A 72,089-nucleotide genomic window follows, 5' to 3' on the forward strand; every position below is an offset into this window, starting at 1 on the left:
TGGAAGAGGAAGAGCAGCAAAAAATAATTCGGGAAATTTGATTGGTGAATGCAAATATTGACAAAAATCAATTAACCATACAATTAATTTAATCATTCATTAATTTAATTAATTTGGATATAAAATTTTCTTCATTTGGAACTTCTCAGTATAAATATTGAATTGTTTTTCATCTTCTTTGTTCAGAATTATGATATCTTCAATAATCAATAAAATTTTAAAGTGTTTGCTATTAGTCACTTTTGTATTCGGTAGAATTTTTAAAGTTTGTACAGGGAAAAATAAAGTTACGCCGCCGGAACAAACCATTAAAACTATTCCCATCGGAATTATATTCTCGTCAAGATCATTAAATCGCAGGTAATTTCCTCTTATAAAACGCGTGTAACTCATCATCTGACGAAGATGAAATTGTTCCAAGTTTGAACACTCTAAAGTCTAATCCATCATATCCCATAGGCATAAACATAATATGTTATTATTTTAATAAATGAATCATCCTTAGTTCCTTACTAACATGTCCCACCTTTACAAACTTAAATACCGAAAATATCGACATGCACTCTCGTGGTCTATCCTAAAAAGATTAGCCAAAATCATTTTAATTCGCGTCACATCCTTTATATCTTTTATATCTTAAATAAAGCTAACAAGAATTTAGCGATATGAATGAAATTCAAAATCACAATCAACATTCAAAATCCCCTAAATATCGGCATCCTCTCTTGATTATTTGAAAACAATTTTGAAAATCATTTTTTTAAAACCTTTTTCATTTCCTTAGTTTCAGACTGGATTCACACGGATGTTCCACCAATTTGTTCAAACCAAGGCTCTGATATGAACTTGTAACGACTCAAAAATCACAATAAATTTAAACTTTAAAAAATCCATAGTCATAAAATGTTTATAAAATCATTGTTTTCAAATTGTTTATCCATATCAGAGCATCCCAAAATCATAAAACCATAAACAAAGGATGTGTACGGTCACGCCTTCGCCTTCTCACGATCATCAGAAGTATCTAAAACAACAACTAAAAATCTTAAGCCAAAGCTTAGTGAGTCCCTCAAACTACCATCACACAAAAATATAGCATATACAACAGCATGTTGGATCCAATCAATCATTGGGTTGGAATACACCAAGCCCAATCAACCTCCGGGTCCAATCATTCTCGGGATGGAATACCCCATGTTAGAATGTCAATATACAGCGGGTTCAGTCATCCTCGAGATGGAATACCCTCGGGCCCAATCAACCATTGGGTTGGAATACCCCCGGTATGTTGGTTCATGTACAAAGCAGTAAAGCCTCAACCACAACTCAATATATGTCGACATATACAAAACAGATAAACATATAATCAGCCAACAGACAAACAGGCAGATCTACAGATCACTATCGCATAGCAACACCCTATAAACTAGGATACAAATCTAACAGATCACTATAGCATAGCAACATACGGTAAAACTAGGATGTCAATCCAATGGGTTGGCCTTGGTGCCTTTGAGCCGTAAGTACAGTAAGGAAAAGTCACCTCAGAGTCTGAATAATAGTTGATGGCGTTCCGACTCCAAATCTTATTTCTAACTGTCACCTATTCATCCAAATGTCTAATTCTCAACACCATTCAAATTACACAAAATATCCCTTGGTCAAAGTCAAAGTCAAACCGGTCAAAATCAATAAGTCAACTAAGTCAACCCAACCGATTCAACACAAAACGCGTACACAGGACATACTCCAAAGGTACACATGGCGTACTCAAATCTTGACCCCAGACAGGAGAGTTTGCCATGTACGCGTTGTGTACTCAGGTTACGCATACACTAAGTTACACGTGTGATTTAAGTTACACGTGTGATTAAAGGTGTGATTGTATGTTGTATGGAAGCTCATGAAATGGAAAAGATGTCATCAAAGCTTTAGTGATGGCAAGAGAAAGAGGACTACATTGTGTTGGTGACACCTTATGGGTTTTTTTATGTATAAGTAAATATGTATATTAAGTTTTAATGTTGATATGTATTTGAAATTTATGGTTTTAATGTTTGTCAAATATTGAAACTTTTTATTTTTTATATTTATTGGTTTTAAAAAATGGATTTTATGTATGTTTTATTATTTTTCTGGTTTTAATATATAAAAAATTTGGATTTTTCATGAAATTTAAAAATTATATTTATATTGCCAGAATCTGTTACAAGAAAATCCATTAGTAATTTGTTGCAAGATATTCTATCGGTAATCGGTTACTAAGCTATTTCATTGGTACTTCGTTACTGATCATTCCGTCAGTATTCCGTTCCAAATACAAATCCGTTATTGATTACCGACGGTAAAATCCGTCACTAAAATTTGTCGTGTCTGTCGGAAATCTGTTACAAACAATTACCGACGAGAATATACCGACACATTTGGATATGTTGCAATTCCGTCGCTAAAACCGATTGGCGACGGATTATCGACGGTTTTGGCCATCGATAATGCCCTTTTTTGTAGTAGTGCGTCACCATAACTTATCATCGGTTACCGTCATTTCGTCACGCTTTGAATGAAAAAACAAAACTTAACACGAATGTCTATAGTCACGGTTTTTTTGCGTCACCATAGACCATTTTTTATACTAGTGTCAATAGCTAGACGAAAGGAGTTCCCCAGTCAACTGGGAATATCTATACTCGATACTTTCACAAATGGGCTTCGAGGAAAATGGAGAAATTGGATCTATGGATGCCTATCATCTTCACGGGCTTCTGTCATTGTAAATGGTTCCCCAACTAAGGAATTCAACCTATCAAAAGAGGTGTGTCAAGGGGATCTGCTCTCGCATTTCCTCTTCATAATTTCCATGGAAGGACTCAATACGGCATTAAAATCGGCACGCAATCAAGGTATTTTTAGTGGGATCAAAATTCCAAACGGAGGCCCAAGGGTTTCATCTATTTTATGTCGACGACGCACTTTTTATTGGCGAAAGGTCCCTATCCAACATCACTAACTTGGCTAGAATTCTAAAGTGTTTCCATGCTTCCTCCGACCTAAGAGTGAATTTCAGTAAATCATGGGTATTTGGATTCGGTGCGACCATGAATGAAATAAGTAGATGGGCAAGTATTCTCGGATGTGATGTGGGAAAGCTTCCATTCAAATACTTGGGTGTGCCTGTGGGAGCCAACATGAACTTGCTAAAAAACTGGAAACCTATAATTGATCGGTTCAACTTCAAACTATCAATTTGGAAAGCTAGGACTCTCTCACTTGGAGGACGGCTCACATTACTAAAAGCGGTTCTTGGGAACCTCCCGACATACTACCTCTCTCTATTCAAAGCTCCAATGGGGGTGTTGAACGCTTTCGAAAAGACCAAATGTCGATTTCTTAGGGGTGGAAGTGATAGCAAATCCAAAATTCATTGGGTTTTGTGGGAAAAAGTCACAACTTCAATTGACAAAGGTGGATTAGGTGTAGGTTCTTTGCGCACGCTTAATGTCGGACTCATTATCAAATGGTGGTGGAGATTGAAGACGGATCGGTCGGCATTATGGTGTCAAATTGTCACAAGGATACATAATCTTACAGGAAGGGCATCAGATCAAATCTCCAAGAAATCATTTAGTGGTGTGTGGAACAACATCGCCAAAGTCACATCAGAATTAGAGAAGGCAAGTTTGGATTATAACTGCATAATGAAAAAAATCAGTTGGATGAGGTACCAACACCCTCTTCTGGCTCGATGTATGGTGGGGAGATGCCATGCTGAAATCCTAATTTCCAGAACTTTTCTTGCTGGAAAACAACAAGCGATGCTTTGTTTTTGATCAAGTATCCAGTAGTGGCTTCACTTGGGACTGGAAAGCTGATCCTTGTGCCTCACATCTAAATCGGAATCTATGGCATTTAGAATCCGAAATCAACTCTTTTACACCAAACTCTGTACCAGATACATGGTTATGCAAAGTCAGTTCGGATGGTCTATATTCTATAGCAACTCTTCGCCAGAAATTGGAAGAATCTTCCCCTGCATTATTAGGTGTAAAAACCGAATGGATGAAGGAGGTTCCTTTAAAGGTTGAATGTTTCATATGGAGGGAAAAATGGGGAAAAATTCCTTCGGCTGATGCACTTACATCCAGGGGAGTTAATATTGCTTCTACAAATTGTGGGTATTGTCAACATAATGAATGTGTTGATCACATTTTCATTCAATCACATAGGTAACTCCTTTCCAACAGCTGCTAACGCAACAAAGTTAGATTACATTGTTGAGTTTGTAATGCAAGATTGCTTCATGGAAGCCCAAGAAATGGCACCTCCCCCAAGCAAGAATACCCAACCAAAAGCAGAGGAATGGTCCTCCATGTTGGTTATCCAACTTACATCCGAATGACCTTCTAAAACCGAATGACTCCCTAAGTAACACAAACCATAATCAATAGTTCCCTTGACATAGTTAAACACTCTATTTACTGCTTGTCAATGTTGAGCAATTAGATTACTAGTGTACCTGTGTAGCACCTGGTTCCTAGTATGTATGATTTATCTGAGTATCTTACTTTTTATCCTTGGACTCGGCAAGTCGTAGGCTAGACTCGCCGAGTAGGGACGGGATTTTAAGCACGTTTAAGTTGGAGACTCGGCGAGTCCATATTCTGGACTCGGCGAGACCATCAGTCTGGAAGAAACCCTAATTTTAGGGATTTGCACCCTATTTAAACCCCCTTTATGCGCCCCAAGTTAGCCTCCATCACCCTCAGAGCATCATATACCGAACCCTAACCCTCTCCTTGTGATTTGAAGTGATCTTGTGCTTGTTCCTTGGAGTTTGAAGAATAGAAGGAAGGAAAGACCAAAAGAGAAGGTGAAGAGCAAGAATCTAGGACTTAATCTAGAGTTCATTGAGGTACAATTCAGATCTATTCTGTTTATATGCTCAAATCCCCATTAGAACACCATTAAGCTATCTTTGTCCCATTTCCAAGCTTGTCAGTGGTATAGGGATCATAATAGGCTGAATAGCTGCTAGATCTGGCTATGTTCAAGTTACAGAAGCCTAGATCTAATACCTTTATAGGGCCATATTGCATGAAAGCCCTAGATCTACCTCTTTTTGTGTGTTTTGAGCCTTAGAATCCTCATGGATGATTATATACACGTAAAGTTGGAAACTTTACGTGTTAACCGAGTCCTAGGAACCCAGATCTATGAATGGAATGCACTTGATTCAAGCAGAATCGAGTGTAGAGAGATTGCATGGATGCGACTCGGCGAGTCGAGTCGCTAGTCCCCGATTTTTCCCTTTTCGAGTAGGCGAGTAGAGCAGTGAGCCATAGGTGGACTCAGTGAGTCGGAAGCATGACTCATCAATGGAGGGACTCGGCGAGTCAATGCCCTGATTCGGCGGGTCCAAGGCAATCTTCATAAAACCCGGCAACTTGTTCATCAACTCGGCGAGTCGAGAACAGAACGTGTTCATCGGATGAAGATTAACTCAACGAGTTGTTCATACAACTCGGCGAGTTGGATGAAGGACCATTGTGTATTCATTTAGGAAGAGAACTCGACGAGTAGAGACGGGAGTAAGGTCAATCGGCCGGATATAAACTCGACGAGTTGGCAAGCCAACTCGGCGAGTCGGGTTAACTGGAAGTTGACTTTGACTTGACTTTGGTTTGGAATCGGTCAGGGGTAAAATCATCATTTTACCCTGGGATTAGTATCAATGTCCGATTAAGTGTTTTATGGGAATATAGACGGGGTGTAACGACCCAATTTTCACGTCCAAAAATTTCGTTTTTAAAACATTACTTTAGAAAACATTACAGTTAAAACATTGCTTAATTAAACCATTCACAACGAAAACCAAACTTGAAATCCATAATAGTTAAACAATCAAAATATCAGAGTATCAATCCCAGGATAAACTCATAAATGCGGAAACAAGGAGTGGGTGTGATGAGCCGCTACCGCGCCTGCTCCTTCCCCTTAGCTGAAGAGGTACCTGAAACAACAACTGAAAAACGTAAGCACAAAGCTTAGTGAGTTCCCCCATAGTACCACATACCATACAAGCATATAACATACCACATTCAGCTAGGAGTTACGGGCCCCGCACACACTCATGAAGATACGGGCCCTGCCCACACTTCGCTAGCCGGGAGATACGGGCCTCGCCCACACTCTACTACCTGGGAGATACGGGCCTAGCCCACACTCCACCCTCGGAGAGATACGGTCCTTGCCCACACTCAACCGCGAACCCATAACATACAAGTATCACACAGACAACAAGTACGGACAACTCTATCATACTGGCACGTATATCATAATCGACTAAACCAAGAGATACGGGCTCGGCCCACACTCTAGTGCTAACATCTCGTCTACACGGGTCGGCCTTGGTGCCTTAGACCCGTTCCTACTAGGAGGAGAACTCACCTCGAAGTAGCTGCTGGGCTATGTGGGAATTGACTGTCTGCTGCTGCCGTTGCTCCGGAAATCCCCCGGCTATTATTCCCACAAAACACTCAATCAGTCACTGTTAACTGACCCTCGGGAAAATTGACCATTTTACCCTTGGTCAAGTTAATAGTCAAGGCCAGAGTCAACCTTCGGTTGACCCGACTCGCCGAGTTGGCTCTCCAACTCGCCGAGTCCTTGTCCAAACAATTGTTCTATAACCCGTCTCTACTCGTCGAGTTGGGCGTTGACTCGACGAGTTCTCCTTCTAAGCTGATGTCCAAGTCCTTCATCCTACTCGCCGAGTTGTATGAACAACTCGCTGAGTTCATCTTCATCCGAAGAACAATTTATGCTGTGACTCGTCGAGTTGTATGAACAACTCGCCGAGTCTGTTCTTGATCTAAGGAGATTGCCTTGAACTCGCCGAGTCAAGGCAATGAGTCACCGAGTTTTTCATGGATGAGTTCGGCTTCCAACTCACTGAGTTGCACCCCGACTCACTGCTCACACTCGATACTACAAAAAGGGGACAAACTTGGAGACTCGCGAGCAGACTCGCCAAGTCAGATGAACGACTCGCCGAGTCGTTGCCATGCAGTCACTAAATACGCGGTTTTGCTCGATCCCAGTCCATGCTATTCACAGATCTGGGTTCCTAGAGCATGAATAACACGTAAAGTTTCCAACTTTACGTGTAGATATTCACCAATGAGAGTTTTAGGGTTCAAAATGCACCAAAAGAGTAGATCTAGGGTGAACAAGCAACACGGGTCCATAAAGGCAACGGATCTGAGCTCCTGGAGCTCAATCATGCCTAGATCTAAAGGCCAATCAACTTATTACGAATTATATTGCACATACAAGCTTGGGGAAGGGCTCAAGAAAGACTTAATGGAGTAATAAGCATAGAATCAGAGGGAAAACGGGTTATACCTCAAAGGAATCACTGAGAGAACACTAAGATGCTTGGCTTCCTTCCCTTCCTCTTGATCTACTCCACTTCCTTCTCAAATCCTTCAAGAACACACAAAAAATGCTTCAAACTCTCAAGAAAATAAGCTTTGAACGAGGGTTGGGAGCTCTGAGGGTGAATGGGGGCTGGCTTGGGGCGGACATGAGGCTTAAATAGGGTGCAAACCCCTGAAACTTAGGGTTTCATCCAACAGCGGTGACTCGCCGAGTCCGGAATATGGACTCGCCGAGTCTCCAACTTAAACATGTCCCGGGTCCCGACTCTACTCGGCGAGTTGGACCTATGACTCGCCGAGTCCAAGGCTAAAAAAAGAGAATACTCAAATAAGATTTACGTACCAGGAACCAGGTGCTACAAATCTCCCCCACTTATTTTAGACTTCGTCCTCGAATTCTGCTGCTCGATCCTGAAACAGCTCGAGGTAATGCTCCATCATCTCGTCCACCGGCTCCCAAGTCCATTCTGAACCCTTGCGGTGCTGCCATTGCACCTTCACTAGCTCTACCCTCTTGTTCCTCAAATCCTTCGACTTCCTGTCGAGGATTCGACTGGGCGCTCAATGTAATTCAGGTTGTCATCAACCTATATATCCTCTAACGGCACTATTGCTGAATCGTCCACTAGGCACTTCCGCAACTGAGAAACATCGAAAGTGTTGTGGATCTGGCTGAGCTCGACTGGCAGATCCAGCCTATACGTCACCTTGCCCACCCGGGCTACAACCCTGAACGGCCCAATAAACCTTGGGCCCAACTTGCCCCGCTTCCTGAATCGAATGACGCCCTTCCACGGCGACACCTTCAGGAGAACCATATCCCCGACCTGGAACTCCAGGTCGGATCGGCACTTGTCGGCATAGCTTTTCTGCCGATTCTGAGCAGTCTGAAGCCTGCTCCGAACCTGCTGGATCCTCTCGGTCGTCTTGAGCACCACTTTGGTGCTCCCCATGACTCTCTGGCCAACTTCACCCCAGCATATTAGGGTCCTGCACCTCCGTCCGTACAACATCTCAAATGGAGGACGGTCAATACTCGCGTGGTAGCTGTTGTTGTAGCAGAACTCGGCCAAGGGAAGGTAGGTATCCCAGCTACCACCGAAATCCAACATGCATGCCCGCAACATGTCCTCCAAAGTCTGGATGGTCCACTCGCTCTGGCCATCCATCTGCGGGTGAAAGGCGGTGCTAAAATGCAAGCGAGTTCCCAACTCGTCATGAAACCTCTTCCAAAACCTAGAAGTAAAACGTACATCCCTGTCCGAGATAACCGATACTGGCACCCCGTGCTGCGCCATGATCTCCCTAATATAGATGTCGGCCAATTTCTCGGCCGATACGCTCTCCTGAATCGGGATAAAGTGAGCACTCTTGGTCAATCGATCCACAATGACCCAAATCGAATCCATCCCACGCGCGGTCCTGGGAAGCTTTGTGATAAAATCCATCGTGATATCTTCCCATTTCCACAGTGGAATATCCAATGGCTGCATCTTGCCATGCGGTCTCTGATGTTCGGCATTGACCTTCCTGCAAGTCAAGCACCGCTCGACGTACCATGCCACATCCCGCTTCATGCAGGGCCACCAATAATCTGGACGAAGGTCCCTATACATCTTCGTCGCCCCGGGATGAATAGAGAATCGGGACTTGTGCGCCTCCTCCATCAAGATCTGGCGCACACCTCCGTGATATGGCACCCACACCCTACGGTGTAGTGTCAATAGTCCTCGGCTATCATAATCGAAGGAGGAAACCTGACCCACCACACGCTCGCTCTTCCGATGTTCCTCCTTGATAGCCTCCTGTTAAGCCTCCCGAATCTGCTCCAACAGGGGAGTCACTACGGTCATCCTCATGCAAATATCCCTGATCGGTGCCGCCTTGCGGCTAAGCGCATCGGCCACCACGTTGGCCTTCCCCGGGTGGTAAAGGATATCGCAATCATAATCCTTCACCATGTCCAACCACCGACGTTGCCTCATGTTCAGATTCGGTTGATCCATGAGGTACCTCAAACTCTTGTGGTCCGTGTAAATGGTACATCGAACCCCGTAGAGGTAATGTCGCCAAATCTTGAGGGCAAAAACCACCGCCCCCAACTCCAAATCATGTGTCGGGTAGTTCGCCTCGTGAGGCTTGAGCTGCCTCGAAGCGTAGGCAATGACATGCCCCCTCTGCATCAGTACCGCGCCCAACCCTGAAATGGACGCGTCATAATAAACCACAAAATCCTCTACGCCCTCTGGCAGGGCTAAGATCGGCGCCTCGCACAATCTCTGTCTCAGCGTCTCAAACGCAGCCTGCTGCTCGGGTCCCCACCGAAAGACTACGACTTTCTTCGTCAACCGTGTCAGGGGTACGGCTATCTTGGAGAAGTCATGAATGAATCTCCGATAATAGCCGGCCAATCCTAGGAAACTCCGAATCTCAGATGGAGACTTCGGAACCTCCTATCTCATCACGGCCTCGACCTTGGCCGGATCGACCAGAATCCCGTTCTGGTTGACAAGGTGTCCGAGAAATTGCACCTCGCGCAACCAAAACTCACACTTGGAGAACTTGGCATACAAGCTCTCCCTCCTCAGGGTCTCCAATACCTCTCGCAGATGCTCCTCATGCTCTTCCTGTGTCTTGGAATAAACCAAGATGTCATCGATAAAGACTATCACAGACCGATCCAGCATCGGTCTGCATACGCGGTTCATGAGGTCCATGAACGCGGTAGGAGTATTGGTGAGCCCAAACGGCATCACCACGAACTCATAATGGCCATAGCGAGTCCGAAACGCGGTCTTTTGCGCATCCTCCTCCCTGACCCTCATCTGATGATAACCCGAACGCAAGTCGATCTTGGAGAACCAAGATGCTCCCTGAAGCTGGTCAAAGAGATCATCAATCCTCGGGAGTGGGTAACGGTTCTTCACCGTTACCTTGTTCAGCTCCCGGTAATCTATACACATCCGATGCGACCCGTCCTTCTTTTTCACGAACAGAATCGGGGCTCCCCAGGGTGAACTGCTCGGACGAATAAATACTTGTCTAGCAGCTCCTGCAGCTGCGTAGACAACTCTTGCATCTCGGGAGGAGCCAACCGATACGGTGCCTTGGTTATCGGAGCCGCACCAGGAACGAGGTCGATCCTGAACTCCACTTGTCGCTCCGGAGGTATCCCAGGAAGCTCCTCTGGGAAAACATCTGCAAAATCTCGAACCACCAGAACCTCGCTCACTGTCGCCTTACCCGCCTCCCGGGTATCCATCACATACGCGACATATCCTGCGCATCCCTGCTGAAGATAGCGCCTAGCCCTCGCTGCTGAACATACAGTGGGTCCGCCATGTGGCCTCTCGCCATGAATCACTAACTCTCCCCCTCCTGGGGTCCTGAATCGCACTAGCTGTTGTGCACAATCTATCACCGCCCCATTAGGGCTCAACCAATCCATTCCTTTAATCACCTTGTTCCCACGCAACGGAATGGGAACCAAGTCTACCAAGTAGTGCTCCTCAAACAAACGCAATACGCAATCTCGAAATACCATCGATGCTCGCACCGATCGATCATCAGCAATCTCCACCTCTAAAGGGCAATCTAACTCGCCCGACGACTCAGGAAACGTCTTGCTAAGCGCAAGTGAAACAAATGATCGGGATGCACCCGAGTCGAACAACACCTGAACTGGGATGCCATTCACATGGAACGATCCTAATGCATACATATACACACGGAGCACATATCAATATCATAACATCATAAAAATAAAATATAGGGAAAGAATCATACCCGTCACCACATCGGGTGCGGCGCGTGCCTCCTCGGTAGTCAGCTGAAATGCCCGGCTCCTCACCATTGGAGCCTCTGCCTTGCCCTGCCGGCCATCCGTGATTCACAGGGTCGCTGGAGCTGGCGCCTTCACTAACGCTGAAACTGTCAACTGGGGGCAATTGGCCTTCTTGTGGCCCCTATGGTTGCAGTGGAAACACAGCAACTCAGATGTCTGTATAGCCGCAATAAGAGTAGTACAATCCCTGCTAAAGTGCCCTGCCTTTCCGCACTTGTAGCAGCCTGCTGATCCCATCCGACATGCTCCCTCATGTGTTCTGCCGCATTTCCCGCAGCGGCCCGGTCCCCCTTGGCCTTTCGGCCTCCGATCTGATCCCTTAGGCTTCTTCCCCGAAGCCCCAACCGCCTGCCCCGCCTCTGTTTTCTTTTTTCGGATGTGCTCTAAATCGATCTCCCTTTCCCTTGCCCTAGCAATCATGGAGTCTAAGGTAGGGCAAGCTGAAAAGCTAACATGCTCCCGGATGTCAGCCCGTGGCATGTCATGATAACGGGTCCTCCTCCTATCCTCATCACCCGCATACTGGGGCACCAACAAAGCCCTCTCTCGGAACTTGGCGGTGATCTCCGCCACAGTCTCCATCGTCTGCCTCATATCCAAGAACTCCCTGGCCAGCTGTTGAAGCTCGACAGCTGGCGCGAACTCCGCCCTGAACCTGGTCGAAAAGTTCGACCAGGTCATAGCCTCGACAGCCGAGGCTCCCAATGTGTCCCCCACGGACTCCCACCAATCCCTAGCTCGGTCTCGTAAACACCCCGCTGTGAACCTCACCTTCGACCCCTCAGGGCAGAAGCTAATCATCTGTGCAGACTCAATGTCGGCAATCCATCGCCTGGCAGCAATGGGGTCTTTTGCCCCGTGAAAATCCGGCGCACCACTGTCCCTGAAGTCCTTGAAGGACAGTGTGCGAGATCCCGACTGGCTAGATGCCATATCACTCCTGAATGCCCGAAGGCGATCCTCCATCAGCTCGATGATCCCTTCCTTGATCGACCCAAAGATGATGGGGGTCGACTCAAGGATGCCTCTAGTAATCTCTGACGCGATGAACTCGCGTAATCCCTCATCCACCGGCTCAGAACCTGATCCCGAACCTGACCCCTCTCCTGAACCGCCATCTATCGGCCTCGATCGAAGTACCACCATTCTGCAATACATAATAACAATCATTAGTGATACTGATACTTCCTGAGGGATCACAACTACTTACAAGTTCCCTGGTCTTATCTTGGCCTTCCTTGGTTCGGGTATGGATCCTCTGCTTTCAGTAGTACGGGCCCATACTACCTTCCACATCTATCCGTACCTTCTTCAAGGACTGCCTCGACTCCACCAGATCCCTTCCACTACGGCTGATCACTACTATACTTATCCTAGGCTTGCCCTAGGGAAATCTCAGGCTCCACCCTACCATGTCCTCAACTGCTGAAGGCCTCTTAGTAGTTCCAATTAACCATTACCTGAATACCATCTCATGTGGTGAGGCTCGGATAATCCTTCGAGTAACAGGCTCATCCCTACAACGGTTAGACTCAAACGAGAGCTGCGCAATAGGGCCAGATCCAGCACTCTAATATTATTCAACCCTGATCACATGTGACGTGACGTATTCACCTAATGGCTAACTCCCACCATTCAGAGTCCCACAAAGCACAAAGCAAGCAGCATTCGAACTAAGGGAACCATCTCAATCAACTCTATCTGCTTACAGGAACTGTACTAGCATACAATGCTAAGCTCATACCATCAGGCATAACCTAATCAAGCTATCCTACTTGCTGTCTACTCAATACTAGCATGCAATTCTCATACAGCTGAAACACATAAAGCAGGCACATAAGGCATCACTCCTAGATCCTTAGTCCTATTCTAGCATGTTGTTCCATAAAAGCTGATAAACATAACATAAACTTATATGGGTACTTTGGGGAATACTTACTTGAGCTCGGCCGGTCGCGCACATCACACACTTCGTTCTTTCTCAAAATTCTTTTCTCAATTTTTAGAAAACATTTTCTTTTAGAAAATCTTTTAATCCCTCGATTTGAGTCCAGAAACCCCCGAAGGTGTGTCCGAATCCCTCAAACCAGGGCTCTGATACCAACTTGTAACGACCCAATTTTCACGTCCAAAAATTCCGTTTTTAAAACATTACTTTAGAAAACATTACAGTTAAAACATTGCTTAATTAAACCATTCACAACGAAAACCAAACTTGAAATCCATAATAGTTAAACAATCAAAATATCAGAGTATCAATCCCAGGATAAACTCATAAATGCGGAAACAAGGAGTGTGTGTGATGAGCCGCTACCGCGCCTGCTCCTTCCCCTTGGCTGAAGAGGTACCTGAAACAACAACTGAAAAATGTAAGCACAAAGCTTAGTGAGTTCCCCCATAGTACCACATACCATACAAGCATCTAACATACCACATTCAGCTAGGAGTTACGGGCCCCGCCCACACTCATGAAGATACGGGCCCTGCCCACACTTCGCTAGCCGGGAGATACGGGCCTCGCCCACACTCTACTACCTGGGAGATACGGGCCTAGCCCACACTTCACCCTCGGAGAGATACGGGCCTTGCCCACACTCAACCGCGAACCCATAACATACAAGTATCACACAGACAACAAGTACGGACAACTCTATCATACTGGCACGTATATCATAATCGACTAAACCAAGAGATACGGGCTCGGCCCACACTCTAGTGCTAACATCTCGTCTACACGGGTCGGCCTTGGTGCCTTAGACCCGTTCCTACTGGGAGGAGAACTCACCTCGAAGTAGCTGCTGGGCTATGTGGGAATTGACTGTCTGCTGCTGCCGTTGCTCCGGAAATCCCCCGGCTATTATTCCCACAAAACACTCAATCAGTCACTGTTAACTGACCCTCGGGAAAATTGACCATTTTACCCTTGGTCAAGTTAATAGTCAAGGCCAGAGTCAACCTTTGGTTGACCCGACTCGCCGAGTTGGCTCTCCAACTTGCCGAGTCCTTGTCCAAACAATTGTTCTGTAACCCGTCTCTACTCGTCGAGTTGGGCGTTGACTCGACGAGTTCTCCTTCTAAGCTGATGTCCAAGTCCTTCATCCTACTCGCCGAGTTGTATGAACAACTCGCTAAGTTCATCTTCATCCGAAGAACAATTTATGTTGTGACTCGCCGAGTTGTATGAACAACTCGCCGAGTCTGTTCTTGATCTAAGGAGATTGCCTTGAACTCGCCGAGTCAAGGCAATGACTCGCCGAGTTTTTCATGGATGAGTTCGGCTTCCAACTCACTGAGTCGCACCCCGACGCACTGCTCACACTCGATACTACAAAAAGGGGACAAACTCGGAGACTCGTGAGCAGACTCGCCGAGTCATATGAACGACTCGCCGAGTCGTTGCCATGCAGTCACTAAATACGCGGTTTTGCTCGATCCCAGTCCATGCTATTCACAGATCTGGGTTCCTAGAGCATGAATAACACGTAAAGTTTCCAACTTTACGTGTAGATATTTCACCAATGAGAGTTTTAGGGTTCAAAATGCACCAAAAGAGTAGATCTAGGGTGAACAAGCAACACGGATCCATAAAGGCAACGGATCTGAGCTCCTGGAGCTCAATCATGCCTAGATCTAAAGGCCAATCAACTTATTACGAATTATATTGCACATACAAGCTTGGGGAAGGGCTCAAGAAAGACTTAATGGAGTAATAAGCATAGAATCAGAGGGAAAACGGGTTATACCTCAAAGGAATCACTGAGAGAACACTAAGATGCTTGGCTTCCTTCCCTTCCTCTTGATCTACTCCACTTCCTTCTCAAATCCTTCAAGAACACACAAAAAATGCTTCAAACTCTCAAGAAAATAAGCTTTGAACGAGGGTTGGGAGCTCTGAGGGTGAATGGGGGCTGGCTTGGGGCGGACATGAGGCTTAAATAGGGTGCAAACCCCTGAAACTTAGGGTTTCATCCAACAGCGGTGACTCGCCGAGTCCGGAATATGGACTCGCCGAGTCTCCAACTTAAACATATTTTGGGTCCCTACTCTACTCGGCGAGTCGGACCTATGACTCGCCGATTCCAAGGCTAAAAAAAAGAGAATACTCAAATAAGATTTACGTACCAGGAACCAGGTGCTACACGGGGGATCACCGGAGCAGCTGTCAGACATTTGCGGATCAGCTTTTCAGCAGTCAGCCTTTTGAGGTGAGTTACCTTCCAATAAGGGTAGGTCTAAGGCCACAATGCCGGCCCACCAAGTAGGAGTATTTTAGAAGATGATTGTCTTCGTGATAATTATCTTGGTATGGATACGTGTTTGGTTACGAGATATTTCTGTATGATATGTTATGTGTATGATAGGGATAGTTTTTCCCTAACAATGGTCTTTAGGACCAAAGAGTACGTCAATACTCGGATATGCCTGATTGTATGCTTATACCTTTTGTTGTATGCTAGTAGTAGTAGGGGGTGGAATAGACCCCAGTTACCGGTTGAAAGATACCGATGATGATTACCGGTTGTAAGATACCGATGATGATTACCGGTTGAAAGATACCGAAGATAATTACCAGTTGAAAGATACCGATGGCATTCAATAGTATGTGGTATGATGGGGGAACTCACTAAGCTTCGTGCTTACAGTTTTAATTGTGGTTTCAGGTACCTCTTCGTCAAAGGGGAAAGAGCCAGCAGCGTAGCGGCGCATCACACACATGATTTCCGCACTGGATTTTCTGGGATCGTACTCTGATGTTTCTTGTTTCCGATGATATCGTTTTGAGACATGACCTTATGTTTTATAATTAATGTAATTTTGACAATGTTTTAGTAACACGCCTTATTACCTGCTAAATTCTAAAAATGAAATTTTTGGCCTTGAAATTTGTCACACCCCCAAACCAGAATGGCGGAAACATTCGGGGGTGGATGACTTCACGTAGTATCATAACAATTGAATATTGTAAAGAAAGTAACACAACCATCATATATATAATAAAATCGTATATTGTTGCGTTATACATATTTCCAAAAGAATATTACAATATGATGATGTAAATGTTTAATAATAAACGTCCTTAGCGTTCCTTCTTCAAAAGCTGGGGGTTACCTGTATTACTGATTCCCTGAGAAATACAAGTGGTTTCGAAAAAGTGTCAACAATTAAGTTGGTGAGTTCATAAGTGTTTTGTATTGAAAAGTATGTCCTTTTGGTAGCAAATCGATGAAAGAGGTTTTCAGAAAATCCAATATTTTCTATAAATAGTTTGAAAAGTTCCCAGAGTTGGAGTGCGTTAGTGTTTTTCGTACTTGAATAATAATGATAAATTTTGTGCTCAAAAATAATGTAGAAAACTAAATGCATATATGAATCTCGTAAATCAAACTTGTTTTTATACTTTCATGTGAGTTTTATAACCATACTATTGACACTGACTGCCTGTAACAACATTCTTCAGGTGTTGTAGTGTTATGACATTTGTCACCCAAGACCTGCCGGTCTAACTGTAGCTAATAGCTTAGGTGCAGGGTTGTCAATCCCGTATAGATCTATACACAAGTATCACACTCTCCCTCCAAGAGATTATGGTATATAATACAGGACTTGAAATGCATACATAAGAGTACGTTGAAGTTTGAATATCTCACATTGCTTAGTATAAATAGATTTACGATAAGAAAGACTTTACTTCATTTGAAAGTATTTCGTTTTTCAAGATGTATATGTAAAAATGTATGAATAACTTGCTAACTATACCCATTATAGTTTTTCAGAAAGTATGTTCCATTTAGTGAAAATAACTTGATGATACTAGCCCTTTATATGTAAAAATGTTGGTATCGATAATTCAATAAGATAGATGTTACATTTATGTTTATAAAACGATACTTTTACTTGTATTTCCCCCCCTAAAACATGAAAAGATTTGAAAGGTAGGGGTATGAACTCACTTGTTTGGTTTGAAGAGAGTGGGGCTAGAGTCGAGCAGAACTTCGACCGCGGAAAGCTGCGTCTTCGAGCTCTTCGGGGATCTCGGTAGCGTAGAATCTTCGTCGGGGGCTCGGGTGCGGAAACCGAGGGCGTCGGGACAGCTTCTGGAGCTTGAAAGTATGAGAGAGTGATTGAGAGTTTAGAAAAGGTGTGCTAAAACCCGTAGCTCATGCCTTCTATTTATAGTGCTAGAAAGTCGAGTACGTTGGGCGTACCACCGGAGTACGCTGGGCGTACGCGTTACGTTGGGCGTACTTCGGTTACGCTGGGCGTAACTTTGCGTCATGGCTTACGACTCGAGTCTAGCTAGGCGTAGAGCTGCAGCCGATGGGACTCGACCTTGTTCCTAAGTACGCTGGGCATACTCCTATATTACGCTGGGCGTAATCCCGGCTTCCGTCTTCTAAATTCCGTAACTTTCGCGTACGGGCTCCGTTTTTCGCGTTCTTTATATCCACGCGTAGGTGAGATTATGCTCTACAACTTTCATTTAGACTCCGTCGGCTAGTTTTGACTTTATTTTTAATGATATGTTTTTAATAGGCCGGGACTGCTAAAGTTCGTTAAAAATTCATAGCTTCTTTATTCGACGTCGGTTTTCGTTTGTCTTTTTATCATTTTACTCCTATTGCAGAGGTCTTCAACTTTCGTTTAGGTTGCGATAGCTAAATAACGCTCGATCTTCAATTCGAGTTTTTAGCCCTCTACTACTGTTACGAAACTTAGAAAATTCGTAACTTCTTCATACGAGGTCCAATTTGGGCGATCTTTTTATGTACGTTTACAATTTAACGAACTCTACAACTTTTGTTTAGATACTTAAGGCTAAAATGCACTTTATTGTAATTTCACTTTTTACGTTAAATAATGTTTTAACGGTGTGCCGTAAATATTCGAGTGGTTATAATTTCTTCAATATAACTCGGTTTCGAATGTTCTTTATGTTTTTGGAAACCTTGGCACGATATCTAATATTTGATGCATCCCAATTTAGATATTTGAACACTTTATTTTTTTGAGGTTAATTTCGTTGATTCCAAATAGTTTTTGTTGTATTTGTCTTTTGAGTGTTACATCGCTTTTGGAAAATATGGAGTTTGTCACAAAATTTGGGATGTTACAAGTTGGTATCAGAGCCCTGGATTGAGGGATTCGGACACACCCTTGGGGGTGTCTGGACTCAAACCGAGGGACTAAAAGATTTTTTTAAGGAAAATGGTTTTCTAAAATCTAAAGTGGGAAGTTTTAAGAAAGACGAAGTGTGTGATGCGTGCGACCGGCCAGGCTCAAGTACGTTTTCCCCAAGATACCCATACATGTTATGTTATGTTGTATGGTTTTGATTCAGAAAATTGCATGCTAGAATAGCACTAAGGATCTAGGAGGATGCCTTGTGTGCCTGATGTATGATTCTGAGAATTGCATGCTAGCTAGGGCTAAGGATCTAGGAATGATGCCTTACATGCCTGTTGTATGAGCTGTATGCTAGGACTGTTTAGTCAGTAGGATGGCCAGTGTGGGTTATGCCTGGTTTGGTTACTCAACGCACGAATGCTGCTTGCTTTGCGCTATAGGGGTTCTGGCCAACTTCGACTAACTGGTGAACGGATATGTAACAGTATCCACAAGCTAGTTAGGGGGGCGGTGTAAGGACTCCTAATGTAGCTGATGGCAGGGAGTAGGTCTGAGAGTGCCCTAGGGAAGCCTAGGATGTGATTAATGGAAAGAGCATCGATGAAAGGGACCTGGTGAAATCGAGGCAATCCTTGGGGAAAGTACGGATAGATGTGGAAGGTAGTATGGGCCCGTACTACTGAAAGCAGAGGATCCGTACTCAATTCAAGGAGGGCTGGGATGGAACCTGGAAACTTGGAGAGTGTGTGAGACCCTTCGGGGGTATATATGATCCTGACAATTGCATTATTATTTTTCAGAATGGTGGTCACACGTCATGGAGCAGGGGGGGTCAGGACCTGGTTCAGGATCGGGTTCGGGACAGGGACCCGAGCATGTTGATTATGGGTTGCGCAAGTTCATCGCGTCTAAGAGTACGAGAGGTATCCTTGAGGCGACCCCGGTCATTTTCAGGTCGATCAAGGAAGGGATTATCGAGCTGATGGAGGATCGCCTCCAGGCATTCAGGATTGATCTGGCGTCTAGCCAGGTGGGTACCCGTGCGCTGTCCTTTAAGGACTTCTGTGGGAGTGGTGCATAGGATTTCCATGGGGTGAAGGACCCCATTGCTGCTAGGAGATGGATCGCAGACATCGAGTCTGCGCAGCTGACGAGCTACTGCCCGGAAGGGTCGAAGGTCCGTTTCGCTGCAGGTTGTTTGAGGGAGAGAGCCAGGGATTGGTGGGAGTTGATTGGCGATACGTTGGGAGCCCCAGCCATTGAGGCTATGACATGGTCAGATTTCATGACCCGATTCAAGGCTGAGTTTGCACCAGCTGTGGAGCTTCAGCAGCTGGCCAGAGAGTTTTTGAATATGAGACAGACTACGGAGACTGTAGCGGAGATCACTGCCAAGTTCCGGGAGAGGACCTTGTTGGTACCCCAGTATGCGGGGGATGATGATATAAGGAGGACCCGATACCATGACATGCTACGGGCTTATATTCAGGAGCATGTTAGTTTCTCTGCTTGCCCTACCCTGGAGTCCATGATTACCAGGGCTAAGGAGAGAGAGATTGATTTGGAGAACATATGGAAGAGGAAGGTCGCTGAGGGGCAGACGATGGGGGTTTCAGGGAAGAAGCTCAAGGGACCCGATGGTAGGCCGAAAGGCCAAACGGGGCGGGACCGCTGTGGGAAATGCGGTCAGGCACATGAGGGAGTTTGTCGCACAGGGTCGGGTTCAGACTGCTATAAGTGCGGCAAGGTTTGGGCATTTTGGTAGAGATTGTACTGCCCCTGCTTCTGCGATTCAGACATCAGACCTGATTTTCTTCCATTGCAATCAGAAGGGCCATAAAAAGGCCAATTGTCCTAGGTTGACAGCACCAGCAGCAGCAGCGCCGGCAGTGGTGCCAGCGTTAGCGACAGTACGGGTTATGGATGGCCGGAAGGTCAATTCGGAGGCTCTAGTGGTTCGGAGCCAAGCTTTTCAGCTGACAGCCGAGGAGGCACGCGCTACACCCGATGTAGTGACGGGTATGATTCTTTCCCTCTGATTTATTTGTATAATGTTATGATATTGATATGTGCCCTGTGTATATGTGTTTAGGATCATTCCATGTGAACGGTATCCCAGTTCAGGTATTATTTGATTCGGGTGCTACCCGATCATTTGTCTCTCTTGCGCTTAGCAAGAAATTTCCCGAGTCTTCGGGCATGTTGGACTGCCCCCTAGAGGTCGAGATCGCAGACGACCGATCAGTGCGAGCATCGGAGGTCTACCGAGATTGTGTCTTGAGGCTGTTCGAGGAACGTTACCTGGTAGACCTGGTTCCCATACCGTTTCAGGGGAAAAAGGTTATTATAGGCATGGATTGGTGAGCCCTAATGGGGCAGTGATAGATTGTGCACATCAGCTAGTACGGATCAGGACCCCAAGTGGGGGAGAGTTGGTAGTTCAGGGCGAGAGGCCACATCGAGGACCAACTATATGTTCAGCAGCGAGAGCCAGGCGCTACCTTCAGCAGGGTTGCGCAGGGTATATCGCGTATGTTATGGACACCCGGGAGGCGGGTAAGGCGATAGTGGGCGATGTACCCGTGGTGCGGGAGTTTATGGATGTATTCCCCGAGGAGTTGCCTGGGATACCTCCGGAGAGGCAGGTGGAATTTAGGATCGACCTAGTCCCTGTCACGGCTCTGATAGCCAAGGCGCCGTATCGGTTGGCTCCTCCTGAGATGCAGGAGTTGTCTACACAGCTGCAGGAGCTGTTAGACAATGGATTCATTAGACCGAGCAGTTCACCCTGGGGAGCCCCGGTTATGTTTGTAAACAAGAAGGACGGGTCGCATCGGATGTGTATAGACTACCAGGAGCTGAACAAGATAACGATGAAGAACTGTTACCCATTCCCGAGGATTGATGACCTTTTCGACCAGCTTCAAGGAGCATCTTGGTTCTCCAAGATTGATTTGTTGTCAGGGTATCATCAGATGAGGGTCGGAAAGGAGGATGTGCAAAAGATTGCTTTTTGTACACGTTATGGTCATTATGAGTTTGTGGTGATGCCTTTCGGGCTCACCAATGCTCTTTCCGCGTTCATGGATCTCATGAATCGTGTGTGTTGGCCGATGTTAGATCGGTTCGTGATTCTTTTCATTGACGATATCTTGGTTTATTCCAAGACGCAAGAGCAGCATGAGGAGCACTTGCGTGAGGTTCTGAGTACTTTGAGGAAGGAGAGCTTATATGCTAAGTTCTTAAAGTGTGAGTTCTGGTTGCGCGAGGTGCAGTTTCTGGGGCACCTTGTCAAACAGGACGGGATATCAGTGGATCCGGCCAAGGTAGAGGCCGTGATGAGATAGGAGGTCCCGAGGTCTCCATCCGAGATTCGGAGCTTCCTAGGATTGGCGGGCTACTATCGAAGATTTATTCAGGACTTCTCCAAGATAGTCGTACCTTTGACCAGGTTGACGAGGAAAGTCGTGGTTTTTCGTTGGGGGCCCGAGCAGCAGGCCGCATTCGAGACGTTGAGACAGAGATTGTGAGAGGCACCAATCTTAGCCCTACCAAAGGGAATGGAGGATTTTTTTGTGTATTGTGATGCATCCATCTTGGGTTTGGGCGCAGTGTTGATGCAGAGAGGGCACGTTATTACTTACGCTTTGAGACAGCTGAAGCCTCACGAGGCGAACTACCCGACACATGATTTGGAGTTGGGGGCTGTTGTGTTCGCCCTCAAGATTTGGCGTCATTACCTCTATGGGGTTCGTTGTACCATTTACACGGACCACAAGAGCCTGAGGTATCTCATGGACCAGCCGAATCTGAACATGAGGCAGCGTCGGTGGCTTGACGTGGTAAAGGATTATGATTGTGAGATCCTCTACCATCCGGGGAAAGCCAATGTGGTGGCTGATGCGCTTAGCCGCAAGGCAGTGCCGATCCGAGATATCTGCCTGAGGATGACAATGGTGACTCCGCTTTTGGAGCGGATTCGGGAGGCCTAGCAGGAGGCTATGAAGGAGGAACATAGGAAGAGTGAGCGAATTGTGGGGCAGGTTTCCTCCTTCGACTATGATAGCCGAGGGTTGTTGACTCTTCACTGTAGGGTGTGGGTCCCTTATCATGGAGGCGTGCGCCAGGTTCTGATGGAGGAGGCGCACAAATCCCGGTTCTCCATTCATCCCGGGGCGACGAAGATGTATAGGGATCTTCGTCTGGACTATTGGTGGCCCTGCATGAAGCGGGATATCGCTTGGTACGTGGAGCGGTGCTTGACCTGCAGGAAGGTCAAGGCCGAGCACCAGAGGCCCCACAGCAAGATGCAGTTGTTGGAGATTCCGTTGTGGAAATAGGAAGACATCACGATGGATTTTATCACCAAGCTTCCCAGGACCGCGCGGGGAGTGGATTCGATCTGGGTCATCGTCGATCGATTGACCAAGAGCGCCCACTTTATCCCGATTCAGGAGAGCATATCGGCCGAGAAATTGGCCGATATCTACATCAGGGAGATGGTAGCGTGGCACGGAGTGCTAGTTTCGGTGATTTCGGACAGAGATGTATGGTTTACTTCCAGGTTCTGGAAGAAGTTCCATGACGAACTGGGTACTCGTCTGCATTGTAGCACTGCTTTTCACCCGCAGACAGATGGTCAGAGTGAGAGGACCATCCAGACTCTGGAGGATATGCTGCGGGCATGTGTGCTAGACTTAAGTGGTAGCTGGGATACCTATCTTCCTTTGGCTGAGTTCTCATACAACAACAACTACCACGCGAGTATTGACCGTCCTCCTTTTGAGATGTTATTCGGAAGGAGGTGCAGGACCCCGATATGTTTGGGTGAGGTAGGCCAGAGGGTCATGGGGAGCACCGAAGTGGTGCTCAAGACGACCGAGAGGATTCAACAGGTTCGGAGTAGGCTTCAGACTGCTCAGAGTTGGCAGAAGAGTTACGCCGACAAGCACCGATCAGACATGGAATTCCAGGTCGGGGATATGGTTCTCCTGAAGGTGTCGCCATGGAAGGGCATCATCCGATTCAGGAAGCGGGGCAAGTTGGGCCCCAGATACATTGGAACTTTCAGGGTTCTGGCCCAGGTGGGCAAGGTGGCGTATAGGCTCGATCTACCAGCCGAAATCAGTCAGATACACAGCACTTTCCATGTTTCTCAGTTATGAAAGTGTCTGGTGGACGACTCAGCGGTAGTACCCCTGGAGGATATTCAGGTCGATGGTAGCCTGAATTACATTGAGCGACCAGTGGCAATCCTCAACCGGAAGTCGAGGGATCTGAGGAACAAGAGGGTGGAACTTGTGAAGGTGCAATGGCAGCACCGGAAGGGTTCGGAGTGGACTTGGGAGCCGGTGAAGGAAATGATGGAGCATTACCCCGAGCTATTTCAGGATCGAGCAACAGACTTCAAGGACGAAGTCTAAAATAAGTGGGGGAGATTTGTAGCACTTGGTTCCTGGTATGAATGATTTATCTGAGTATTTTACTTTTTAGCCTTGGACTCGGCGAGTCGTAGGCTACACTCTCCAAGTAGGGACGGGATTTTGAGCACGTTTAAGTTGGAGACTCGAAGAGTCCATATTCTGGACTCGGCGAGTCCATCAGTTTGGAAGAAACCCTAATTTCAGGGGTTTGCACCCTATTTAAACCCCCTTTATATGCCCCAAGTTAGCCTCCATCACCCTCAAAGCATCATATACCGAACCCTAACCCTCTCCTTGTGATTTGAAGTGTTCTTGTGCTTGTTCCTTAGAGTTTGAAGAAGAGAAGGAAGGAAAGACCAAAAGAGAAGGTGAAGAGCAAGAATCTAGGACTTAATCCAGAGTTCATTGAGGTATAATTCGGATCTATTCTGTTTCTATGCTCAAATCCCCATTAGAACACCATTAAGCTATCTTTGACCCATTTCCAAGCTTGTCAGTGGTATAGGGATCATAATGGGCTGAATAGCTGCTAGATCTGGCTATGTTCGAGTTCTAGAAGCCTAGATCTAATACCTTTATAGGGCCATATTGCATGAAAGCCCTAGATCTACCCCTTTTTGTGTGTTTTGAGCCTTAGAATCCCCATGGATGATTATATACACGTAAAGTTGGAAACTTTACGTGTTAACCGAGTCCTAGGAACCCAGATCTATGAATGGAATTCAAGCAGAATCGAGTGTAGAGAGATTTCATAGATGCGACTCGGCGAGTTGTTCTTCGAACTCGGCGAGTCGAGTCGCGAGTCCCCGATTTTTCCCCTTTTCGAGTAGGCGAGTAGAGCAGTGAGCTATATGTGGAATCAGTAAGTCGGAAGCCAGACTCATCAATGGAGGGACTCGATGAGTCAATGCCCTGACTCGGCGGGTCCAAGGCAATCTTCATAAAACTCGGCGAGTCGAGGACAGAACGTGTTCATCGGATGAAGATTAACTCGACGAGTTGTTCATACAACTCGGCGAGTTGGATGAAGGACCATTGTGTATTCAATTAGGAAGAGAACTCGTCGAGTCAATTCCTAACTCGACGAGTAGAGACGGGAGTAAGGTCAATCGGCTGGATATGAACTCGACGAATGGGCAAGCCAACTCGGCGAGTCGGGTCAACTGGAAGTTGACTTTGACTTGACTTTGGTTTGGAATCGGTCAGGGGTAAAATCGTCATTTTACCATGGGATTAGTATCAATGTCTGATTAAGTGTTTTATGGGAATATAGCCAAGGGATCACCGGAGTAGCTGTCAAACATTTGCAGATCAGCTTTTCAGCAGTCAGCCTTTTGAGGTGAGTTACCTTCCAATAAGGGTGGGTCTAAGGCCACAATGCCGGCCCACCAAGTAGGAGTATTTTAGAAGATGATTGTCTTCGTGATAATTATCCTTGTATGGATACGTGTTTGGTTACGAGATATTTCTGTATGATATGTTATGTGTATGATAGGGATAGTTTTTCCCTGACAATGGTCTTTAGGACCGAAGAGTACGTCAGTACTCGGATATGCCTGATTGTATGCTTATACCTTGTTGTTGTATGCTAGGAGTAGTAGGGGGTGGAATAGACCCCAGTTACCAGTTGAAAGATACCGATGATGATTACCGGTTGTAAGATACCGATGATGATTACCGGTTGAAAGATACCGAAGATAATTACCGGTTGAAAGATACCGATGGCATTCAATGGTATGTGGTATGATGGGGGAACTCACTAAGCTTCGTGCTTACAGTTTTAATTGTGGTTTCAGGTACCTCTTCGTCAAAGGGGAAAGAGTCGGCGGCGTAGCGGCGCATCACACACATGATTTCCGCACTGGATTTTCTGGGATCGTACTCTGATTTTTCTTGTTTCCAATGATATCGTTTTGATACATGACCTTATGTTTTATAATTAATGTAACTTTGACAATGTTTTAGTAACACGCCTTATTACATGCTAAATTCTAAAAATGAAATTTTTGGCCTCAAAATTTGGGATGTTACAACCTGCTCAACTTACCCACATCAAAATCAATATTAGGTGGTGGTGGTGGTGATGATGATGATGATGATGGCGGTGGTGGTGATGATGGTGTTGATGGTGATGATGGTGGTGATGGTGATGATGATGATGATGATGATGATGATGATGGTGATGATGATGATGATGGTGATGGTGGTGATGGTGGTGATGGTGATGGTGGTGATGATGGTGGTGATGGTGATGATGATGATGATGATGGTGATGATGATGATGATGATGACGATGATGGTAATGGTCATGATGATGGTGATGATGGTGATGACGGTGATGGTGGTGATGATGATGGTGGTGTGATGGTGATGATGATGATGATGATGATGGTTGTGGTGATGATGATGATGGTGGTGGTGATGGTGATGATGATGGAATTAGCTACGGAATTCTAACGGAAAGAATATTTTGTAGTTAATCCGTAGTTAATTACCTATGGATTAGCTATGGAATACGCTTTTCGTTAGAATTCCGTAGCTAATCCGTAGTTAATTAGCTATGGATTTTTCTTATTTTCGATTTTTCGGGCACCAAACGTCGTTTATTTCGCTCGGTTTTTTTCATACCTCTAATATAGATGATTATCTATATTTTCACCAATTTATAGCTATTAATATCATTTATAAAGTTGTGTGCATATACGAGATCCATTGCTCGTTTATTGGTTTAACATTATAATGCTTATGAATGCGTACACATACATCTCACAAACACGTATACATACACATATACCACAACTCATTCATGTATATAATATACATATACAAACATAATCCATCACAAGTTGGTCAAAAGTATAGATATTACAATGTTAAAATGTAAAACGAGTACTTGAAAAGTTTCACATCAAAATACTGTCACAAGAGTTTGACATGGATAATGGATTGGTTCGTATCAATGTTAAAACGAATATACTTTTGAATTTCCTATCCAACACCCGACAATAAAATTTCACTATACATCTATACGCCCTTCGTTGTGTTTCCTCTGCTTCCACTGTTCGGTGCTTCCAGACCTTATGATAGCAGGTATGTTTTCTTTTCTGCTTTTATATTCTTCACTGATTATCTTCTTTAGCTATCAAAAACAAAAGTAAGCTTGCCTCCACGAAGATAAGGAGACGCGAGGGTTCAAATTCCGTGAAGTTTTTTGTAGGAGGTCAGATGACACATAGAAACTGTATACAACGAGGGTGTAAACTTAAAAAAGGCAAATTACAAACATCGTTCCAGTGCTTATATAAACATTCTGGATTAGGTCCCTCAAAGATTTTTATTGCTGATTTCATCCTTATGCTTACTGTTTGTTTTGACCCAAGTCCCTGTAATTAACATTGTTTACTTTTTCCATTAAATAGATGTAAAAATGCTATTTTACCTTTAGTAAATTATTATTCATTAATGGTGGAAGTTTCTTAAAAATAAAACAATAGACCTAACCTTGTATCAATACTATTGGAAAAAAGCAACAAAACTAGAGTTAAACTTCATTCTACAACCACCACAGTTTATCAATTGGATTTCTCTTTGCGCACACTTAATGTCAGACTCATTATCAAATGGTGGTGGAGATTGAAGACGGATCGATCGGCATTATGGTGTCAAATTGTCACAGGCATACATAATCTTACAGGAAGGACAGCAGATCAAATCTCCAAGAAATCATTTAGTGGTGTGTGGAACAACATCGCCAAAGTCACATCTGAATTAGAGAAGACAAGTTTGGATTATAACTGCATAATGAAAAAATCAGTTGGATCAGGTACCAACACCCTCTTCTGGCTCAATGTATGGTGGGGAGATGTCATGCTGAAATCCCAATTTCCAGAACTTTTCTTGCTGGAAAACAACAGGCGATGCTTTGTTTCTGATCAAGTATCCAGTAGTGGCTTCACTTGGGACTGGAAAGCTGATCCTTGTGCCTCACATCTAAATCGGAATCTATGGCATTTAGAATCTGAAATCAGCTCTTTTACACCAAACTCTGTACCGGATACATGGTTATGCAAAGTCAGTTCGGATGGTCTATATTCTATAGCAACTCTTCGCCAGAAATTGGAAGAATCTTCCCCTGCATTATCAGGTGTAAAAACCGAATGGATGAAGGAGGTTCCTTTGAAGATTAAATGTTTCATATGGAGGGCAAAATGGGAAAAAATTCCTTCGGCTGATGCACTTACATCCAGGGGAGTTAATATTGCTTCTACAAAGTGTGGGTATTGTCAACATAATGAATGTGTTGATCACATTTTCATTCAATGCGATTTCGCCACTAGAGCGAGGAACGAGATATTGAAATGGTGTGGCATCAACCTTGGACCCATAAACACCGTTATGGAACTACTGGAGTTCATCTCTAAATGGGCCACTGCCCGAAAAAACGAAGAATTCTTACGATGATCTGGTGCCTTTGGAAAGCTCGTAACGATCGAATCTTCAAACAGGTGAAATCAAACCCCACCAAAGTAGCGGATGCCGTTCAATCACTGGTGTACTTTTGGATAAAACATAGGGGCTCGATGGACACTATTAGGTGGTGTGATTGGGGAATTTCTCCTTTTTTATTGTAACTTATCAAACTCTACATGTTTCACTGCTTTCTTTTTTTTTGTTGGGCTTCATCTAGTTTCTCACTAAATGATGACCCTTAATAATATCTTTAGCCGTTTCCAAAAAAAAGAAGGTATTTGGCGGTTAATTCGATTAAGTGTATGAAAAAAAGGGTTTAGGAATTGCAATCGGGAGCCATGGGTTTAATAGGCTAAGTTTGATGTTCAATTCCCTAGCTTCTCGCTAGGGCCTTCTAATAAATTCTTATCGTTTAAAACAAATAAATAATGTATTTAGAAACAATTTAGAAAAACTGTATTAGCTCGGTGAAATATCATCTGGCTAGATTATTTTTTTTAAAACTAGGTTACAAAGTAATTTTTTATTCGTCAAATATGACTACCTCAAAAATGTCAAAGTAAACTAGCTACTAGCTAGTTATAGTGTGTGCCTGACACAATCTAAAAAATGACCTGATGAGAAATAAGTCAATAACAATTTGATAAAAATGTTAGTTGTTTGTGTGGTGGGTTGGATGTTAAAATAGCCATTAGACATGGTCAATTTTATAATGTCTCTCTGAAAGGTATATACATAAATTTAACATGTCTATTTTAATTATTTATTCTTAATTATTGTAGTATGTTTTGAATAACCAACATGCCCAAGATTCATATATTACCATTGGTGTTTACAAAATAACCCACAGGTACCGTTCAAGCTCCTATAAATACTCGAATTGAATGTAATCGGAAACTATGATGATCGTATGGTACTATAACTGTATAACATACTTATAGGATCCCCATTTATTTCCTTTAATCTCTAGATAAACTAACTTCAAAAGGATGTCTCTTCGTGTACATAACCCTTATATTGCATGCAACCTAATAATTATATGTAAATATATATAGAGAAAGAGCAAAATCTTTTGTAAGGGAAAGTGTGAAGGGGCTCTCATATCAATAGGCAACTTATCGTTGAGACGGTGGAGATTCTCCAAGAAGAAATGAAGTGAAGAATGCAAGCGATTCCCTAGGTTTGAAAATGGGAACTGCATGACCCGCTCCTCTAAATGTTGCGAAAGTTAGCCCTTTATATTCTTGAACCCAACCACCAACCTAAACAATCATAAAAAAAATATTATGTGACTATTATTTATAATCTTATCCGAAAAGGTGAAAGAATATGGGACAAAGAATCACTCTCTATTTTTTTTGTATGCATAAGACATGATGAATGCCTTTGTTATAAAAAGATTAGACCTACAAAACATTACCTGCTTCTGGTTATACCAGGGCCTCCATGGCCTCAATATAGGCAAGTTGAGGGAGCTTAAGCTGTATCTTGTGGACAACACAGGGACTCTTCCATCAGTATCTCCACTATTAATTAAACCCATAATCACAAATTATTTGATAATAAATAAAAAGAATTTTTGCAGATATGAGATGATTATACAACATCACTCATTAATCACCTGTACACCCATATCCTAAGTTTTGCATCAATGAGTTTCTTGTATATGGGAAGAACTGAATCTTTCGACTGTGACCACCCATAGAATACGTCCATACTGCAAAACGTAGTGCCATACAACCATAAGTTCCTAAGTACACGTAAATGTTTTTGAAATACTTGAAGAAAGCTGTATTCATACTTGCAAATGCTCCAGTTTTTTAGTTGAAAGCCGTTGCTAACATGAAGAGCTTTCTGAACTTGAGGTTTATTGTAGTAACCTTTTGCATAATCATCAAGGCAAGGATCATAGCCAGCAAGTATCCGTGGCATCTAAACAAATAGAAAACATTAGAAAAGTTGTTTTATTAATTACAATGATAGCTTTAATTTTCTTGTTTGTTGTTCTTTAAGGCCCCAAATAATGAATGCCAACTATCTATATGTGTTAGGATCGATATAGTATACTGCTTGGTTCCAATTGATTTCAATTTTTTATAATTCTATTATCAGTCAGGAATTTCAGTTCCAATAACCGGACTACTGGCTAGCTACGACATCCATGCATGTACAATAATTGTTGAAGTGAGGTTCAATGGACGACTTGACATTTTATAAGAGTTTGAATGATATGATCCGTAGTTGGATGTTCAAGTTAGTAGTGGGGTTGAAGAGTTTGAATACGTTTGTTGTGGGGCCTGTCCTTATAATTAAACGAAAAACAAATCATTAAATAAATCATAGCATTTTTATAAAATATGTAATTTTCTTTTATTATGTAATATTTTATTTGTTGAAAAATAAAATTACATATAACTTTATATGTAATATTTTATTATGTAATGAAATTAATAATATAATAATAATAATAAATATAAATAATCAATGATAACAGTTTTAAATATTGTACTTTTTATTTTAAAAATTATTATGGCATGTAATTTGCTATATATTTAAATTTTCAGTAATATATATATATATATATATATATATATATATATATATATATATATATATATATATATATATATATATATATGAGATAAAATAGGATGAGGATGTATGGATGTATGGATCCATCAAACTTAAAACTGTACAAATATCTTCTTGCAGTTCCCTCCTAGCTTCTCACTAGAGGCCTTGTTTTTTTTTATGTAAGTATCTTCTTGCCTTCATAAAAAAGGATGAGGATGTATGGATCCATTAAACTTTACAAATAAAATAGGATGAGAATTTATGGATCCATCAAACTTTGTAAAGTTGAATGGATGAGTAAAGGGGTTATAAGTTAAATCAAATAAAAGTTGAAATGATGATATAACCATCCATTATTATGATATATCAATGCATTATGTCAGCCACCAAGAGCACCATGGTTTTCCTTTTATATATATATGATATGATACTGTTGGGGCACGACGACATGCACAAGGCTAATTAGCTTTAAAAAAAAAAAATTTCAAAGTGCTTACCATTTTAGCGGATGTGGTCCTTTTGAACATGACTTGAAGTGCATTGTTTTGTGAATATGCTGAATTGGCAATGCAAACGGAGGTGTAGAGGCTGTAGATGTCTATTTCTTTATACTGTCGGAGAACTTCATCTACAGCTTGGCTGCAGTCATTATTGCTCCATGTGTCATTACTGTTAAAATCGCATGATTCTCTTATCGTTTTGTGAGTTTCATCTGATACAACAGCATGGCTCCAAGCATAGTCAACCAGACCTTTCCAATCTTCAGCATCACTTGTTTCCGGATTACCTAACTGCAGTTACCATAGATATAGCCAATTAATTAACCGGTTGTCATAACAAAAGAAATAGAATAAACCCGTAAAACTTGCATGGAGCCTAAATAGATTGGAAAATGTAAAAATGATACCAATATCCCTTGTAAATTGATAAACAGGGAGGGATCCTTGTTTTTATCGTAAATAAGATTTGCCAACTCTGGCACATATTTTCCTACATAAGATGACGTAAATGTCATTTTTTAGTATTTTTAAAAGCATATATTGGTGAAATGTGACTAAACTTAATTACCTGCATAGCTCTCTCCAGCAATATAAAATGTTCTTGTCCGATAAGAGGGAAACTTGGTGAACCAGTTATGTAGGAAAGCATAAGTGTCATTTGCTGATATAATTAATATGAATATAACAAGTCAGTGCTAATTAAACAATGGGTAATCAATATATAGGGCTAGAGGTATTATGCACACACACACACACATTTGATATCATATATAGAAGCTAAATGTGTCGATAATTAAGACTGACCAGTGAAATCGTCTCCTAGGTTTTCATAATCACTAGTTGTGTTGGAGTAGGAAAAGCCAACTCCAACTGGAGATTCCAGGAACAACATATTGGCTTCTGCACCACAAATTAACAAGATTAAAACGATGCCCATTACATGAAGAATATATAATCTTTTATAAGAAAAAAAAAGGCACATTAATTCATCAGCAAGAATGTACATCCCAATTAAGCTGATAATTAATTATGCTAAAAAGATACCTCTATTCCATGAGTATGGATTTAACTGAAGATCATTTCCATCTGTACCCACAATGAATGGCCCGATCTCTTGTGTAGCTCCATATCCCACAGAAGAACACCCGGGACCTGTAACATTTAGCCATGTGGTGTCACCAAAAAGGGCACAGGAGGAGAATCAAACTCCAAATTAACTAATAACTGTTCATAACTAAGTGGGTGAATTAGATATTAATAAAGACACTGACCTCACACCAACACTTCATAATTGTTTACAATTTATCAGAGGAATATCTTCTTTGTACATTAAATTAGTCCTTTAAAAGCTTATTTGTTTAATTGGTTGGATTTTATTAAAATGAACAAAGAGCATCTTCACAAAAAGCCTTATTTTTTTAACACGTTCTTTAAAAGATATGTTCGATAAAAGCATGGATAGATTTTGTCAAAAGAATATTGTTGTAGAAATCTGAGACCAAATATGAAAGAAAGGTTAATTAATTTCTATGAAATAATTTGATATTTTCTTACCTCCATTAAGCCAAAGCACCAAGGGCTTCTCATCTGGAAGAGTCCAAGCTTCATAGAACCAATAAAACAGTGCTCTTCCATTATTTTCATTTACTGTGACATATCCAGCATAGTGTTGAAAGTCAACGTTAGGCTGACCAGGCAAATTGGTAACAAGATCTTCATTGTTTTGGATATTTGATTTCATTTCATTGGACCAATGTCCATGCCTAGCAACTACAAAAACAGTTCTCTCCAATGATAATATTAACAATAAAAATAATAAAGGAAGAGTAATATCCAAAAGGGTTGACGTCATTTTTAGTATGAAAGCCATAAGGAGCAGAAAACAAAGCTCAGATACAACTTTCTTGCTAAAGGATAAAAGAAACAAAGACCCACAAATCTATTTATAAGCAACCATTAATCAAAGATCAAGAGCCACGTGGAAAATTGTCTTTTGTATAGGTAGATGCTTATGATATCTGACATAGAGCTTTTCTTGCATAAATTCTTTGTGCAGGCCACCATTAATTAGTGTAGGATGTGGGCCCCTAATCACGTGATATAATTTTAATAAAAAAGATTTATAACATAACGCTTGTAAGACCATTGATTAACGTACTTGGAACAGAATATATGCTTAATATGAATCCGGAAACAAAATAATGCCTTTCCAGGAATTGAACATCTTTTTCCAACTCCCCTTTCTAGTTTTTTATTTATTTATTTTTTCAGTAAAAGACGAAAAAGGATATTGTTTATTATTCACCGCTGACTCTGAAAGTGCAAACATGGCATGTCATCCATTCCCTGGTGGGGGGGTGAGAGTGGGTGGGTGGGTGGGGGTAAGGGTGGACAGTGATTATTGGGTGAACCCAGGGACATGTTGTATTCACAATGCATATGGAAGAAAGATAATTAAGTACAATTTTTACTCATAATTTATTAGGATATTATTCTCTATATTTCATCTTTTTTGCCATATGTTGGCCAAACAACGACTTGGTGGAGGTGGCTAGGTAGTCCACTAGGCCTCACGCCTTGCACCAAATTAAGTAAATAAAACCAATGGCGCACACATCTAGTGTACTAGCTAGCTTTGGACTAAATCAAGTAAAAGCATCAATATACAAAAGTGTTGAGTTTATCCATTAGTTATATTTTAACAAAAGTAGAAAGGTAAATTATTTAACTTAAGAAATCACCCAAAGCAATAGTTTGTTATTTGATACTTGCAAGAGCTCCAAATGGAACAATAATGGAGAAAGGAAAATTCTAAAAAAAAAAATTGTTAAATGCAAGAAACAACAACATACTTTCATTTATTTTATATTGTTGTATATTATTCCACTTTCATTTCTTTCTTCTAGAGAATTGTACTTTAAGTTTTAATTGTAGTTTGGAAAAATCTACTCAATTATAGCATTGTACTTTGAAATAATAATTTCTAGGACATGATAGTTTGAAAAGTCTACCCAATTATACAAGTGAAAGTTGTTTTGTATTTGGATAACATTGCCATAACACTTAATGGATGTTTTAAAGTACAATGATGTGATAGGAACAAATGGAAGTATGATGCTATATATAATAACTAAATCAATGAAACCATGATGTTGTTTCTTGCATTTAACATAATTAAAAAGAGAAATTGTTGTGGAAATCAATGGTATACTGTAAGAAGGTCAAAAACTATGAAAAGATATAAAAAAGAAAAGACTTGACGCACTTTAAATCGTGGCGAATCGACTAGATAAGATGCATGGTACAGTTCTAGTGACGTTTACCCGAAAGAAAATATGTTTCATGGAATCTCATCATCAAAGAGAAGAAATTAAAGAATGTTGTGCATGTCACTATATGTTATCGCTATTTACTCTTAAACTAAAGCCAATTATAGAAATGATGATTAAAATCTAGATTAATTGAATTGTGACATGGAGTCCAACTTAATTAGTTGAACAGTGAGATGGAAATCATCTTTGTTATTAATTATTTATTCATTGTGATGGATATATTAATCTCAGAATGGATGCATATCCACTTATCTTGCATCATGACTAGAGACACATATTGCTAATGGCATTTATATTTCTAGATCTTAGAATTGTGTAGAAGTTTACCTGATTCAGACATAAATTTTAGGTCATCTAAATTCTAGATTTTCCATCACTAAGTGTAATATATAGGAAGAGTGAAGTGCAAATCTATGCAAGGGTAATGATGTTTATAAGGATCATAATCGTTATTTTTTTATTATTCTGTAAGAGGCTCCTGGAATCATGATGTTGTAAGAAAATGAACCTCCTACTGCTTGTTAAACTAATTTGTCTGTCGACATGTAATTGAACTTTCAAATAACTTGAAATACATATAATTGCTATTGCAATCCTTTAACAAGCTCAAACCTTCAATGAGTTGGTAAATAAACAAATATCTGATTAGAAAGCCTGCAAATATAACAGTTGATTATGTGTCATCTCATCAGCTGGTTAAAAATCAAATATGAATAATCAAAAGCCAAAAAAACAAAAGAACAAAAACAAAAACAAAACGCAAGTAATTATAGTTGATTTAGTATAATAACCGAAGCCTTTTAATATTTTAACTAATGTTTAGAACTTTAGATGTTCCCTCTTAAAAGACATAATTAAGATACTAATGATCCTTCACCCAGATTCAGTAGCATTATAAATTTTCTTAATGTCCAAACGGAAGCCTTGATTTTTCCCTTCATTAATTTCTACGGAAATCAAAATGTCTGTCAACAAATTTGAGTGATAGTTGAAAATTTAAGCATATACCTAACAATTGATTTTGTATTTCTTTCTGGCCATGATGACATGATTTATTTTTTTTCATGTTTGCATTTTGTGGTGAGTATAACTCCTCAATCTACATCAGTCACTACTAGCCATGTTTTCTATTCAACGGTTGACATCGGCACAGAGTGGGCAACCAAGAGTGGCAGGCTGTAAACGAACATGCAAGGTAGTTGATGTAAGCCATTGATGTAATATCAGAATAATGACAGTGATAAACAAAGTTGCAAAAATCTAAACAACTTCTATAAGCAATCAACATGACCTTTTACCATGGTTACAAAAGGATTAGGATATTAACCAACCAATAATAAAATTTCAAGAAAGAATGTGAAAAGATTACCTGAAAAAGTTATTTTTTTCTTCATACGCCATAAGTGGTCAACTGAAACAGGTTCTGTCATCACGAGTGTAGGCCATTGGCCACACAATACCAGCTCCATCTTAAAGGAATTCCACTTTCATAAAGGTTGAAAAATCTATGCTAAATTAGTATTCAACAAAATCACAGGTAAATGAGTAAACTAATGAATAAAGTAATCCTCAAAATTCCTTCCAAAATAAAGAGGCATAAATTCCGTAAGTGATCCACCAATAGAAATATCCTAGTATGCATACCCTTCGCTTTATCTGTGTTCTTTTGCATCTACCATGTTTGAGTTTGAACGATAAATCTTAAAGAAACCTCTTTTGTTTAGTGGTCTCCAATTTTTCTAATTTTCCTATAACTTTATCTAGGTTTTGTAGATCATATGTCTATCTTGATTGAGAGTTGCATGGCACTGTTTAGTCTGACCAACTTTGAGGAGGCTTAGTTTGCCTTAAGCTCCTCTCCTAGCCACATATATTTTTTTGAACAAATTACTGAAATCGTCCCTATGGTTTGGTTAAATTTGCATGCTTGGTCCCTAGCTTTTGTTTTGCACTCGGGCTGTCCCTATTGTTTTATTTGGTTGCGTGTTTGGTCCCTCACAGACATGAAAAGACTATATTATCCTTGGTCATTTCTTTTTTGATTTATTTTCGATTTTTTTTAATATCAACCTTTTAAATATTATTATTAAAAATAAAAAATTTGGTCCCTCACCTCATTATCTCTTTCCCCTCCCTCGTCATCACTCATCTCCCTCATCCCATTCCCGTCCTCTCATTTCTCATCGGAAACCACAACCACCAACGAAGCATCACCAGGAAACCACCTAGAAACGTAACTGGAAGACACCAGGAAAACACTGATCTGCATCATCAATCCCTTCTCTTCGTCTTTTGCCCCCATCTGCTCCGTCCTCACTCTTCCTTCTTCGCCATCTACCTGAATAAATGGAGCATTGTGTCCGCCAAAATCTTCCAACCACCACTATCCTTCACTGAGTGTTGTTCCCATTTAACTCCATTCTTCTGGAAAACCGTATTTGATTTCAAGGACCTCATCAGTTTTTTCTTTCATCATCGTTTTCAGATTAGGTTTTACTTTTGGGTTTTGATTCCATATCCGAATTTCATTTCAGTTTAGTTTTTGATTTTGGGATATTGGTATTTGACTTTGGTTAGGTTTTTTATTTCAAAATTTGATCTTGTGATGGTCTTGATTTCTATGTTCAGGTTTTGATTTCTATGTTCAAGTTTGATTTTTGGGATTTGATGTTACGGTGTAAATTAATGAAATCGATTATGTGGTTTGTATTAGAGCTAAAATCGGTGGATGTTGGTGATGTTGGAATCGCTTGGTGGTGGTTACTGGTGGTGGATGGTGGCTTTCAGTGGCTGGTGGTGGTTTTCAATGGCCTATGGTGGTTGTCGGTGGCTTATGGTGGTTGTGGTGCAAGTGGGAGGGACGATTTCAATAATTATTTTTCTTTATTTAATAAATAATAAATAAAATAGCAAAAAAAGTGAAATGGAAGAATAGAAAGGGTAATATAATCTTTTCATCTTGGGGGAGGGGCGAATATAGTCTTTTTCATGTTTGTTAGGGACGAAAAACAAAACCAAATAAAACAATAGGGATAGTCTGAGTGCAAAACAAAAGTTAGGGACCAAACACGCAAATTGAACCAAACCATAGGGACGATTTCAATAACTTGTTCTATTTTTTTTTTTTCCAAAGTTCAACATTCTATTCTAAAATGATCACACGTTTTATACATACATACATATATATATATATATATATATATATATATATATATATATATATATATATATATATATATATGTTTAAATAGAGTGAGCAGATTGTGATTTTAAAAGATAGCATGCATGCTAAAGAGCCATGTTTAATAACAGCAAAATGATAATTGAACTATTTTGGTTTTTCTTTTTGCGTACCTTCACAAAAAGATTTGTTGATGACATACTTCTCACAATCATATCAATGTTCATCAACCTATAGAATATGTATGATAACGTGCTACATGAGTTAATTTTGAGGACCATGGAAGCTTGAACGTTCCAGGAAGTTATGATAAGGTTATTATGGATATTTACTATTGATTTTTGAATGCAGTTGGTGATGTTAGGGATTAATTGTCGTCATTACATCTTTGATTTTTTTAAGGGCAATATTTCTCATGACATCCAAGGAGGGATGTCATAGTGTATTTTTTGGTGATGATATTGCTATTGTACCACATACTAAGGCTGAGTTGAATGCTATTGGATAGTTTGGAGGCAATGTTGAAAGAAAGGGGATTAAAAATCAATACAATTAAAACTTTGGTGCAATTTGAATGGGAAGGAATATGATGAGGTAGTATGAGTATGTATCGGTGAGCGAGGTGTACGCCCAAACTATAGCTTCAAGTACTTGGGTTTGTAATCCATAAGGAAATGGATATTGAGGAGGACATTACCCATTGCATGGTGTTAATTGATAACACAACACGAAAAAATACACGACATAAAATGAAATGGGGAAAAAAATGAAATTCAAATTCGTGTTTGTGTTACACATAGATACAAAGTATTTAAATGCTTAAATGTTATATGTGTTTAATATTTGTATTTATGATACTTGTGTTAGGTAAAGTAGCATGACATGATTAATCTTGATTAAATCATATATTGTTGAAATATTGAGCTCTTTTATTTTATCATAATTAATTATTATTGGGTAGTGAATGGTTATGAAAGAATAAATAGTGGTGTGGGGCCATGACCAACATTGTACTATTGTACTATTGGGACTAGTCATCTAGCAGAGCGTAGATGACGAAAACTAACTATTCTAGTCAGTCTTGTGGAACTCTGGCAGGCATGCAATTTGTAGGTGTTAATGAATTGTGTGTTCAGTTAGGTAATATATCCCCCCTCATGGTTGCCTTTATTGGCTTACATTTCTAAGGAATCCCCAAAATAGTATTGTCTACTCATTGCTTATAGTGGTCCATTAGGATAGTGTGACAACCCGTAATTTCAGCCTAGTAAAAGTCAACAAAAGCCAAGCATATCGTATAAAGGTCAAACTCATTTCTTTTATTTATCCTATATGGCTAGATTAATGAGTGATAATTATAAAAACCTCTTATTAAAAGAGGTGTGTGATTAAGAAGTGAAATCATGTTGAACCAAGAACACCTCGAGCCTTATACATCCGAGCCGCAAACCCTTGGACCGTGAACGAGGTTCACGACCGCAAACGAGGATTCACGGCCATGAACTCTTCGACCGCAATCACTACCTTATATATAAGTGTTTGATCAATTTTATCCTTCACTTCTTCATTTCTGGCCGTGAACGCAAGCTTTCTCTCTTAAGTATCATCAGCCAAAAACCCTCCTCTCTCCTCAAGATTATAAGAAGCACCTTCCTTCTTATAGTTCATATGGAACTCTCTTGATTCCAACCATGATTCATCATCCTTTGTCAAGATCTTTGGGCCGTGAACACAACATCTTCAAGATCTTTGGGTCGTGAACACTTGTATCATCATCATTTCACCAAGAACACCAAGAGCACACACTAGAGTGTGGGTCGTGAACCCCTTCCAGCCTCCTCTTTTCGACTCTAGCACCCTATTTTGTAAGTTAAGCTTGCAACTCAATCCGTTTCCTTGCTATATTTATGATTATGATCACTAAATGTTTACATATATATGTCTTAATATGCTAAATAGGACTAGGTTTTGCTACGGGACTTCACTCGTGGAATTAACATCCTATATCGAACTTTCTTACGAATCACTCACATAAGGTGAGTTCATACCCCCATTTTTTTACCATTTTTCAATGTTTTAGGGAGGGAGGGGGGGAATACAAGTAAAAACACAAGGAAATCTTGTGTTATCATTCTAATAATTTCGAAGCAGTTTTAAATTCTTTTCAAGTTATTTCAACCGAATTGAACTATTTTAGAAAAAGTGTGTTTTCAAATTACTTAAATTGTTTTATTCTTCTAAAATTTTGAAATACATGTTTATATATATATATATATATATATATATATATATATATATATATATATATATATATATATATATATATATAAAGATATATAATTAAGATTCAACAGACTTAGGACTGATGTTTTCCACCTTATCTCCTATTCCTTGTCTGGTTGTGGACTAGGGTTGGAACCATCTATCCAACTGTCCGTTGGATCTCAATTCTATATGTTTTATATGTATAATGAACATGAAACTTATTTAAATAAAGTTTTATCTCTTTTTGTAAACATGTCGAGTAAAGGTATCATTTTAAAAAGTATTTCATATGTTATATAAATTATTAAATTGCTAAGATTCTGCTTTCATAAAGAACATACTTGTAAACTATAATAGGTATAGTTTAAGGAACCCTAAATCTATTTTACTAAGTCATGAACATCATACTAAAACGATTATTTAAAAGTATAATTATTGTACGCTACTAGTACAAGGTAATTCATACATATTATAGCACAAAAGAACATTCGTATTTTCTTCGTGTCTAGTTATACAGAGCTGTGAGGTACTACTTGGTTATACCCATCAGGGTAGAAACTTCTAAGTCTTATAATTTATAGCCAGAGTCTCGTGGAGGGAGAGCATGAGTTTGTGTATAAATCTATATGGGACTAACAATCTCGCACCTCGTTGTTAGCTACAGTGGGACCAGCAGGTTTATGGGTGACAAATGTCATATGTTATTTGACGTCTACATAGCGTTGTGTTTAACCGGTCCAATTAGTATGGTTATATAAAACTCACATGAAACATCCCAAAATACGGTCAGAAAATTTCATTTTAAATTATTAGTAAAAGCCATAATTATCAACCATTTCCTTCATAAACAAAAACTGATATATCAAATCAGAATGTAATCTCAAAACATATTCTTTTTATCAGAGTAAACATCTCAGGCTAAAACTTCTTGGTGTGTGTCATGCAGTCATCCCTAGCTCTTCCCTCCGCTACTAGAAGTACCTGAAACAAAAACTGAAAACTGTAAGCACGAAGCTTAGTGAGTTTCCCTAATCTACCACATACCATACATAATCACATACTACAAACACTGGGTCTAGCCCACTACATCGGCCCAGCCCGGCATTGGACAAGTCCGGCATCAGGCCCCGCCTGGCATCGAGCCCCGCTCGGTATACAAATCTGTTTCTACTAGGCCCCGCCTATCTACGGGCCTTGCCCCCTACACACATATAACAATAACATATAAGCATGATAATAAATAACAAAAATCGCTAAACTGTAACTGCTATTCTCAAGGCCCCACCTATCTTTAGCCCCACCCTTGCTCTGCTACTAAGGAGATATGGAACCCCATCCACACTTAACTTGTGATGAGATACGTACCAGGTACATACAAGCATCACAAAGACAAAAAGTATAAATAACATACACTACTGTCTTGGGTACCACCCAGTATCGAACCGTAGCTCGGAAAATATACATATGATCCTTCCTCAGGCCTCACCCACTATCGGACTGAAATCCAGAACATATAATCTGCATCGGGCTAACCCTCAACATCGGATCTAAATCCGGTATACACTAACGTACATAAATGGGCTGACATTGGTGCCTTAGACCCGTTCTTGCTGGAGAAAACTCACCTTCCACTGCTGAAGACTAGCTGAACACCTCCGACAACTAATCGACAACTCCTGAACTGCTGATCATGCGACTTCCCAAACTAATAATACCCAAAATAACACTTAGACCACAATACCCTCAAAAGCCAAACCAAGTCAAAGTCAACGCTCCGAGTTGACTCTACTCGCTGAGTTGGCCCACCAACTCGTCGAGTCCCACTATCCATATGAAACTCTGGACTTCGATCCTACTCGTCGAGTCTTACTTGAGCTCGTCGACTTCACCTTCAAACACATCGGGACCCTTATTCAACTGACTCTCCGAGTTCACCTTGGAACTCGTCGAGTCCATCTTCATAAGTTAGGGATATTGCCGTAGACTTGCCGAGTTTGTTCCTTGAACTCGTCGAGTACGATGATCTTCAAGTCCATAATGAACCCAAACGGCTAAGTCCTCCTCTAGATTCAACTATCTCACATTGAAACAGGAATATTGGGGGAACCAAGACCCGACTCACCTAGTCCAACGAACAACTCGTCGAGTCTCCTAAGGTAGAACTCTATTCAGACAATTCCAAGCCAAACAACTTCTCCCAAAGGTAGATCCAACCTCTTAGAGCATGCTTTCCATGTAAAGTTGCAACCTTTACGTATAAATAATTCCAAAAAGCTAAAACTAAGCTACAACTATGGAGGAGGGCTTCAAGCCTCAAAAGCTTGAGACTTTAATGCATTAGGGACCTTGGAGATTCCAAATCTGAAGTTGCGAACTTCAGATCGTGCTCCATGCAAGCACTAGCCATAAATGTGCTAGAAAAGTCCATGAAGCTCAAGATGACGGGATCTATCAAATGAATACCCAAGGTAACAACTTGTTACCTTCTACTAGCTGTCAAACTGAAGTAGATGTTGGATCTAAACTCTCCTCCTCGGTCTTTGCTTCAATCTTCCAAGATATGCACCACAAAACAACCTTTAGCTTCACAATGCTCAAGATATGGAGTTGGGTGGTTAGGGTTTCGTTTATGGACTTGAGGGGGTAGTAAGGGGGCTGAGTGAGAGGCCTCATGTTCTTTAAATAGGGTACAAGGCTCAAATTTAGGGTTTCCCAAACCCTGGCCAACTCGCCGAGTCGGTCAACCGACTCGTCGAGTATGTCACTTAACCTGTGACCCAAACCGTGCTCCTACTCGTCAAGTTCCTCCCTGGACTCGACGAGTAGATCTCTTGACTTGCGGTTTTTTTCTTTCCTTTCTTGACCTTTGGAATTCTGGATGTTACAACTCTCCCCCACTTAAACTAGACTTCGTCCTTGAAGTCCGCCACGTCTACTACCCTGCAACCTCTTACTGCATACCTAAATGATACGTTCTTCGCTTGCTCGTCCAATCCTCAGAGAGCCACTTCCTTTGGCCTTCCGTCTGGTCACTCGGCCAAACTAATCCTCGAAGATAACCATCCCGATAGCACTCTAATCACCAATAATCTTGAGAACACGACTCTTACTCGACAGACAATCCTTTCGGTACTCCCCGAGTACTTATGCAGGACACCCTAGGGGTTCACCCCCTTTCCCTTGCGCGTTCAATGGCCTTCCCAAGGAAACTTTCCAAAAGCAACAACCTTCTTGATCTCTAAGTAGACAATCCCTTTGCTATACTAAATCTCCAGCCACTCCAGTGTTGGTCCCTTCGCTGTTACCCACTGAATGTTTCCTATTATCACGTCTCAGTGACGAACGCCCATCCCAGCGAATGGATCAGATAATCCTTCGAGTAAAAGATTCATCCCTGTAATGGTTAGACTCAGACGAGAGCTGTGCAACAGAATCAAATCCTTCCCTCTGAGATTATTTAACCCTTCTGTGAGAGGCGTCGTACCACTCGGTCAACTGACTACTCCATACAAGAATTCTCTTATGCTACCCCTATCCGAAGATCCTGTTATCTCTTATCCGCCTTTCGGATGAACCGAGACCACCCTGGTCCCAACTAATATGCCACCCTCTTGGATACCAGACTCCCACAAGTTACTGGACCCAAGCTCGAACTCTCAGTCGCTCCCAGCGACTCCCGAAGAAAACTTCGGCTATCTAAAACTGCTCTACCTACCTTGCCACTCTATCTCTCTAAGCCCTAGGATCCTTGATCCCCTACCTTAACCCTATGGTCTCTACCAGGTCCCACCAACGCTGCTATAATTACACCGGCCTCGCCCACGGGTCTCACCCAACTATATCTTGGAGTTGCCTCTCCCTCAGGTCTCACCTATCTAGGGCTAATCAGGCCTGACTCCACACTGAATCTCAACGAAATATCCCCTCCTGATCCTAATCATACTAACTAGGAGATACGGGCCTCGCCCACACTTCGCTAACTAGGAGATAGGGCCCTGGCCCGCACTACTCTAACTGGCTACTAATGAATGATGCGGCTAACCCACAGTCTTACAACGCTCTCCATGTTGGTCTCGACCACTACCTTTCAATCTGAAACATTCCGTGCCAAACACTTACGCCGTCTAACTATAACGCCCGTAGATCCGGGCTAGTCAATTTAAAGATAATACGGGTTGAAAACGAATTTCTGAAAAAAGATTATTTAGAATAAATAATCTTAACCAAGTTGTAGAATACGTCTCAAGGGTTTCGTACATATAAAGAACGCCGAAATTCGAGGTATAACGAAGATGTTATGGTCCGTCGAAGTTTTACGGCAAAACCAGCACGACACCGGGAGACGTAAATAGTGAATTTACTATGGGGGAATTTTTAGCCTTAGAAATACAAAAAAAAAAGTTTTAGTATACGTTAAACCGAGAACATACAAAAAAAGAACGCCCAAATCTTACTTCGTATGAGGAAGTTATGAATTTTGTAAGATTTGGCTTAGCAGTGGACAGCTCAAAACTCGAATTTTAGATCGAGCCATTTTTGGCCTATGCGACCTAAATGAGAATTGAAGATCTCATTAATAGGAACTCAACGGTAAAAAGACAGACGAAAACAGAGTCCGTATGTAGAAGTTATGAATTTTACACGGACATTTAACAGTATAATCTTCTCGTACTGTTAAATTTAAGATCGGACGAGAATTAGCTGATGGAGTCAAAATGAGAGTTGTAGATCTTATTTTTACCTACGCGTGGACATAAAGAACGTCAAAAACGGAGCTTGTATTTGAAAGTTATGGATTTTAGAAGTCGGAAGTGTGTTGTGCGAAAACGGGTGACGTGGCACAATCTTGTCTATTGCTTTCTCCCCAAGTCTTGCCACCAGATGGTGACATGTGGCACCAAGTTCAGCCATATTTCACCCTATAAATAGAACCTCTCCCACCCTCATTTTTTCACACCTTTCTCATTCTTTCTTCTCTTTACTCTCTCTCTCTAGAACCTCTATCTAGCCCCGAAACCCCCCGAAAAGCCTAGGGAACCTCCCTAGCACGAGGTGGAAGCCCCGGAGTGTTCGACGGCTCCGAGAAGAAGAGCTTTTCGACTCAGGAACGCTGCTCCAAGCAAAGTCCAGTTTTCTATAAAACCCGTTGTAAGTGAGCTACGCATATGCTATTTTTAATATAGCTTTTATTATAGTAACGTTATTAAGAACTTATAATAAGTACTTGGGCTATTATTATGGTTATATAAGTATTGTTTAACGCTTATATAATAGTAATAATAGCTACACTATTAGTTAGTCTCGGCGAATAATAGACTAAACTCTAGTGGTAATAATACTAGGTTTCGTCGAAGGAAATTATTTTTAAGAAATGAAGCGTTGTCTGAGTTCGGAATCACCACCTTTTCAAGTGAGTGCATGGTCCCTTTCATCTTACACATAGATATGAAGTATTTTATATAAACTACGTGTTATGTGTGCATATTATCTGTATACTTGCTATCTATGCTGGCTGAACGATTTTATACAAGTTTTATATGATTTAAATTGTATATGTATTTATATATATGTAATATGTTGGGTAAAACATGGGTAGATGAAATATTAGTTGGATGATGAGTTGAGAGGTGATATAGACCATGAGGTAAGGGTGAGAGGTGGATGATGTGAGAAGCCTTGTTCCGAAATGTTGGCCCCGTCATCTAGCAAAGTATGGATGACAACCACGGACTATTCTAGACAGTCCAGTGGAACACTAGTAGGCTTGCAACCTGTAGGTGTTGTGAACGATGTGTTCACCGGTGCACTCTAAAAACTCATTGACATGTATTGTGAGTGGAATCTCGAAAATGATACTGTCAACAAACGAAATAACCCTAGCAGTTGTGCTCGAAGGACAATACTGGCAGCTACGCCTCATATAGAATGTCACAATTTTGGCAGCTGTGCCTAAGTGATAGAACTAGCAGCTGTTCTTGACAGCTATGTCATTGACAATGATGGACTTCGTACCTATTCCTTAGGATAATCCTTAGGAATGAATGAATGAGAAATAGTTGATTCTTAGGGTAGATCCTTAAGAATAAAGAAGATAATGGGGACGGGTAATTGAGTTAACTATTTGATGATTAAACATAATAATTATATTGTTGTGGGTTGAAAACCCTATGTACTCACCATGTTTCCCAACCTGACCCACTCAGTTTATTTATATCACAGGTGTTGATATGAAGTCACATTACACTGAGAGATTTAGGAGATATAAATCACTAGTGATAATGAATGTAAGTTTTGTTTATGCTTATGTTTCTGTATTGACGATGACATCCCAAATGTTTTAAAATGAATAAAAATACTTTTCTTCGGAAATGCCTTGATAACATATTTATCATGTTTTACTGGGAACATATTCCGCGCATTTTTATTAAAAAGAGGTACTCTGATTTTTATAAAGCATAAACAAAATCGGTTTTTTCTGGCCGTGAAAATGGGGATGTCACACTAACGCCCTGACTCACCCGAGTCCTGCTGGAGGCTCTCCAATCTGGTTTCCCAACCCGGCCATCAACTTTCACGATGCGCAAACTCAACGTTGGGAAGTTTCCCAAACTCTCCAGTCATGATCTCCTCTGCCCGCATAGCCCCTTGGGCTGCTTTCCTTCCTTCTCAAAGGTTGTGAGCTCAACCCAGTTCCACACTACTTCTACTCGTGAATACTTGGAGGGTTCTCCTCCACTTCGATTCAACTAACTCCTGACACTTCACTTGCTTGGAAAGGATTCCCAATCCTTCTTTCCATCTAAAGAGTCGATATGCTTACAACTAGAGCTCCAAAACTAACCAATACCAAATCTGAACCACTCTTGCAGACTCACCAAACGCCTCTTGAGCCCTACTCACACTTGCTACAGTGACTGCATCCTGAGAACCTACTCTTAAGGGAAACATCTTCGAATTACTACTCTTACATTCATGGCATGCAGTTGGCATATAACTTTATCATAAGCAGAAAATATAATATTCTGAAATATACTTACTAGCATCGATGCAGTACCATAGCAATAAAATCATAAATAAAAGTTGGTAGGAAAGGGAAAGATACACACTTGCCACATCGGGGGCTGCTCGCGTCTCCTTTGTAACCAGCTGGAATACCCTGCTCCTCGCCGCGGGCACCTCTGTCTAGCCCTAACGGCCGTCGGTGATCCTCAAAGTCGCAGGGGCAGGTGTTATCACCTGTCCGCAGTAACCAAACTCGGACACTAGGCCTTCTTGTGGCCCCGCTGACTACAATGAAAACAGATCAAATCCGATCCCTGGGTAGTGGTAGCAGTACAATCCCTGCTATAATGACCGATCTGGCCGCACCTGAAACAGCAAAAATCGCCACCACTGCCACTCCTACATGCACCCTCGTGCGTCCTGCCACACTTCCCACAGCGGCTACAGTCCTGATGACCTCTCGATGTAGAATCTAATGTCTTGGGCCTCTTGCCCGATCCTGTGGCTACATGAATCTCATCTAGCTTCCTCTTCCTCTCTAACTCCAAATCAATCTCTCTCTCCCTAGCATGAGTAATCATATCCTCTAGTGTCTTGCAGCTGGACCTGCTCACAAACTTCCTGATGTCACAGCTCAGCATCTCATGATATCGAACCTTCTTCATCTCCTCGTCCACCACATACTATGGAACAAGAAGGTCCCTCTCCCTGAACTTGGCGGTAATCTTCGCCACAATCTCAGCCGTCTGCCTCAAATCCTGAAACTCTCGTGCTAGCTGCTGCACCTCGATCACGGGTGCAAACTCGGCTTTGAACCTAGTCGATAAATCGCTCCAAGTCATCGCGTCCAACGCGGCATCATCCCCCATGGCATGTCCAACCTCCTCCCACCAATCCCGTGCTCTATTCTTCAGAAGACATGAGGCAAGTCGGACCTTGTCCCACTCGGGACACCGACTCGTACGGAAAGCATTGGGAACATCAGCCAACTACCAACTGCTAGCGATGGGGTCCCTAGCCCCATGGTAATCTGGTGCGCCACAAGCTCTGAACTCTCGGAATGTCAATGTACGTGCCCCCATCATGGCCACCATCTCAGCGCGAAAGGCTCCCAGCCTCTCATCCAAAATCTCTAAAATGCCCTCCTTGACCGTACCAAAGATCACAAGAGTCTGGTCTAGAATATTGCGCGTAATCTCACCTGATATAAACTCTTTCATCTGCTCCCCGAGCTGCTCGGCTCCTGAACCCGAGCCTGATCCCTCACCAGCGCCTGAACCGCCCACTGATCTCTCATGTAACGTCACCATACTGCTACATAACATAACTAACATCAGAATGCTTATCTACATTGAGGGATCACACACTCACTACAAGTTCCCCTGTTTTATCTTAGCACTTGTCGAATCGAGTACGGATCCTCTGCTTTCAGTAGTACGGGCCCATACTACCTTCCACATATATCCATACTTTCCTCGAGAGTTTCCTCGACTCCACCAAATCCCTTACTACTACTACTACTACTGCTCCCAGCACTACTCTCATCCTAGGCTTGCCCTAGGTTAAACCTCTAACCCGCACCCAGTCCTCAACTACTGAAGGTATCTTCATAATGTCAATTAGCCATTACATGAACCCCATCACATGTGATGAGGCCCAGATAATCCTTCAAGTAAAGGACTCGTCCCTACAACGGTTAGCCTAAGACAAGAGATACGCAATAGGGCCAAATCGAACACTCTGAGATTATTCAACCCTGATCACTTGTGACTTGACATATTCACCTAATGGCTAACTCTCATCACTCAGAGTCCCACAAAGCACAAAGCAAGTAGCATTCATACAAAAAGGAAAATCTAACCAGAACATAATCAAGAAATTCTATCCACTTATCAGGAATTTGTACTAGCATGCAACTCATAAGGCTCATACACATAACATGCACATAAGGCACCCTCCTAGATCCTTAGTCCTAATCTAGCATGCAGTTCTCATAACACATCTAAGCAAACATGTATGGGTAATTTGTGAGAACTTACTTGAGCTCGGCTGATTGCATGCACCACACCCTTTTCTTCTTTTTTTCTCTTTTCAAAACTCTTTTCTTTTTTCTAAAAGTCCCTTGTTATAAAAACAGTTTTCTTTTGAAAAAATTTCATACCAATCCCTTAGTTTGAGTCCAGACACACCCGAGAGTGTGCCCGAATCCCTCAAACCAAAGCTCTAATACCAACTTGAAACATCCCTAAATATGGTCCGAAAATTTCATTTTAAATTATTAGTAAAAGCCATAATTATCAACCATTTCCTTCATAAACAAAAACTGATATATCAAATCAGAGTGTAATCTCAACACATATTCTTTTTATCAGAGTAAACATCCCAGGCTAAAACTTCTTGGTGTGTGCCATGCAGTTATCTTGAGGTCTTCCCTCTGCTACAGGAAGTACCTGAAACCAAAACTGAAAACTGTAAGCACGAAGCTTAGTGAGCTTTCCCAATCTACCACATACCATACATAATCACACACTGCAAGCAATGGGCCTAGCCTGCTACATCGGGCCTCACCTGGCATCGGGCCCCGCTCGATAAATAGATATGTTTCTACTAGGCCCCGCCTATCTCCAGACTCCGCCCGCTACACACATATAACAATAACATATAAGCATGCTAATACATAACACCAATCGCTAAACTATAACTGCTATTCTCAAGGCCCTGCCTATCTTAGGCCCCGCCCCTGCTCTACTACTAAGGAGATATGGAACCCTGCCCACATTCAGCTTGTGATGAGATACGGGCCCCCACCCACACTCATCTCCCTACCATGCACATACAAATATCACAAAGACAACAAGTGTAACTAACATACACTACTGCCTCGGGTACCACCCGGCAACGAACCGTAGCTCGGAAAATATACATATGATTCCTCGGACCTCACCCACTATCGGACTGAAATCTAGAACATATAATCTGCATCGGGCTAACCCCCGGCATCGGATCAAAATCCGGTATACACTAACGTACATAAACGGGTTGTCATTAATGCCTTAGACCAGTTTCTATTGGAGAAAACTCACCTTGCACTACTGAAGACTAGTTGAACACCTCCGACTACAAACCGGTAACTCCTGAACTGCTGATCCTTCAGCTTCCCGAACTAATAATACCCAAAATAACACTTAGACCACAATACCCTCAAAAGTCAAACCAAATCAAATTCAATGCTCCGAGTTGACTCTACTCGCCGAGTTAGCCCACCAACTCGTCGAGTCCTACTATCCATACGAAACTATGGACTTCGATCCTACTCGTCGAGTCTTACTTGAGCTCATTGAGTTCACCTTCAAACACGTCGAGACCCTTATTCAACTGACTCGCCGAGTTCACCTTGGAACTCGTCGAGTCAATCTTCATAAGTTAGGGATATTGCCTTAGACTTGCCGAGTTCGTTCCTTGAACTCGTCAAGTACGATGATCTTCAAGTCCATAATGAACCCAAACGGCTGAGTCCTCCTCAAGATTCAACTACCTCACATTGAAAAAAGAATATTTGGGGAACCAAGACCCGACTCGTTGAGTCCAACGAACAACGTGTCGAGTCCCCTAAGGTACAACTCTATTCAGACAATTTCCAAGCCAAACAGTTTCTCCCAAAGGTAGATCCAACCCTCCTAGAGCATGCTTTCCATGTAAAGTTTCAACCTTTACATATGAATAATTACAAAAAGCTAAAACTAAGCTACAAGAAAGGGTTTTGCTATGGAGGAGGGCTTCAATCCTCAAAAGCTTGAGACTTTAATGCATTAGGGACCTTAGAGAGTCCAGATCTAAAGTTTCAAACTTCAGATCGTGCTCCATGCAAGCACTAGCCATAAATGTGCTAGAAAAGGCGATGAAGCTCAAGATGAAGGGATCTATCAAATGAATGCCCAAGGTAACAACTTGTTACCTTCTACTAGCTACCAAACTGAAGTAGATGTTGGATCTAAACTCTCCTCCTCGCTCTTTGCTTCCAATATTCCAAGATATGCACCACAAAACAATCTTTAGCTTCACAATGCTCAATAAATGGAGTTGGGTGGCTAGTGTTTCGTTTCTAGACTTGAGGGGGGTAGAAGGGGGCTAAGTGAGATTCCTCATGTTCTTTAAATAGGGTACAAGTCCCAAATTTAGGGTTTCCCAAACCCTGGCCAACTCGCCGAGTCGGTCCACCGACTCGTCGAGTAGGTCACTTAACCCGCGACCCAAACCGCGCTCCTATATGTCGAGTTCCTCCCTAGACTCGACGATTAGACCTCTTGACTTGGGGTGTTTTCTTTCCTTTCTTGACCTTCTGAATTCCAAATGTTACATCACAATAGTATCAAGTAAGGCGTTTAGAGTATGAGATTTCATAACTTCTAGTGGTTGTACTAAACAATAGAACTACACCACATAACTTTTCTAGTAACATGAACATACAGTTTGAACGGGGCCTACAATGCTAACTTTATGATTCCTTGGTAGATGCATTAGTGTTATATATTAATAGGATCCGACAAATAATAGGATGTGTGATTTCCGCTTCATTTCCTGTTCCTTGTTTGGTTGTGGGCTTAGAGCAGAGTCACACAGTCTACTATTTATTCGATCTTATATATATATATATATATATATATATATATATATATATATATATATATATATATATATATATATATATATATATATATATATATATATATATAACCCGTATACACCAAGTAATCATAGGGGGTAACAGGTATGGGTCAGGTCATAACATACAAATACAGCATACCATTTTCTAGTACAAAAACTTACTTTTCGGATGGAACATTAAGTAAGTACATATATATACAATAGAGTTCAAACAAATTCATTAGTTTTACATTACTTCCTACGTACAATGTAAATTTCACTTAAAAAGGACCATCAATGTAAACTCTATAATTACTTAGTATATACGCCAGGGTCACATACAATGTAGATCCGACTAACAGTGGAATGTGTGGACTCCGCGTCATTTCCTGTTCCTTGTTTGGTTGTGGGCTTAGGGCAGAACTACACAATCGACTGTCTGTTCGATCTATATTGTATATAACTTGTATCTACTAAGTGATTGTAAGAGTGATAAGCTTAAAACATAACCTTGAAGATCGATTAGATCTTAAACAGGTAATATAAAGAACAAACAGCAAGAACACGAAAATCGTAAACAACTCAAAAGTGAATCAAACGTGTCGAATGATTTATAAACAACCCTCAGAAGAGCTCGATAAAGAACATCAACTGCAGAGGGTTAAAAGATTTACAGGAACGATAAAGAAATCTGCAAAGTTATCGTCTTCTATCAATCGTAATCTAGATCGTTAACCTAATATGCATGCAAGCATATTATTATATAGTAAACCTAACAGCTCACGGTTGGACAGGCCCAAACCAGAGTACAAAATATTGGACTATTAACCGAGCCCAATGACGCAACACAAAAACGAATCTGCTACCCAACAATCTCCCCCTTTGCGTCAATTGGAGCAAGATCATTACTTCTTGCTTGGGCCAGCAGCAGCAGGAACCTTCTTCTTTACAGTCTGAAACAGACGAGAGATAAGAGCAAGTATCGTCTGTCTGAATCGGATGTACCACTGTATCATATCATCGAAGTATTTGATATCATCCGCTATATTCTCTTTACACCGATGGATGATCCCCAGCACGTGCTCAAGACAAGCAGTGGTATAAAGATGTTAATCCGCTAAGGCAAAGAGACATTTCTGTCCTTCAGCCCTAGTGAACATGACCGAATTACGCCTTGGGTCAATCTTTCCCACCTTCATCTGATTGAGATCACTGGCCGAGCCAACAGGAGAGATCTTCGGACCATATTCAGCTTCATTCGTCAAGAGGATGTTGTGCAGAACGATCTAGTCATGGGGGTTGAGGTTCGGTAGATCTGCTAAAGATATAAGATGTTCGGTTCTTGCAGACCCTCTGATCACCCTGAACCGAACGTTGATGAATCTCCCTTCGGTATATGGCTTCAAAACCCGAACGTTAACGATCTTCTGAGCGCTCCATGTTTGGTATTGTGGTTGAGCGGCCTTCAGATAGAACTCGATTAACTCCCGATCAACCTCAGGATGAGGATGAGGGACTTCAAAAATGTTGGAGAAGGCGTGAAAGATAAACGTCTTTCGGGTTAAGGGCATGTCGAACTGCGAGTCGACAGAATTGTAGCAGTCGAAGGAGATCACCGGTTCGAGCCATAGGATGCTCGGAGTATCGATAGCCTCCTTAATCATTCTCTCTCGAGTCCAAGCAGGGAAAAGAGTCTTCCTGCTCTCGAGGAGATCGTGGGCTTCTTTCTTCTTGCGTTCGGCTTCTTCAGCTTCTCGCGCCACACGAATGTTGTCATCATCAACATTGCGACTGTTTTTGCGTTTCAGCATGTCAGCAATGGTTTCTTTATCATCTTCATATTCTTCCTCAGCCATCTTCTTTCCTTTATCCTTCACACCCGAACCCGAAGTTTGACCAGTAGGAGGAGGTTCGGTTGTGTGAGCAGCTTTTGAGGAAGGAGGTGGTTTCGATCCGGACTTCACTTCTCCCCCTTGTTTCGGAGTGGACACGAAACTAGGTAGCCCTTCTATTTTGCTGAGAAGATCCAGGGCAGGGGCAAGTTTTTCTGCAAGGGTTCGCCTCACAGTGTGGTTCAGAATGGGATCGTGCGCTTCCAGGATGTTCGATATTGCGGAGTGTACATCCGAAACACACGTCTTGATAACCTCCCGTTCGGATCGAAAAGCGTCAATTTGTTGCTGAGAGTGGGAAAGTTGAGCGCTTTTGACCTTGAGGGCGGTGGTTTTGCTTGCAAAAGCGTCCATCAACGAATTTTTTGCAGCGAGATCCTCTTGAAGTTTAGAGAGGCGCTCGTCAATGGAGGCACGAAGGACCGAGTTGTCGTCACTGATTGATTGGCGAAGGGTAGCGAACGACTTCAACTCCGTGGAGACGAACGTGGCCAATTGTTGAACGATTGGTTCCAACGTTGTCTTTGTTGCATCGGCGCTCTCCTGTAAGGACTTTAACAGGGAAGAGGCATCAGAGAATAGTTTATCGACTTTTTCGGTCACCGCCTCACAAGCTTTTGTGGAGGCGTCAATTGCTGCAGTGGCAGAAGCGACGGAATCATGTTGAGCCTTTGAGAAGGCATCAACAATCTTCTGAAGAGCGGCTTCAGAGAGAGAGGATTGAGAGTTGGAGGATGAGGCAATAAGCAGGTCAACCTTCTCATTCAGCTCCTTTAGGTGCTTCTTTGTAACTGGAGCTTCCTCGTCATCGTCGCTTTGGACCTGAAACGGACTAAAGTAGACCAAATCGAAGGTCATATGTTCCCCTCCAAGGAAAGGGTTATCTCCGTCAGAGGCATGACTAGGAGATGAGGGTGGTGGTGAAGCTGGTGGTGTTGTGGTATGGGTAGGTTCAGGTTGAGTTTGAGTGGGGGTAGTTTCAGGTGGTTGTTGAGTATGGGTAGGTTCGGGTGGTGGTTGTGTTTCGGTTGTATGTAGGGGTTCGGTTACAGGTGGTGGTTCGGTTGCATCGGTATGAACCCCCGTATCAGATACGTTGGTTGTAACCTTTGCGGTTGATGTGGTTGTTGTATCGGTGAAAATAGGTGGTGGTATAGGGAAAGAGGTTGGAGGAATAGTGGTAGTGGGGGTTATGGTGGGAATGGAAGTAGGAATTGTTTGAGTGGGAGAGGGAATTGGTGAGTTATGGATTTCCATGTCAGGGGTAGGTGATCTGGGTGGGGTATTACCTCTTGGAGGGGTTTCGCCTCTTTGAGAGTCGTCGGAATTCGAACTCGCACCTTCCGACTCACTGGAAGAGGAGGTGATTAGCAGCTTTCGCTTCGGTTGAGTCTTGCGCCTCTTCTGCTGCGGGGACTGTTCAGCTTTTGTTGATTTCCTCTTCCTGGGAGAAGGACCTTTAGCTCCTCTGGTCACTTGCTTCCCTTTGTCTGTCTTTTTGCCTCTATGAACAGGCTTATCAGCATCATGGATGGATTTGAGCATCTCCTGAGTGAGTTCCCTCGGTCCAGACTGTTTGAACTCCTTGATAGTCCGGATGATCCTGCTGTCTACTGGGACATCAGCATACATTGTCTCCGGAATAGAACCGATAAAGGGGAATTTGGATGCATCTGAGACGATGATATTCGTGGTATGGAAAGTACCGATCGAAGACATCAATGCACCGGCAACCGTGGGGACATCGAACTTATCCATCGCCCACTTTGTAATGAGAGTCCAAAACCTTGCATACGACACCTCATAATGTCGTGAAGAATAAGAGAGGCTTTGGATGAGTTGTTGCCAGAGTACCAACCCATAATCGACGTTGATTCCGTTATAGACGCCGTACATGATCGACAGGAAGATTCGACTGGAGCCGTCTGATCCTGAGCTCCGTTCAGATAAACCCTTGAAAAGGACAGTGAACATACCGTTCCACTGTGGTGGCAAGCATGATTTTTTAAACTTCGCGACGGAGGAAAGCACCTCCGTGTACCCCATGTTGTAAAACATACTGTAGAGATGGCCAATCGGAATCGTCTCCAGATTAATCCTTGAAGGGTCAGCAGCAAACCCTAGCAATGCGCCAAATCGTTGCTTTGAAATCGAGGTTTTGTGATCAGAAACCTCGAAGAAAACCCTATCGACTGCTTTATCGTAATGGGCAGTCGCATAAACCTGCGATAGGAGCTCCATGGGCACAGATTCCACCCGTGAAAGTGCAGGTGCTATCGGCGAGTACTTCAGGCACTCAATGATCGGGTACATGAAGGAGTCGTACACCTGAGGGGTTAAATCTATCACCAAACACTGTTGAGGGCGAATGGGAAGGATGTGTGAGGTAGCATGAACAGACGATGATTCTGCCATTGTTGAAGTTGGGAAGAAGAAGATGAACAGTAAGGGTTTAAGGGAATTTTTGCTCTCTTGGGAATTCGGATGCAGTAAAGAGGTAAATGGGAGAGGAGACTGCCTTTTATAGTGGGTGTAAGGAGAGAGAAAAATCTGTTCAAATCTTCTATCGAAATATGAAAGGTTTTTCCGGAATGACAGATGCGTGACAGTTAAGGAATGCGATGATCACGCATGAAAGAGAGTGTCAGATTCCTTGTAACACGCCGCCCAACAAGCGCCATTGCAGAAGAAACCGTTTCAAATTCACACGCGCCTGTTTGTGCCAGAGAGGAACCGCTTCATATTCGCACACGCATCCATAACGTCAGTTAAAAAATGGGCATTTCAAATTTGCATGCGTCCCTTTTTACCGCCGTTGGAAATTCAATCCGTTTATCTCCCGCCTGAATCAGCAACCCTTCATCTTATCCCTGTAACGGCATCTTGTGAAGGATACTCCCACGTGGATGAATTTGGACCACGTCTTTATAATTAACCACCGATGCAATAAAACAGCCTGTAATTATTAGTACCAGAATTTTGGAAAATCAAATATTTTCGTGCTAAGAGTGTAAAAAGAAAAGAAATAAAGCAACTCTTTTTAGGAATAAATGTGATGTCAATAATGACACGAAACAAATGATCCCGGGCACGAATCTCTTCCTTCACAGTCAAGAGAGACCTTAAAGTGTTAATGTGGTTTCCCGTTGAATAACGATCAAACACTTATTAAGAAGTGATGAAAGGCTTCTTTTAATTAGGCTCCTTAAGGTGGCTTTATCTTTGATTCAACATTCCTAATCTTGAAATAAGATATAAAGTGACCAAAGTACTTGTGAGACCGATGTAGTCTGTTGAACAAGTAGGTAGGAATTAATGTTAAAGTGGCTAGGAGAATATAAAATCTCAACAAAAAAATTAAAACTGGATCCCAAGGGAAGAAATGTTATGGTGTTTTAACAATTTCATAGGAATCACACAAAATAAAATTTGAGATTTCATCAAGATACATCCGTCAATTCTTTGGTGAGAACTTGAGCAAATTAATTGTTCACCGTCAATTCAGATTTGGTGTTGAATTTTGGGTTTCACTCAGCTCGTAGTGGCACGAAACTAAGATCATAAACACAGTTGTTGTGTAACCATAAACCTCAGTGGTAATTTCTAAGAGTCTCAAGGGTTACGTTGATGAAACGAATGTAATGGAGATGGTGTAAGAAATTAAAGTACCTCAGCTGCGAAAATAAGGACCAAGCAGAAAACTCTTATCTCATGTGAGAAGAGAGTGAGGTAGCTCACGATTAGAATAAATGTGGTAGCCTAATTGGGAAGACAATGTTCGTTTATACCAGGTCATTAAGGCTATTATTCAGAATTTATGAGGCTTGGGACACATACAGCAGCATGCTTCTAGGGACACTTAACTAATCCAACAATTTTATCCCCATAGACGAACGAACACACAAATAAAATAAAAGAAAAAAATTTTGGAGTTTTTGATATATATAAAAAATAAAATAAAAAATAAGCAAGAAAAAATAAGACTTAGAAAGAGTAAAAAAACTTTGGAAAAATTTGGTAACCGAACCCGAACGTTCGGTTGGTTTTGGTTGAGAAAAATTTTGAAAAACCGAACCCGAGCGTTCGGTTGGTTTCGGTTTTGGAAAATTTTGGAAAACCGAACCCGAGCGTTCGGTTGGTTTCGGTTTTGAAAAATTTTGGAAAACCGAACCCGAGCGTTCGGTTGGTTTCGGTTTTGAAAAATTTTGAAAAACCGAACCCGAGCGTTCGGTTGGTTTCGGTTTTGAAAAATTTTGAAAAACCGAACCCGAGCTTTCGGTTGGTTTCATTTTTGGAAAATTTTGAAAAAGAGAACCCGAGCGTTCGGTTGGTTTCGGTTTTGAAAAATTTTGAAAAACCGAACCCGAGCTTTCGGTTGGTTTCGTTTTTGGAAAATTTTGAAAAAGCGAACCCGAGCGTTCGGTTGGTTTCGGTTTTGAAAATTTTTGAAAAACCGAACCCGAGCGTTCGGTTGGTTTCGGTTTTGGAAAATTTTAGAAAACCAAGGAATTTAGGCTTGCAATAAGAAAATACTTTTGACAATAAGATAAACAACTTTGTACATGAAATTTACAAGCAAGAAAACTACCTGTGAAGTGATAAGCGAGTCAGATGATTCAACCGAACCTGAACGTTCGGTCAATTTCGCTTCTTACGATTGATGTTGAGAGGTAGTTTGAGGTACTGACTCTGATTCCATCATACCTAGCCCTTGTAATATTCTGTTGAATGACGCTTCAGGAAGAGCTTTGGTAAAGACATCAGCCAGTTGATCAGTGGTTCTAACAAAGTGTACTTCGACGTTTCCATCTTCCACATGATCTTTGATGAAGTGATACCTCAGTGCTATGTGTTTGGTTTTGGAGTGTTGCACTGGATTATGACAGATCCTAATTGCGCTTTCAGAGTCACAATATAGTGGGATCTTCTTCATATTGAGTCCATAGTCTCGAAGTTGACTCTGGATCCAAATCACTTGAGAGGTGCAGGATGCAGCTGCTATGTATTCAGCTTCGGGAGTAGACAAAGACACGAACGTTTGTTTCTTTGATTGCCAGCTAACCAACTTCCCGTCAAGGAATTGGCAGCCACCTGTGGTGCTTTTTCTGTCGAGTCCACATCCTCCAAGGTCTGCATCTGAGTAGGCTTGAACGAAGAAGCCTGAGTTGGAAGGATACCATAGACCTAAGGAGGCAGTTCGCTTGAGATATCGTAGGATGTTCTTTACAGCAAGCATGTGAGGTTCGCGTGGGTTTGCCTGAAATCTAGCACAGTAACACACAGAAAACATGATGCCAGGCCTGCTAGCAGTAAGATACATCAGAGAACCTATCATTTGACGATAGAGCGTGATATCAACAGCCGGTTTGTCCAGGGATGGGGTGAGCTTGGTGTCGAATGCCATTGGGACTTTGACTTTGGAATCTCCCATCATGCCAAACTTTGCTAGGAGAGTCTTCGTGTAAGCTTCCTGATTAATAAAGATGCCTTTGGGTCCCTGTCTAATATTTAAACCAAGGAAAAAGTTAATAGGACCCATTGAGCTCATTTCAAATTTAGTCTCCATCAGCTTTCTGAATTCAGCTGTTAGGCTAGAATTCGTTGAGCCAAAGATGATATCATCGACATAAATTTGAACGATCATAAGGTGGTTACCTTCCTTCTTGCGAAAGAAGGTTGGGTCAACCGAACCTTGTTTGAATTTGGACATCTTTAAGAATTTAGTTAGCGTTTCATACCAGGCTCTCGGAGCTTGTTTCAGTCTGTATACGGCTTTATCCAGAATGTAGCAATGATTTGGATACTTTTCGTTCACGAAACCAGGAGGTTGCTCCACATACACTGTTTCTTCGAGTTCTCCATTAAGAAACGCACACTTGACGTCCATTTGGAAAACTTCAAAGTTTTTGTGGGCAGCATAGGCAAGAAATATTCTGACTGATTCAAGCCGAGCTACAGGAGCGAAAGTCTCTTCATAATCAATCCCTTCCTCCTGACAATATCCTTTCACGACTAGACGAGCTTTGTTCCTTATAACGTTTCCTTCCTTGTCCATTTTGTTCCTAAAGACCCATTTGAGACCAACAACCGAGGCATCTGGAGGAGTTGGAATGAGGCGCCAGACTTTGTTCCTTTCAAATTCGTTCAGTTCGTCTTGCATCGCTTGAACCCAATCGGAGTGATCGAGAGCAGTGTTAACTGTCTTCGGTTCAACTTTTGATACGAATGACTTAAACATGCAGAATTCAACTTTGGAAAATAAGGATGTCTGTTTTGCCTTGAGTTGTGATCGGGTCAGAACCTTTTCAGAGACATCACCAACCACTTGAGAGACAGGATGATCTCTGGTCCATTTGGTAAGAGGAGGGTAATTTGGATCAAAGGTTGGTTCCAACTCAGCATTTATCATTTCTTCTGGTTCGGACTGGCTTTCATAGTCGTATGACATATTAGCATGCTCCTCCTCGATAGATGAGCTTTCAGGAATGCCTTGAGCTTCAGAGGTTTCTTGTTGTTTGGAGCTTTCAGGCGTAGATGCATCTTTGGATGATTTGGCACTTTCGGTTGGCGAAGTGCTTTCGGTTGGCAAAGTGCTTGGCTCCCCCTCAACTTGTGAGCTTGGCTGGGATGATGATGGTGGTTTCTCCCCCTCAACTGAAGCATTGTGTGATGGAGGTTCGTCAGAATTTGATCCTCCTTCATTCATTCGCCTGGCAGCTTCTTCGACAATTTGCTTCATATGATCTACCTTGTTGTCTGCTGCGCCTGCTTCTGAGAGAGTGGCTTTCTCTGGTTCGTCAAATAGCTCCATAAACTTCTCGTATAGATTAGCGATCGAGACCGTGACTTGTCCAGTTTGAGGAAAGATTTCCCCAGCAGTGTCTTCATTGGCTTTTAGCTTTTTGACATAGCTATCATCGAAAGTCACGTAGTAAGTCTCTTCGATTTTCTTAGAACGCTTGTTTAATACCCTGTACGCTTTAAAAGTGAGAGAATAGCCCAGAAAGATTCCCTCGTCGGCTTTGACATCGAACTTGTTGCGGTGTTCCTTAGAGTTAAAGATGAAACACCGTGAACCGAACACATGGAAAATTTTCACATTGGGCTTCCTGTTGTTGAGAATCTCATAAGGTGTGAGCGTGAATCGCTTGTTGAGATATGACCTGTTCTGTGTAAAACAAGCAGCAGAAATAGCATCAGCCCAAAAATAAAGAGGTAAGGAAGCGAAACTTAGCATGGTTCGGGCAGCTTCACACAAAGATCGGTTTCGTCTTTCGACAATTCCGTTCTGTTGAGGTGTGTAGGGAGCTGAGAAGTTGTGACTTATTCCCTTTTCTGCCAGGAATTCTTCAAATTCTCTATTTTTGAATTCCAGACCATTGTCGATCCTGATGTTGCGAACGACCTTCTTCAGCTGTACTTCAGTCTGCTTGATGAACACCTTTAGCTTGTGAGTCGCTTTGGATTTAAGCTTTAGAAAGAACACCCATGTAAAACGCGAAAAGTCATCAACAATAACAAGAATATACTTGATACCACCGATGCTTTCGATAGATGATGACCACACAAATCAATATGAAGTAATTCAAGTGGTTCAACAACTTTAGTGTTTATTATAGATGGATGACTTTGACGACTCTGCTTCCCCATTTCGCATGCAGCACACAAATGATCTCTATCATACTTGAGCAATGGGAGACCTCGAACATGACCTCCAGTGACAAGTTTGTTGATGTCTTTAAAGTTGAGATGAGAGAGCCTTCGGTGCCACAACCAGCTTTCGTCAGATTGTGCTTTTGATAACAGGCAGATAGCTGGGTTTCCTCTGATGGGTTTGAGGTTTAGAGGAAACATTTCACCCTTACGCTCCGATTTGAGAATAACTTTCTTCGTCTTCTTCTCAATAATTTCAGAACCCTCATCGTCGAATGAGACTTTAAGACCGGTACCTCCAACGAGCTAAGATACACTGATGAGGTTGTGTTGTATCCCTTCCACGTATGCAACCTTCCTTATCGTGAAATCACCGTTAGTAATCATTCCATATCCTTTTATGGTGCCGAAGGAGTTATTTCCAAACTTGACGTTTCCACCATTTGAAAGAGACCTATATTCCCTTAGCTCTTCCTTCCTTCCTGTCATGTGACGTGAGCAGCCACTATCAATGTACCATTCTTCGTCAAACTGCTCGTCACTTATAACCTGCAAAAATTAAGCAGATTTAGGAACCCAAAGTTTCTTGGGTCCTCGTGAGCCTTTTACAGGAACAGGAATAGTAAGAGTGATGTCAACAAGATATGTTCGTTTAATTAGGGTTGTCTCATCTTTCTTTTTGATGGTAAAAACTTTGATTTTATTAGGATTAGGTGCGTTCGGTTTAGACTCAGGTTTAGACACTGAAACCTTCTATTTCCCTTTTTGTTCAGCTGAAGATTGAGATTTTTGAAAAAGAGCGGAATGGGATTTAGAATGAGGTGAAGAAGAGTTGGAAGAATTAGAAGAATTAGATGAGTGAGAATGAGAGGGCTTAGATTGAGATGACTTCTTGGCTGGAGACTCTAGGTGACCCTTTTGCTTTTGATCATTGGTGGGACTGACCTTAGAGTTTTGATCTCTTTTGATTTTAGAACCGAACCTTTGCTTTCGGTTGGTTTCGTTCTCTGAACCGAACCTTTGCTTTCAGTTGGTTTCGTTCTCTGAACCGAACCTTTGCTTTCGGTTGGAGTCATTCTCATAACCGAACCTTTGCTTTCGGTTGGTATTCTTTTCTGAACCGAACTTTTGCTTTCGGTTGTTATGGCTCTCGTGCATTTCAACAGGATTTTTCTCATACTTTAGGTTCTTGTCTTGATGTGAGAAATAAGCATTCTGGGATTGCCAAAACTGCTTTCTTTCAGAGAGATTCTTCCTGTATCTTTGATTCCTTTGGCGTTTCTGATTTCTCATCTGCTTCGGTTGATGATGGATATTAACTTTCGGTTTCGGTTTTTCTATGGCTGGTTCACTAGAGGGAGTGTCTTCTTTTGCCGGACTTCCTTTTTCTTGAGGAATGTCTTTCGTACCACTAGTACTTGGCACATCAAAGTTAACAGGCTTATTCAAGGGTTCTGGTACGTATCTTCCTTTGCTTTTCCATGAGGTCCTTTCAGATAAGCCTACCGTTTCATCAGCATTATCGATTGGAACTGACCAGAAGAACTCATCACAGCCATCAGCATTGTCTTCATTTACAATAGCTGTGAGTTCAGCAGTCTGATGTTCGGTTACGCCTGTGACCTTGTACACCTGATTTGGAATGGTTCTAACCTTTTGATATACAACGGCCTTCTCTGCAAGAATCGGGGACTTTTGTTGGGACAAATGAGCGAACTCTACTGAATTTTCTGAAATTAGATTCTTGTGATTTTCGGGTTCGCTTTTTACAAATTCTGAGCAGTCAACCGTGTCCTCTACAGAAATTTCACTCATATTATCGTCCTCAATAAGCTCAGATGCATTTTCAACATCAATTTTATTTTCTGAGCTCAAGTTGGCGTTTAAAGAATCAAATTTTTGTATGGTTTCGGTTCTCAGTTTCAGTTTATCATTTTCATCCAAAAGGTTTTTAAGCATGTTCTTATGGTCCTTGGATTTAATGAAAGATTCTATTTTGTCCAGTCCATACATATAGGTCGGATTAACATCCTCAGATGATATCACACTCTCACAATTATATGCTTCAGCATCAATTTCATCCTCCTTAAACTCAAGGAAGGGCAAAATCATGTGATGAATCTTTTGTCCTATTTCACAATCCAAATGAAGCTGAGTAATATTAGAGTAAAGACGTTTAGCAATCAGACAAAAAACATTTCGCTGTTTCAACAACTTTAAATTGTCTCTTTGTAAATAAATGTTTTCATCTTTTATTTTGATTAATTCCGACTCCTTCAGTTCGATCCACATGCGCCGTTCCTCACTCTTCGAAGACACCCTGCTTAATTGATCAGTTAGGTTAGAATTGGTGACTCGAGTTTGAGTAAGACTACTATCTAGATGAGAGATTCTTGAATTAACACTTTTTAGTTCTTTTTCATATGATCATTGTGGGACGTTAAATGAGACAAAAACCGATTGTACCTTCTTAATCAGTTCATCGAGCTCGTTGAACTGCACGCTGAGCGGTTTGGCTGTAAAGCACATATCTTGTTGCTCCTTCGGTTCATTACTCCCACCATCAGTGTTGTATCCCCTCATCTGAGATACGTCTGACACCATCAAGCACCTTCCTCCACTGCTTTCTTCTTTAGCCACACAAGCTTTTCCATGAGAAGGCTTCCTCACTTCATCATCTTTAGAGTCGGTTGACCAAACCTCCACGCCACCGAACTCGTCATCAGCAACCGAACCCTGCACAATTAGAGCATTCATAGAAGGGTTAGCGGTAGATTTCTTCTTCCTTATCTCATCAAGCTTTTTCTGCAGCAAAGCTTCCTCATCCTTTTCAGCCATCTTTTTAAGGACACAATCCTTTGCATAGTGGTTCTTTCCACCACAATAGTAACAGCTTACTCCAGAATCACCTTCCGCTTTCGGTTCCTTCTTAGACTCTTCAACCTTCGGTTCATCTTTAACCTTTTCAGAACTATAACTCCCCTGCCAGTTTCGGTTTTTGTTGTTGGGGAATCTCTTCTTGATGAACCTCTTGGGGTTAGATACCATCATAGCATAATCTTCAAACGTGAGGTCATAATCCTCCAAGTTGAGGTCTTCGTCCTCCATTACAGCTTTACTTTTGGATAGGAGGGCTAACGAGCCTAGGCTTGAAACCACATTCTTTTCCTGCAACACAATCTTCTCCTGAGATTTGAGAATGCCCACCAGTTTCGCCAAGGAATATGATTTAAATTGCTCGTGGGCTTTAACTGTGGACACAACTGCTCTCCACTCTGATCTGAGACCATTTAAGAACGTAACCTTCTGCTCTATAAGCTTCCTTTCGATGTCATGTTTGATCATCTTGCTGAGAAGATGATTGAAGCGATCGAACATTTGGGTCACGGTTTCTTCGACTCCTTGCCTGAATTCACCAAACTCAGACAAGAGTAAGGTTTGAATGGAGTGTTCAAGATCCTCGTCTGTAGAGTACAATTCACGTAACCTGTCCCAAATCTCCTTTGTCGTCGTGCATGAACTCACCAGTCTAAAAGTATCGGACTGAAGTGCGAATCTGATCAATCTTAACGCCTTGATATTGCATTGAAATTTATCTTTTTCATCTTGCGCAATATCTTTAACATCTTTCAGAAGATCATTATACTCTTTTTGAGTTTTAATAATCCTTGAAGTTGCAGAATGAGAAAACGGTCCAGAAATAATTGCTTCCCAGATGAGGTATCCATTATCCTCAGATCCTATAACGTAATCTTCAAAGTGATGCACCCAGACTTCATAATCATGGGTGTACAGGATGGGAATCTTCGTGGTAGATCCAATGTTGTTCGAAATATTGATGGGATTCGATTGCGACTCGTCCATAATGATCGAATAACCTGTTTAAAGATCAGACTTGTAATAAATCAGATTAGGGCAAAACAATAAATATCAAGATACGTCAATAATAAGATGACGGCTCAATAAATATCAGTAATTGCGGAAAACCCTAATTGAAACCTTTTTCACAGAAAAGAAGTGTATCGATTACATAGCCTCCTGCTCTGATACCAATTGATAAGCTTAAAACATAAACTTGAAGATCGATTAGATCTTAAACAGGTAATATAAAGAACAAACAGCAAGAACACGAAAATCGTAAACAACTCAAAAGTGAATCAAACGTGTCGAATGATTTATAAACAACCCTCAGAAGAGCTCGATAAAGAACATCAACTGCAGAGGGTTAAAAGATTTACAGAAACGATAAAGAAATCTGCAAAGTTATCGTCTTCTATCAATCGTAATCTAGATCGTTAACCTAATATGCATGCAAGCATATTATTATATAGTAAACCTAACAGCTCATGGTTGGACAGGCCCAAACCGGAGTACAAAATATTGGACTATTAACCGAGCCCAATGACGCAACACAAAAACGAATCTGCTACCCAACAAAGAGGAACTGTATTGGGTCACCATTTTCTTACAATAGATTACATCAGGAAATATTGGATTTTCTGGAGGATCAAACTATGGTTTTCAAGGAACAAAATGCATGCTTTCTAAAACAAAATACTTATAAAATCACCAACTTAAATGTTGATACTCTCTTTGAAAATTACTTGTATTCTCAGGAAACTAGTAGACAGGTACATGCACAGGGATTCAGAAGATGGAGCATTGTAGCTTCATGTCTTTGTTGTGTTATTTACTTTTGGAGTCAATCATATGTGATTCGAATACAACGTAAACCTTTAATATTAATGCAATGGATGTTGTTGCGTATTTTACTATGATGCATGTGTTGTGATACTTAACATGCCGTCATCCACCCCCGAATGTTTCCACTGATCTGGTTTGGGGGTGTGACATATTGGTATCAGAGCATTGTTTATAGTGAACTAGTATATCAACTCATAAAAGATATACAACTATAATACAATGGGATTAAAACACTCTGACCAAGAGTTATACTTTTTATAATATAATTATACATACATACATATATACATACTAGAACAAGTATCACAAGAAGAACAAAACATAAGTATTTAAAGGTTGGACACTGCGGTCAAACCTGTACAGTTATGTAATCATATTTGGGATCAATATAGCCTGATCAACTATATTTGTTTGAGATATGACCAACATGTGTTTGGGAGTGATGTGGTGTTGCAACAGACTTAAAACTTACCTAACTCTATATACAAAGGAATTCTAGAGCAGAATATAAAGTTAAAATACTATAGGAATATTTTATGATACTATAAGATAACAGCAAATTTAAAAATTACCAAGTTTATACCATTTAAATACTATAGGAGTATTTTAGACACTATAAATAATTCATGTGAAAAATTAAAAAGACCCTTACTGGTAGGTCTGTAATTTCGTAGTGTATACTCCTAAGGTTTTATATGATTGAGATTTTATAGACTTAGAATTGGTGATATATGCTCTACTTCATGTTCCTTGTTTGGTTGTGGTTTTAGAGTAAGGTCACTTATTCAAATGTCTATTTAATCTTGAATTATATACAACTTGTATACATTGCGCAATTATAGAAGGGCCCGATAAGGATCACCCCATAATGTTTCACTTAACCTCATAGATTCTTTAGACACTCCCATTCTCGCACGGCAAACCTAGATAGATGTAACCACTCCATCATAGCAGTCATCAGAGGACTCAAGGAGGAATAAGAAGAGATTCATGAGGAGTTTTCCGAGGAGGGATCAGCCGAAGAAACCAAACGTCCTATCCATCACAATTATAACTAATAAACTAAAAATAACCTAGTGAGTTAGTGAACACACTACTCACACTATGTGTTAGGATTATTTCATTTTCGTAACAACTGGTAACAGTTATGCATTTCACAAAAATTCATTCGAGGGTAGTCACTATTAATTCATATAGTGTATTTTATATAGACTTCCATTATGAATTGTTTTTCAGAACACTATGAAAGTCGGAACAGGATACACTCAGAACTAGGATAACTTAGTTAATCAGCATTCGATGTATAACCACTGCTATAGACTTATCACTGTTTCATCTTGTATTCATTATACCAAAAGATGCCTCGCGGTAGACCTATAAGGCGCGTGGTCAATAACAAAACGGAGAATCCACCACATCACGATCCTACTGCTTTCAAAGCAGCGATAACAGCTACAGCAATAGCTGCTATAATTCAAATCCACGCAAGTAGTACCAATGGATCTGGTAGCGGTACCTACCTAACTAACTCTGGAGTTACTCACGAACACCCACGTGAGTGTTCGTACAAGGACTTCATGAACTGTAAACCCAAATCCTTTAATGGAGATGGGGGAGTCATTAATCTGATGCAATGGTTCAAGAAAACAGAACCAGTTTTCAAAATCTGCCCGTGCCCAGAAGGGAGCAAGGTGAAGTTTGTTGCCTACACCTTCTCCAACAGAGCCCTAACATGGTGGAATGGCCATGTTAATTCACTGACCCTATCAGTGGCTAACTCAATGGGTTGGGAGAACCTGAAAGAGATAATGATGGAAGAATATTGCCTAAGAGGCGAGGTGCAAAATCTGGAGCAAGAGCTATGGGATCTTACCATGGCCGACTCAGACATAGTAGCCTACACTGACAAGTTTAGCGACCTGGCAGCACTGTGCCCCGGGATGGTTACACCGGAAAGTAAAAAGATAGAGAAGTACATATGGGGCTTATCTACCCAGATTCAAGGGGATGTATTGGATTCTAAACCAACAACCTTCGATAGCGCCAAACGCCTAGCCCAACGACTCATTGACCATGGAGTCCGCCATGGCACGGTGGCCCCCGTTCCCAAGCCAACAAAGGGGGACTATAAAAGAAAGTCGGGGAACAAGAGGAAGGAACGAACAACACAGGAACCCCCGCTGGAGCAACAAATAGTTACTGTACACGCCGCCACAGCACCTTCCACTCCAGCGCCTGTCAGTCGATATGCCTGAACCCTCCCAAAGTGTAGTAAGTGTAACTACCACCACACCAGAGCTTGTCGGGAGATGCAGTGCATGAATTGCCGCAGGAAGGGGCACACTGCCCGTTTCTGCAGAGTGCCAGCACAACCAATCTCCCAAGTCCCCATAGTATAAGTAAACCAGGCTTGCTATGGGTGTGGTGAGACTGGGCACTACAAGAGGGTCTGCCCAATAACGAAGAACCCAGGCAGGGAAGGGCGAATACTGATGATCACTGCATGAGAGACTACCCCAGAACCACCTGTGAACAGCGGTACGTCTTCTAAATAAAATTACTTTAAACATTTAATTTATATTAATATTAAAACTTAGGGAAAATTTAAAAGTAGTTATAAATTATTCACTCGAACAAGTCACAACATTCATATAAGAACTAAAGATCCATGCAGGTGAGCTATGATGGCTTAGTATGTACATCAGGGTTATGCATAACTAAGATTTTGCAGGCTTAGAGTGAGTGATTCTGCCTCACTTCCTGTTCCTTGTTTGGTTATGGATTTAGGGCAGATTCACTCAGTCGACCGTCTTATTCATCTTAATTATACATGACTTGTATATACCAAGCGATCGTAGAAGTACCTGAGAAGGATCATAATTTAAAGTATCATCACTAGTTATCAAAGCACTTTTACTGCTAGTACTTGCTTATTTCGGTATGATATGTTGCAGTGGTACAACAAGTATAGAACTGAAAGCACTAGAAAGTCTGCACAGAATGCGCTATCGAGTATACACAGAATACGCTATCGCTATAACAGAAGTTTCTTTCGATTCAATTTAACACTTGTTTCTATAAAGAGTCTGGTGTCATCATTCGATGTGGATTGGCATGTTCCTCACCATACCAAGTTCATGTGTTACGAAAACCCATCGCCTTAACAGACCGACTAACGAAACCCTCGTCACTCGTAACGATAACCCTACACAAACCTCAGAATCATCTATCATATTTAATACCCCAAAGTACTCATGAGAGGAGTACTTTACCCTCCGAAACCTTTCCGATGTATACCCACAGACCTCCCAGATCTACCACTCATCCAACAGGTCAAGTTAAAGCACAGAGGCTAAGGACGAATATGGTTAATCTATCACTACTAAGTGTATACGAGAGAGTAGTATATAATTAAGATTCTGCAGACTAAGAATATGTGCTCCTGCCCTATCTCTTGTTCCTTGTTTGGTTGTGGACCTATGGCAGATTCGTACATCCGACCATCTTATTAATCTTAAATATATACGACTTGTATACAAGAGGTAATCATATATGGACCAGGTATGAATCCTACTATTAATTTTAGGACAAAGCTGCCCAGGACTACGAGTGGACATTCTACTATTTGAATGAACATAGGCAAGTACCGAACCCATACGCTCCCTACGGATCAATGCAGCAAACGCAATAGTGAAGGTCCACTAGAATGCGAAGCGAGGACCTGAATTCCATATATACTTCTTGGACTAAATTTCGGGACGAAATTCCCTTTAACAGGGGGATGATGTGACAACCCGTAATATCAGTCTAGTAAAAGTCAACAAAAGTCAAGCATATCGTATAAAGGTCAAACTCATTGCTTTTATTTATCCTATATGGCTAGATTAATGAGTGATAAGTGTTGAGACAAAAACTTGACACACACTTGAACAAACGTTAGAACAAGTATAGTTGCAGAATAGTTTATCTCAAAGGATCATAAAAGCTCAACAATAATAATAAGTTAGAGTTAGATAATTAGAGAGTTAGGTGCAGAAATGTAAGGAAATATAAATGACAGCAGGTGTTATATCAAGCATACACATAAGTTGATTCTTAACAAAGAATGCATTCATACCAAGTTAGTAAGTGAGATCAAACTTAGTGATTAAGTCACGAATGACTTGCTCCGAAGAAAAGATATTCAGATATAGTAATCTTTACGAGTAAGAGAGATGAGAGCAGCAAGATTAGATAAGAGATTTAAGATGCGAAGTGTTATCTGATGTATTGAAAAGAAAGATTGAGTCCTATATATAGGCTCAAAGATTTCACATGTTCAGCCATCTAAACGTAGCCATGCAAGGCATACTGGACAAAAGAAAGTATTCTAAGTAAAACAGATAAACGGGTATACTAAGAAGGCTAGAAAGAGAATTGCGGATGATGATGACTTTGGATGTGGTAGATGAACTGGCTTGACTGCGAATCTTGTATGACTGCGGTAGGTCAAGTTTAAGAGGGTCACTTTTATGATTCAACAATTTCCCCTTAAGTGATCTCTTCAACTTGACTTCAGATCAAGTTTTAGGAATTTGATTAGAATCCACCAAAACTTTCTTACATTTTCTACCCATGTGATTCTTCTTAAAATTTCGAACCTGATTTGGCAGTTGTGTGTTTAGACTTTTGAACTGCGGTTCGAAAAACTTCAAGTTGCTTCCTTGTGAGACGATTCATGGCAGTCATAGGAATGAAATTTTTAGTTTCATTGAGTTTCCTTTCGAAAATGACTCCAAGATCTGGGAAGTTAGTTGCACCCAGAGATCTCTCTTGATAACCTTCATTTAACATCGGTGCGGGGTCAAGAGGTGGTAGATCGAGCTTCTTGGCAAGGACAGGGTAAATATATGCATCAATCTTTGCGAATTCACAGACAGTTTCCCTTAAGAATATGCTTGCCCTTTCAAATTGTTGTTTATGTGTTTCCATTAATAGCAATATTGGAAAATGGATTTGATTCTTTCGTTTGTGGTAGTGTCAAGATTTACCAACTAAGGAAAAATTCTCATCACCCACGTTTCAATTGGATAGAGACTTGGAATCATGCAACTTATATTGTGTGATGAATTAGAACTTCATCTTTGAGAAATTAAGAATAATTCCTTGTTCACAATTTCACATGTATATGTGAATCAAGTAAAGGACTAGGGGATCGGGTACACTTGGTTATGCGCTGATCAGGTCCACCACAAAGAACGATAAGACAGTTCTTTATGATTTACTAAAATTTTAGTAAATATGGTTATACTTTCAAGATTAAGTGTAATTCTGAATCATTGAAAAAGTTTCAATGTATAGAAAAATGAATAAGAAGAATCAAATTAGGCAGAAAGATAAAAGTTTCTCCAATCTGAAAAAAGAAGGGAGAGTACTTGAGTATCATTTTTTATGATCAACTTAGTGATTATGGAACCATATCATAATTGATCCTCTAAGTGCACTTGTATGGCTAAGAAGAGGAATCGGGAATTGTTGAAATGGTTAAATCAAAAGGTGAATCATACTTCGTTCCAAAATCAAGTCTTAGAGTCATACTCCAAAATTGTAACTTGAGTGACATAATCTTAAGAAAGTCTTATAACACTTATCAAATGTAGAGTAAAATGTTTCTTACTCTTGTACATTTGAAATTGGTAAGTTGTGATGTCTTGGATAAGACAAAGACCAACTAAGACCAATTGTGTGAAGTGTTTGTCTTGATAAGAAACCACACTAACTCTTGAATATTTGTTTGTCAAGAAATGATTATTGACAAGGGAATCTAATATGTCAAGAGGTTAGTGGGAGTCTTAAAGATCTTGAAAAATTTCAAGAACTGGTCAAGACTAACCCTATTGTTAATCATTAGTCCACAACTTGAGGTTTTTAACCTATCGTGTTGACATATTCTTGTTTCTGTGTCCATTCCAGTTAAAGTTGACTATACATGTGAGTTTTATGATTGCTCAATTGTTTGCATAACAACTTGGAAGAAATGGTAATCCCTTAAGCTGCAAGGTGGC

At 41.4% G+C, this 72,089-nt stretch overlaps 2 protein-coding genes across 2 annotated transcripts in view; one reads left to right on the forward strand and one right to left on the reverse strand.

The window, feature by feature from the left end:
- Positions 1 to 222, forward strand: part of LOC111888077 (TIR-only protein) — a 1,507-nt gene extending 1,285 nt beyond the window's left edge. The window contains exon 2 of the mRNA XM_023884213.3: positions 1 to 222. This exon is cut by the window's left edge and continues 59 nt beyond it. Coding sequence (XP_023739981.1) covers positions 1 to 41 — 41 coding nt within the window. The 3' untranslated portion in view covers positions 42 to 222.
- A 28,878-nt stretch (positions 223 to 29,100) lies between these two features.
- Positions 29,101 to 33,297, reverse strand: LOC111887986 (serine carboxypeptidase-like 31). The gene is made up of 10 exons (XM_023884134.3): positions 32,927 to 33,297; positions 32,417 to 32,524; positions 32,177 to 32,272; positions 31,941 to 32,033; positions 31,780 to 31,862; positions 31,370 to 31,663; positions 30,100 to 30,230; positions 29,920 to 30,015; positions 29,719 to 29,824; positions 29,101 to 29,560 (listed from the first exon to the last, which is right to left on the reverse strand). Exons 1-10 carry the CDS (start codon positions 33,240 to 33,242, stop codon positions 29,414 to 29,416), a joined length of 1,470 nt encoding a protein of 489 aa, XP_023739902.1. The 5' UTR covers positions 33,243 to 33,297; the 3' UTR covers positions 29,101 to 29,413.
- Between the last annotated feature and the right edge of the window lie 38,792 nt (positions 33,298 to 72,089).

The sequence above is a fragment of the Lactuca sativa genome, chromosome 4 (genome assembly GCF_002870075.4).
Source record: "Lactuca sativa cultivar Salinas chromosome 4, Lsat_Salinas_v11, whole genome shotgun sequence".
Lineage (NCBI taxonomy): Eukaryota > Viridiplantae > Streptophyta > Magnoliopsida > Asterales > Asteraceae > Lactuca > Lactuca sativa.

Coding starts and splice junctions, on each gene's coding strand:
- LOC111887986 (XM_023884134.3), bottom strand. CDS start 33,242: ATGGCTTTCATACTAAAAATGACGTCAACCCTTTTGGATATTACTCTT. Junction 32,034..32,176: donor CCTAGGAGACGATTTCACTG/GTCAGTCTTAAT, acceptor TAATTATATCAG/CAAATGACACTTATGCTTTC. Junction 31,863..31,940: donor TGCTGGAGAGAGCTATGCAG/GTAATTAAGTTT, acceptor CATCTTATGTAG/GAAAATATGTGCCAGAGTTG.